Source organism: Trachurus trachurus (genome assembly GCF_905171665.1).
Source record: "Trachurus trachurus genome assembly, chromosome: 2".
Classification (NCBI taxonomy): domain Eukaryota; kingdom Metazoa; phylum Chordata; class Actinopteri; order Carangiformes; family Carangidae; genus Trachurus; species Trachurus trachurus.
This window is the reverse complement of record NC_139914.1, coordinates 13072792-13136002: the sequence shown is the minus strand read 5'-3', so window position 1 is coordinate 13136002 and position 63211 is coordinate 13072792. Positions and strand designations below refer to the sequence as shown.

The window sequence follows — 63211 nt, the reverse complement described above, 5'->3', positions numbered from 1 at the left end:
AAAATAACCCAATTACTTGAACAACCCAGGAATTGGGTTAAATTCATAGCCTATAACCCTGAACATGTGTTACACTCTGGAAAAATCAATAACTCAGAAATTGGGTTACAGAGATAACCCAACATTTTTTAGTGTGTGGGTGGTGTTGAGCCAACTCCAAAACAAACCAATTAAAAAAAAAAAATAAAAAAAAAAATCAAATTCCTCAGCTTCTCGTCTGTGACGTTCAAATCACAAGCTGCCGCAGTTGGACGTCCATCTGTGCACATGCAATCCCTGCTCTTAATTAAAAGCGAGATGATATTCAGAACATAAAAATCTGACTTTGTGTGTCGTAACCGTTTAATCACAGGAAATCAAAAGCAAAACTGATCCTGGATCAATATCTAATAGCAAAGGATGTAAAGAATAAAGCTTAATGGCAGATAAAAGTGTCACTGGGTCACAGTTTTATTAACAGGTGTTTATTTACAGTATCTGGACTGACGCCAGTTTAGAAAAGCCTTTGCAGCAGGTCGGCGGCCATGTCTGCTGTTCATTGTGTGTGGGCTTTTACAAGACAAGGTCACTGTGGTCACTCTGTCACAACTGGATCTTCAAGTTTATAATATGAGCAGAAAACGGTTTGATCTTCACTTGTGTCGGTTTGTGAAATCTATATGAACCTATAACTCCTACTTTTTCCTCTAAGTACAGTAAAGGTCTTGTGACATTTTACAATAATATGATTTATATGATACAGTTTCATGAAGCAGGAGCAGGAAAAAACATTTCTGCTTTTTGAGACGTTGTCCTGCAGCTTCTACACAGATGATGATGATAATGAGTGGCAACAGAGAAGGTGAAGTCCTTAACCCTCCTGTTGTCCTCCTGGGTCAAGGACGGAAGGACAAAGGGAAAGAAGGAAGGAAGGGAGGAAAGAAGGAAGGACAAAGGGAAAGAAGGAAGGAAGGAAGGAAGGAAGAAAGAAAGAAAGAAAGGAAGGAAAAAGGAAAGGAAGAAAAAAAGAAAAAAAGAAGGAAGGAAGAAAAAAAGAAAGAAGAAAGGAAGAAAATAAGAAAGGAAGAAAGAAAAAAAGGAAGGACAAAGGGAAAGAAGGAAGAAAGAAAGAAAGAAAGAAAGAAAGAAAGGACAAAGGGAAAGAAGGAAGGAAGGAAGAAAGAAAGAAAGAAAGAAAGGAAGGAAGGACAAAGGGAAAGAAGGAAGAAAGAAAGAAAGAAAGAAAGAAAGAAAGGACAAAGGGAAAGAAGGAAGGAAGGAAGAAAGAAAGAAAGAAAGAAAGAAAGAAAGAAAGAAAGAAAGGACAAAGGGAAAGAAGGAAGAAAGAAAGGAAGGACAAAGGGAAAGAAGGAAGGAAGGAAGAAAGAAAGAAAGAAAGAAAGAAAGAAAGAAAGAAAGGACAAAGGGAAAGATGGGAGGAAAGAAGGAAGGGGAAAATGAAGGAAAGAAAGATGGAGGGAGGAAACAGATCAGGTCAAATGGATCAAAAGAGGAAGAAGAAGTAAGGACGAAGGAAGGAAGGAAGGAAAAAAAGGATTGTGGAAAGAAGGAGTGGAGAAAGGAAGGAAGGAAAGAAGGAAGGATGGAGGAAGGGACCAGATTGGGTCAATCTGACCCAGAAGGACGACACATAACAGGAGGGTTTTAATGAATTAAAAAGGAGCTGCTGCTGCTGCAGGAGGAGGATGGACGTCTCACAACCTGGCAACCCACAAGTTGCTTACAACGCTCATAACAAGTGATGGATTATTGCTGAACGATGATCAACAGTTGCCTCTTCTTCAGACCCGTTGATCAATGGCTGCACTCAGGTAGATCACCTCACCCCCCCACCCTCTACCCCCTCCCCCCTTCTTCTCCTCCTCCTCCTCCTCCTCTTCATCCTCCTCTCTCTGTGTAGTGACAGGATGTGTAACGTCAGAGAGGCGGCGTGCAGCGCAGACATCCTTGTATTTGTATGTGTGTGTGGTTGAGTTACCACGGAAAGCTCCTGCACACAGAGACGTTTTCTGATCCTGCGGGTCCCCCCACCTCCCCTCCTCCTCCCCACCCTCCCTCACCTCCCGTCTTCTCTTTTTCTTTTTTTCTCCTTCTTTTATTTATTTAAAACGTCGTTTCTCCTCCTCCTCCTCTCCGCTGAAATGACATCGGACGTCTTGTTGCGCGCAGTCCGCCGTCTCCATCTGGGCATTTGACGCAGAGCAGAGCTACTGTAGAGCCGCGGACAGGTGGCTGCTACGGAGCGGAGAGAGAGAGGAGAGGGGGGGGTCGAACTACCTGTTAGCTTCTCCGGGAGCTGCTGCTGCGGGATTGTGCAGGGCGGAGGAGGAGGAGGAAGGAGGAGGAGAAGAGGAGGAGGAGGAGAAGAGGAGGTTATAGAGACATGTCCGTTCATTTCCCACCCAGCGGAGGCTCATTTGGATTCGCAGCTGCAACCCCGACTGACCCACTTTGCGCAAGTTATTGAGGGAGCGAACATTTCCCGAATTCGCAGTGATGAAGAGGCAGCGGTGACCCTGCGGGGAAACCTCCAGTAAATCGCAAAAAAGAGGAGGAGGAGGAGGAGGAGGGTGGATAAAAGAAGAGCAGGAGGTGCTGAAGAGCCAGTGTGTGTGTCGGTGTGTGTGTGCGTGTGCGCGGACACAGGAGGAGGTTATGACCGCGTCTCCTCCTCACCTGGACTTGGGGCTGCTGCTGCTGCTGCTGCTGCTGCTGGCCTGCTGGACGACCCCGGGGATGGTCGGAGCAAGTGAGTCTCTGATCGAGATTATTATCCATTTCTATATCATCATCGATCTTAATGTAAATGTAGATTAATCTCAAAGTTCATTAGTAATTGCATATTTGTGCACCATGCTTCATTTAAATGCGTTTTAATGGCTTTGGAAACAGAGATATGACCTTATAGAAACCAAATCAGCACCACTGCAATATAAATATGAAACATGCATTAATCAGTTTGCCTATGCAGTTATATATATATATATCTCCTGAGAGGGAACAGCTGATGAATAGTGCAGTGATTATGTAAACACGGAACAACATCAACAACAATAAGCGATGCTGCTGGAATCAGGTGTTTCCCAGTTGAGCTGTCACTCCAAGTTGCTCAAACAGGATTTTTCCTGCTTTAACCAAATCCTTTGAGGAATTAGAGTTATTGTACTTGTATGTAGCCTACAGTACAAGTGTAATGCTTTTATAGAAGATGTCTATGTTCTTACTTTATTTTGGACGAATTCATCTTTATTTCCCAGTTTCCAGCAAATCTCTCTCCAGGGTTCCTACGCAAGTATGGAAAGTATGGAATTTAATTTTCTACATTTCCAGGTCTGGAAATGTATGGAAAATGGAAACTATTGTATGGAAATATATTTATCTTAATACTTATCTGGGTTTGGTCTCATCTGAAGTTATTTGGGTTAATTATTTTGTATGTGCTATTATACCTATAGCTACAATGGTTACATAATGGCATACACATGAAACAAATGATAAATTGCATACTTTTTTTAAATATTATGCACATCTATTTACGCAAATATCACAAATAATTTGAATTTTTTTACCGAGAAGTCTGGAAATTAGGGTCTGGTAAAACTATGGAATTTGGAAATTTCAAATGTGTAGGAACCCTGTGTCTCTCTGTTTATGTCTTTCTTTTTTTTCCTGCACTGAATCAGTTTAATCTCCTCTCCCACCCCACTGTGCAGCATTTTGGATTCTAGTGTAGGCTACATCCAGAAGTTTCTAGTGATATGTCCTGATGGGAATGATGCAGAGTAGGAAAGTTGTTAAAAACAGTCCTGATGTAAAGGAAGTGATGTCACACAGCCACGGGGCGGGTTCGTCTCTCAGATGAAGCTTATTTTTCACCATCCAGAGCGTTAATTTAATGTTGCTTCTCCATTAACATATTGTTTAGTCTTGCCGTTGCACTATTTTACACCTTATATTTCACCTGGACTAACAGCTGCTGTAAAACTGCCAAGATTTTAATCTAATGTCCGTCAGGGGACCGGGGTCTGGAAGCAATCTGCAGCTCGCTCTGCGGTCTGTTTAATTAGCTGTAGTGGGAACGCAGCGGCCTGTAAATCATCCCACCCGGCCGGCCGGCGGTCACGTTCCTGCTCTTTACCTTACATGAAGAGAAGAGGCCTCTGGCAAACACAAGCAGATCGATGTGCTTCTTCCCTGGCTTCAGACCAAAAAGAAAAGGCGGCTAATCTGCGTTTACGATGCTCCTCATTGATCCGCTCAGTCAAGTGTGTCCGTGTGTGTGTATAATGTCCCCACACGGCCTTCACCTTTTTCCTCTCGTGGCATCCTGCTGCTCTTTGCCACCAATGAAGATTTTCATTCAGGAAAACTAGCCGAGAAGAAGAAGTAGAAGCAGCATCCTCTCTGTCAATATTAGCATTAGTGAAAATGTGAAGTGTAGCTGAAATAACCACAGGGCAAACAGACACATTGATGCACAGATGTTCAGGCTGTAAGCAAGGCAGATTTCAGATGAATTTGATGCAACAGGTGCATTGACAATTTAACAAACTGACTTCCTTCAAGCAAGAAGTGAAACTCAACCAAGTTCTTAGTGATTTTGTATAGTATTGGCTATATCTGCTGGCACTTTAGTGAGGTCAGGGGTCGTATTTATCAGGCTTGTGAAGGAAGAAGAAGGACTGAATCTTAAAGGGATAGTTCAACATTTTGGCGAATTGGCCCATTGCCATAATCCCTATAGTCATAGCAGTAGGTTCGTTACCTTTAATTGTCGGTGCAAGCTATTTTTCGAACGGTGGAGCAGAGCCGTGAGCTGCTCAGAGCTACGCTACGGAGGCTAATGGGATTTCTTGGTTACTCATCACAATCCAAACAACTCCAAAACGCTCTGATGGACAAGTTGTGACCTGCACATTCACCACGTCACGAGTTGTTGGATTATGTATTTGATGAGTTTGATGAGGGAAACGTAGCTCTGAGCAGCTCACAGCTCTGCTCCACCATTCTAAAAATAGCTTGCACCGACAGTTAAAGGTAATGAACCCACTTCCATGTCCATAGAAATGACCAATCACTGAATGGAATCCCTTATCTAAGAATATAGAAATATCTAAGAAACATCTCAGTGAATAGTTAAATTACCAATGGGAGTGTCTATTCAACCGTCTTTTGACAATAATCTACAAAATAATTCAAAATATACATAGGGAATGAATCAAAAATAAATGTATCCTAATCTTTCCAATTCATTAGCTTTACATTGTTGCGTTTTCCCAGTGCCAAGGAATGGAAGCATTGTCTGAAGCTCTGCTGAGTAAGCTTATTGGTGAGATGACGTCCCTTATTAGGGGACAAGGATGATACCCGCTCTGTCCAAACGATGTCGTTTGATCAACTGCTTGTCATCAAACAAAGCCAGAAAGTCCTTCCTCTCTCTCTTCGGTGCCAGCCCCGACTGGCAACTCCTAACCACTTAGGACACAAGTTGATAAATGGCTTTTATTCTTAAGTTTGAGAGTTGGACAAAGTTCCACAACTTCTCAGCACCCAAAACTAAAATGGGACTCTAAGACGCTTCACACTAAAAGCAGTTGGGTTAAAAAATAACCCAATTTTAACCCAACTACTGGTTCAAATAAGGACAAACCCCTTTTTTGGGTTAATTTTAACCCAACGGGTTGGGTTATTCTTTTTTTTCTTTTTCTCTAAACCCATTGGGTTAAAATAACCCAAAAAAGGGGTTTGTCCTTATTCAAACCAGCAGCTGGGTTAAAAAAAAATTTTTTTTAACCCAACAGTTTGGTTGTTAAAAACTACAGAGAGTGCTCCAAACTTTTCTACCAAGTGACACCACTGTCACAGAAATGAATGGCAGTGGTGTCACTGGTTAACAAGTTTGGAGCGCTCCCTGCAGACCTAGATTGAAAAGTGGTTAAGTGGTCCTCCAAGTACAATTACTTATCATTAGTACCTCTTCAAAAGAGAAAGAAAACTTTCTCGATTGATTATCTTATGTTTTAATATAAACCTATTAAAAGTAAACTCTTGTAAAAAAAAAAATATCCAATTACTTGAACAACCCAGGAATTGGGTTAAATTCATAGCCTGTAACCCTGAAAATGGGTTACACTCTGGAAAAAGAACCCAAAAACTTAACCCAACACCAATAACTCAGAAATTGGGTTACAGAGATAACCCAACATTTTTTAGTGTGTTGACTCCATGTCCTTTACTGTACCAAAAGATACAGATGTTAAATATTTCAGTCTTTATGCTCCTGGGAGGAGGAATAACGTGCAGCGAGGCGGCCATCTCTGTCGGGAATCAAACTGGCAATCACGATGTCATGCATATGCCAGCATGTGACAATGTGACATGATGCACTCGAGCCGCTCCATCATCACAGAGCTTTTAAACTGGACCACATCAGACAGCGTTTGACGTGCGGCGTCAATGAGAAACATCTGCAAGGTCAGGGATGAAAGTTTGGTTTCAACTTTGAAGGATGAGTCAGGAAAAGGCAACGTGAGCACCGACTGTACAAGGCTTTTTAATTGTGGAGAGTTGAGCTTTTAATTGGACAGGTAATGAGGGAGAGGGGTTTGCAGTTTCATGGCTTCGACTTTGTGAGCAGCACATCTGGCGTGTGACACCGGACCTTGAAGCAGGATGTGCTGTTGGACTCTTGTGTTGTGTTGTGTTGTGTTGCCTCCCTCCCCTGGAACGAGATGAGAAGCTGTTCATCCTCAGCCTGCAAAAAAATTCGACAGGGGAGTTTTGGAAAGCAGCTCAAAGAAGAAAGCTGAACATTCGCAGCGTGTCGGGATCATAAAAATGCAGCAGGCCGCGGCCGCAGGAGGTCTTTATTGAAAAGGAGCGGGGCAAAGTGCTTCTTTATTCATGCAGGGAGGCTTCTCTCTGCCCTGCCGGCGTCATATCGCTGCTCCCTGCTCATGCTTGATTGTCCTTATTTATTCTCTTTGTTCACACACATTTTCTCCGGCAACCTTAAAGGGATAGTAGCATTTTTTTTAAAGTGGGGTTGTATGATCTACAAATAGCCCCTAAGTACTTTAATTGCAGTAGAAGACTCTCTGCACTCCTCCCGTTAGCAACGCCAGCCCATAATAGCCCTGCCCAGAGATTTACAACATACATTGTTGTAAATGGACCCAAAGAAACGGCCTATTTTCGTGGCCTAAAAGAGGTTTTATGTGAAAAAAAAATACACAGTTCCATTGTTCGCTATAATATAATTTTTTCCAGCCCTTCAAAGTGCAGGAAAAACACAGCTCACGTATCCCTCCGCCTAGGGTTAGCGCCCGCCGATCAGCAGTTGGTTAGCTAATAATAATATACCTAAAAATGAACTTGTTTTCAGATAATTTTCATTTGTTTCAAACAAATTTTCAATTGAAATAAGTAGAAAAATCTGCCAGTGAAAGCAAGTTTTTTATGCTTGTAATAAGAAAGAAAAACTTGCTCCACTATCAGATTATTTCAAGTGAAAATCTGCTTGAAAGAAGTAAAAAAACTGTCTGAAAACAAGCTACTTTTTATGTGATGAGTCTTATTTTTTAGTAAAATGAGATTAGTTTTGACTAGAAATGACATTTTGACTAGAAATAAGACAAATATTCTTGGTAAGATATTGAGTTTTTGCAGTGTGAGAGGTGTCAAACAACTGCAGTGAGATTTAAAACAAGACACAAACAATCACAGAGAGCTAGAAAACCAACTGCATCCCTCCCTGTGGGTGGTTGGGTCCTGGGGGGTCCTGGTCCTCGGGGGCCCATTGTCTCCTAATCCGTCCACGATTGCGCTCTGTCTTCATCAGCATGCACCGGCCGTCGCTGCATCTGGAGCACACACACACACACACACACTCCTGCAGAGACACTCATCCATCACAGAGGGGTTGGGGGCCATTAGCCAGATTAGGCTGTCTGAGTCTATCAGCAAACTGTTACTCTGCTGTGATTTACAACCCCCTGTCCCCCCCCCCGAGCCGTACGTCACTGCTACTGTACTCCAACAGCAGTAAACACCGGCTTGTTTTTGTTTTCGTGCTCGGCTGCTGTCGTCGTGGTGTTGCTAGGAGCTCAGAGAAACAGACAACAGCGTGTACGCTTGTCCGCCTCGTTGTACAATCACTGAAAAAAGGCATTGTGGGTAAAGATTAGAAACCGCTGCATACTGTATGTGTGGGTTTGAGGGAAAACATGAAGAAAATCCTGAAAAGCGAGCTCATCCTGGCTGCTGCGCTCTTCCTCTTTCAAGTCTATATTTTTACCTTTGTGCTAAAAGTCTGATAAAGATTTTTTTTTATTCCTTCCTTACACCCTTCAACAATCTGCCACCTGCTCCGAGAGCAGCTTCGTTTTCCACAGACCGGTCGACAGCTCCGAACGAGATGAATCACAGCTTCAGAAATACGTCAAGAAACAGAAATATTCTTCAAAATGTTTTGTTTATGATGGTAAAAAAAACTCTGCGGTTCAGTTAATCCTCCTGTTCCTGTCCTTCTGGGTCAAACTGACCCTTCCTTCCTTCCTTCCTTCCTTCCTTCCTTCCTTCCTTCCTTCCTTCCTTCCTTCCTTCCTTCCTTCCTTCCTTCCTTCCTTCCTTCCTTCCTTCCTTCCTTCCTTCCTTCCTTCCCTTTCGTCCTTACTTCTTCCTTCCTCTTTGACCCAATTTGTTCCCTCCCTCATCTGTCTTTCCGTTCCTTCTTTCTCTTCAGTCGTGCTTTCGTCAGAGCAGCTGAAGATGTTTGAAGATGAGAGGTTGACTGGGTTTCACTCCAGTCGAAAACATTTAGTTGAAATCGTCCTTTTCCCCTGCAGTTTTCAGGCTGCGGTTGCGAGTTAGAGGATGTAAACGTTGCCGTCCGTCTGTCTTCCACCGTCTCTTGAACACCTGGACACAGCCACGGGGAGTTCTTCTCCTCCACCTGCTCTTCTGTTCTTTAAAGGGATTGTAGGAGCCATTTTGCCTGTTCTCTGTTTGACCACCAGGGGGGGTATTGTGTTGGGTGAAGGTGATATAGGTGAGGGTGTAATTGGCCTCCGGTGTGTGTGTGTGAGGAGGAGAGCACAAAGTTTTCTGACCGTGTCAAGACCGTGTTAAGCTGGGAAAGCCGTGTAAAACCGTGTATAGGACACGCAGAGTGAGTTACCGTGATTGAGTGTTGAACAGTGTGAATTACACTTACCTGAGAGCAGCAATCCTGTGCTTACCTGGACTTTATGTGTAAATAAATAATTATTATTATGCAAACGACCTCACGTGAATGGACATTGGTTTGTGGACACGCGTCCGGAAGAGTTCCACACCCACACACACAGGAACTTAAACGTACACGGCTTTATTGGTAAAAAGACTGTACAGGGATAGTTAAACATTTTGGCAAATTGGCCCATTGCCATAATCCCTATAGTCATAGCAGTAGGTTTGTTACCTTTAATTGTCGGTGCAAGCTATTTTTAGAACGGCGGAGCAGAGCGGCGAGCTGCTCAGAGCTACGCTACAGAGGCTAATGGGATTTCTTTCTTTGTTTCCCTCATCAAACTCATCAAATACACAATCCAACAACTCCACAACGCTCTGGTGGACAAGTTGTGAGCTGCACATTCACCACGCTATGAGATAATAACACAACGTTACGAAACTGAGCCGTTTTCGAGGTAAATACAGAGACTGCTTGCTGAAAAACTGTCCCTGAAGGCAACGTGCATCAGCAGTTTTGCATGAATTTCCCTCTAAAACAACTCTGTGTGGTAACGTTGTGTTATTATCTCATAGCGTGGTGAATGTGCAGGTCACAACTTGTCCACCAGAGCGTTGTGGAGTTGTTGGATTGTGTATTTGATGAGTTTGATGAGGGAAACCAAGAAATCCCATTAGCCTCCATAGCGTAGCTCTGAGCAGCTCACGGCTCTGCTCCACCGTTCTATAAATACCTTGCACCGACAATTAAAGGTAACGATTATGGCAATGGGCCAATTTGCCAAAATGTTGAACTATCCCTTTAAACACATTCGGTGTTTACTCCCTGCGTCTCCTCCTGCACATAACCGCTCTGCTGCTCCGGCTGTCACCTGCTAGTTAGTAGGAGACCTTTCCTGTTGCTTAGCGATGGAGAGAAATTGGGCGACGGTGGGAAACATTTTTGGAGATGAAATGAATTTAATGGACACGACATCGACCATCCACACTTATTATTAGGCTGAAATAAACCCAGATACTTCATGTTTATGGGCTGGAGTTAGTTTATCATAAATAAAAACCCAGATTTAGTTTATTTTGAATTATTATATATATAAATTGTCACATATTAAACCATGAAGGACAAACAAGGACATAGAAACTGTGTCAGTGCTGCTACATCCACCTGAACTGCTACAGTATATTTCATCATTTAATCAATATGTTCCCTTCCTCCGACTCCCTGTTTTCCCTCCACCCTCTTTCTTACCACTCCCTCCATCATTGATCCGATCTTTCCTTTCCTTTTCCCTCCCTCCCTCTCCGTCCATCCGTCTCACTTTGCCCTTCGTCCGTCTTTTCTCTCGAAAACCGAAAAGATTGAAAATTCACTCGCCATCTCTCCATATCTGCCAGAGATAATTGCCCCCCACCCACCACCACCACCTCTCATTCGTTCCCTTCCCTCCTCCTGACTCGTTCATCCCTCGCTCTGTCACATTCCTGTCACCCCCCCTCCATCTCTCTCTCCCTCTGTCTTCCTGACTCGATCCTCTCATCTTCCCTCCCTGTGTGTAGAATGTAATTGCAGAAGTCTCTTCACTGTGTGTGTGCGCTGGCAGATTAAAGCGGTTTGGATTTAGCAGCCGTAACGTTACGGGAGTTCGGTGGAGGAGAGAGGATGGGGGTAGGGAGGGGGGGGGGGGGGGGTCTTGTTGGCTGTCATTGGAGGAGAAGTGAAGTGAACATGGTCCTGAGTGTGTTAGTCTCAGTGGAGTGTGTTGGTGGAGGTGGAGGAGGACGGGCTTTATGTGCTTGTTTTTATCTCTCGTACATATGTTGGGTTTTCTGAACATCCTCCCAGAGTGGGGGGGGGGGGGGGGGGGTCCTTTAAATCCTCCTGTGGCATCATGGACAAAAGTCTGAGGACACTGAATGTAGATGCAGTACACACTAAAAAATGTTGGGTTATCTCTGTAACCCAATTTCTGAGTTATTGGTGTTGGGTTACATTTTTGGGGTTATTTTTCCAGAGTGTAACACATTTTCAGGGTTATAGGCTATGAATTTAACCCAATTCCTGGGTTGTTCAAGTAATTTGGTTTTTTTTCAGTGAGTAACCCATTAATTGGGTTAAGGGTGTAAAAATAACTCAATGTTGTAGTTAGCATAACCCAACTCTTGGGTTGAATATTCAACCCAAAAGTTGGGTCAAAAAGAATAACCCAAAAAAGGGGTTTGTCCTTATTTGAACCAGCAGTTGGGTTAAAATTGGGTTATTTTTTAACCCAACTGTTTTTAGTGTGTGTAGAGAACATCCACCCAGTTTTCCAGTTTGCTGTGGAAGACCGGTGCCAACATGGATTTAAACAGAAACCAAAGCTCATTCACTCGTGTTAGTGAGCCAAGTCCAGTTTAAAGGGATAGTTCGACATTTTAGCACTTTGGCATTCATTTATCGCCATAATCCCTATAGTCATAGCAGTAGGTTCATTCACCTTTAACCCTCCTGTTTGTCCTTCTGGGTCAAATTGACCCAATCTGTTACCTTCCTTCTTTCCACAATCCTTTTTCCTTCCTTCTTTTCCTCCTTCCTTCCCTTCATCCTTACTTCTTCTGTTCTTTTGATCCAATTCACCTGGTCTATTCCCTCTTCCATCTTTCTTTCCCCCCTTTTCCTTTCCTTCTTTCCCTTCTTCTTTCCTTGAATAAATCTGTTCTCTTCCTCTTACTCTTTCTTTCCTTCTGTCCACAATCCTTTTTGCCTCCCTCCCTTCCTCCTTCCCTTCGTCCTTACTTCTTCCTTCTTTTTTGACCCAATTGACCCAATCTGTTTCCTCCCTCCATCTATCTTTCCTTCCATTTTCCCTTCCTTCTTTCCTCCCATCTTTCCCTTTGTCCTTCCTTCCCTCTTTCCCTTGGTCCTTCCTGCCTTCCTTCCTTCCTTGAGCTGCTCAGTGAACACAATGGAGGTGATTTCAAAAGTGCAAGTAGTTCCGAGTACTTGCTTTGTGTGTCATAATGTTACATAATCATATATAATAATTTCATAACGTGGTGAATGCAGTCACTGCTATGACTATAGGGATTATGGCAATAGGTGAATTTGCCAAATGTTGAACTATCTCTTTTAAAGAACAGATCTACAAGTCTGGAGGCTTTTCAGAAACCTGCAGATACTTGAACAGATTCACAGAGCTGTATTTGCATCAGTCTGACCCGAGCGTGACCTCTGATTGGACCAAACTCCAGCTGTCCAGTTCAGTTCAGAGAGCTGAGAGGAGAAATGTAAAAAAATGCAGCTGTGAAGCATCAGGTCGTCTGAATCAAAGAGCTGCAGCTTCGTCCTACAGCTCAGACCTTCACTAATTACACAGGCAGAAATTTACCAGAGGACAGTGGCCAATTTATTTTTATTTATTTTACTCCTACAGGATCTGGAAATAGACCAGCATGCATTGCAGCAACAGGACAAGGCTGGGTTGAGACATAAATGGTGTGTTTTGTTTGTGTTTTTTTTCCCCTCAAATGGAAAAATAAACCTCCCACCTGTTTCTTACTCCATTCACTCCACCTACACACTGTGACGCTTCCCTGTCGGCTGTCACGGAGGATGGCATTCAGTGGCGTGCACAGACTTTTTGAAGGGCAGGGGCGAAAAGGAAAAAAAAGGGCACATAATAGCGCGTCCTCGCCACTGAAGAGGGCACTTTAGCACGCGTTTTGGCTCCTAGATGTGGCTCCTAGAGGGCACTTTCAGGCCTGACAAGTTTCAGAAAATGACAAGAGTGAGACCGTAGCGACATGGTGCGAAAACTTTTTTAATATCGATTTGGCCTGTTTTATAATATCAATACCTTAAGACTAAAAAACGTTGATTTGGCCTGTTTTAACACGTGTTTTGGCCCCCATGAGGGCACTAGCACGCGTTTTGGCTCCCAAGAGGTCACTTAGCACGCGTTTTGGCTTCCAAGAGGGCACTTTAGCACACGTTTTGGCTCCTAGAGGGCACTTTAGCACACGTTTTGGCTCCCAAGAGGGCACATTAGCATGCGTTTTGGCTTCCTAGAGGGCACTTTAGCACGCGTTTTGGCTTCCAAGAGGGCACTTTAGCACACATTTTGCCCCCATGAGGACACTTTAGCACACGGTTTGGCTCCTAGAGGGCACTTTAGCACACGTTTTGGCTCCCAAGAGGGCACATTAGCATGCGTTTTGGCTACTAGAGGGGACTTTAGCACACGTTTTGGCTTCCAAGAGGGCACTTTATCACGTGTTTTGGCTTCCTAGAGGGCACTTTAGCACACATTTTGGCTCCTAGAGGGCACTTTAGCACACATTTTGGCCCCATGAGGACACTTTAGCACGTGTTTTGGCTCCATGAGGGCACTTTAGCACGTGTTTTGGCTCCTAGAGGGCACTTTAGCACACATTTTGGCCCCATGAGGGCACTTTAGCACGTGTTTTGGCTCCTAGAGGGCACTTTAGCACACGTTTTGGCCCCCAAGAGGGCACATTAGCACGTGTTTTGGCTCCTAGAGGGCACTTTAACGCGCATTTTGGCTCCCAGGGGGCACTTTAGCATGCGTTTTTCAACAATTGGGCCACGACCACTGATGGCATTATGGGAAATGTAGGAAGGGAAAACCGTGTCGTCGGTGTTGAAGTTGAAAAAAAGAGTGTGGTTTCTTTCTCTCCTCTCGGTGGCTTCTGGCAGCGGGCCGGTGAGCGCTGTGGGAGCGGGGGAAGTCTGTGTTTAGCTTGTTAGCCTGAGATAGAGCTTGACATTCACGCTCATCCTCCACGGAGCCTCACCGGATGGTTTCACTTTGAAATAGCACTGACTTTTTTCTTTCTTTCAGTTTTTTTTTTCAGCGTGTCATTGAATATCTGGATGGTTGGTGTCACTGCTCCACTGGAAATGAGCCCTTTTTTTATTCTAACAGCAAAAGCGCAGAGGTGTTACTGTCAGTTTTCTCTTGCCACTGGAAAAAAACACATTGACACTGAGGCGGATGAATTCAGATGACAGTAATATAACACAATAAAACAACTCAGTATCCTTGCAGCTTGCTTGGATTTATTTAGTTTAAATTATATCAATGTCCTCATTTGCAGTATTCAAAATAGCTTATAAAGTCACTATGAACCATTTGTCAACTCAGGTTCATTTCTAGAGCAATAAAACTAAATAAAAGCAATAAAATAAAATAATATAATAATAGATAATAGATAAAAACACAACAAAAGCATCAATAAATGTAAATATACAAATAAAAAGACACCATCTTTGTGCTTTTTTAGCCTTGATCCTCTAATTGGCTGCTTCTTGACTCTGCTGGTGTGTTTTTTTTTACATGGAAACACACACACACACACATACACACACACATCCCCCCAGTGAGCAGATATTAATTGCTTTTTGCAGCCAGACAAATTGATGAGGAATGAGGAGCGCTATTCTAGTCCTGCACTGGAAAAGAAGAGGAAGAAGTTGGAGTGGATGAAGTGAAGTCATCAATAGTTCCTGACTGGCAGTAAAATCCAGTTATTGATTCCATTAGATGTTATATCATCAGCTCCCTTCCTCCTCTCCCTCCCTCCTCTGTTTTTACATTTTTATTGAAAAATGCAATAAGATACTTCCAATTACAGGGATACAATTATTTAAAATTAACAAAAACACACTCTGATAAAATTGTAGAGGAAAAATAATTAAATTAAATTACAGAGTGCAGTGTAAAAAAAAACAATAAAAACACGAACACGACCAACATGCATAGCCTACTACTCGTTATTTATGCAGTATAAAATGTACAATGGTAATAGGCAGAAATTCAATCAGGTAGTACCTCTAAATTAGTGAAATAGGAAATGAAGGGTTGCCATTTGTGAGAAAATTTGACTGTACAACCTCTTAATGTATATTTAATTTTGTCAAGCTTTAAAAAAAAAACAAAAAAAACATCCTGTCTTTAAGCCACCGGGAGATAGAAGGATATTTAGCATTTCAATGTGTTTAGTTTTTCTTCATATCTTCATTTAATTCTCTGTGTGTCTTTCTTTTTGTTTTATCATATTTGTTTCTGTCTCTTTGTTTATTTGTCTTTTTTACTCTTTTTTTCTTTTTTTTAAGTATATTTTTTTTTTAGCTTTTTGCCTTTTAATGGATAGTATAGTTGGAAATAGGGAGGCAGACAGAGGGGATGATACGACTACAGCCTCTGTATGGGGGGCTCCTGCTCTACCCACTCAGCTAAATGACACACACTAAAAAATGTTGGGTTATTTCTGTAACCCAATTTCTGAGTTATTGGTTTTGGGTAAAATTTTTGGGGTTATTTTTCCAAAGTGTAACTCATTTTCAGGGTTATAGGCTATGAATTTAACCCAATTCCTGGGTTGTTCAAGTAATTGGGTTATTTTTCAGTGAAACAGTTGAATATTCAACCCAAAAGTTGGGTAAAAAAGAATAAAATAACCCAAAAAAGGGGTTCGTCCTTATCTGAACCAGCAGTTGGGTTAAAATTGGGTTATTTTTTAACCCAACTGTTTTTAGTGTGCACCCAGTCTTTTTTTTTTCCTAATGCATAAGCCTTCACGTGAGCTGCTACAGTGTGTGTGTACAGTGTGTGTGAAGTGGGATCATACATTTACATTTCAGCTGACTCTTTAATCCGCCGCAAATCTTAATGACAGAGCAGGAGGAGGGGAAGTCGTCGTGTTGCTCAAGGACACTTGGGACAGGCAAAGAAATATTTATACATAGAAACACATAGGAAGGCATGATGGGATGTGTGTAAAGTGTTTCAGCTTCATCTTCCTTTTGTTTCTTTCTCTTTTTATTAGTAACTTTTGATTTAAAGTTCAGCTCATATTTAACATGAAGACTGTAAAGCTCAGTAAATAACATTTTACACCTTGTTGGTTCATCTGGACTCACACAGGAATGTAAAAAGGAAGATTTGCTGGGAGACTATTTTCCTAATTGAGCGCCGCAGAGTCCGTCCTGGAGTCCCAGAAGCCTCCAGCATCTTAAATCTTTTAATCTAATTCACTGCCAGAAGCAAATAAAACGTCAAAGTCCTCCTGTCCAGTCCAGCATCACATCAGATCAACTGTTCCTGACCTTGTTTACTTCACAGCACAGCTCCCTCACAACCAAGACCATGCAAATGTCCCGTTTTTTTTTATCTGTCGAGCAGAAGAAAAATGCAACATTAACAAAGAAGAGAAATATTGTTAAATTTGGATCAGTGTGATGATGAGAGACCAGGGGACAGATGTGCATTATTCATATCAGTATTTTCATGTTTAATGCATTAATTTGCCTGAGAGAGATAAAGATTGAAACCTTGTGTAATCCTCCTCAGGAGAAGCAGCTTGTCTTTTATTTTGGTGAAACCATGAGCCGTGAATTCATGTTTTGTGAGGTGTTTTTTCTTTTTTTATTTATTTATAGCCTATATATATATATATGCAGACACATTATTCTGCCAAAAGTGTGTCTGGGGCTGTTTTCATTGCTTTGGCTGCAGTGCAGTTTGGATAAAAAGGTCAATTCAACGCTTCAGGGAACAGACGTTTCTTTTTTTTTCTTTTTTTTGCAAATTTGGCGTTGAAGGACTTGGCTCCTCCTGCAGCTTCAGGAAGAACTGGAGTGTGAGCTAACTGTGTGATGGGATGTGATGTTCACCTGTCTCATATACGGCACATACTGTATAATATCTAATTTCTATTTGAAAAAAGGGGTACAGTAGTTCGCTTATAAGTTTGCTTCTTTTTGCCTCCTTTCATTCAGGAGTTGCGTTGTTTTATTTTATTTTATTTTTTGTATTAAACTGGTTTTATTTTCTTTTTTTCAATGAATGAAAAACATGTCGGTGTTAAGTTTCAATTTCCACACACCTTTGTCCACAAACCCCCCCAAAAAACATTACATTTAACTTCTTTAGGGAAGTTTTTTTAATAGGACTCTTATTTTGAAATACTGCAGTCCTAACTAATGTGTGTTTTGTGTGTGTGTGTGTGTGTGTGTGTGTCCCAGCTGTGCCGGCGGCCCCGGTCAACGTCTCGGTGACCCAGCTGAAGGCGCACTCGGCCATGGTGACCTGGAACGTCCCTCAGGGGGACACTGTCATCGGATACGCCATCTCACAGCAGGTACAACCATACACCACTGTGTGTGTTTATATGTGTGTGTGTGTGTGTGTGTGTGTGTGTTTATGTGTGTGTGTGTGTTTGAGCTGCACTGATTGATTTTTCTTAATTGGTTTAATCCTCAAAAAGCTTGAAAAATCATTTCTCAGCCTCTCCATTAGACTGAGTCAATCTGTCTGGTTATCCAACCCTTTTCTCCCTTTGAGCTCTCGTTTGGTTGAAGGCCAATTAATTTTGCAGGGATACAAATTGAAGGGATATAAATTATAAATAAATTGCCCAGAAAACTTGGCCGGCTGCCATGTTCTGGACCAGAAAACAGCTTTTTCAGTGTTGAATTATGTATATATTCTTTTTTTTAATGGTATGACCTGGCTTTACTTCTTATTCTAGAAGTGGACTCTTCTCTCTTCTCTCTGCAGGGATTTTTTTTTTTTTAAAGAAACGCTGCGTCATTCACCAGGCCGGTAGACAGTCAGCATTTCACTCCGAGACACTTTAACTCACGATGGGTCCAGCGTGTCTCCTTAAAAACAAGAAAAAACAAAAACCGCCCGAGGAGGAAGAAGAGAAGGAGGAGGAGGAGGAGGAGTAGGAGTATCCTCATAAACATTTAACGTCGGGGGTTGACGTCGGGTCTTGCAGCCGTAATAAAAAAACAAATCTCCTGATTAGAGAAGTTTCCCAGCCAGAGGAATACTGTAGAAGACGTGCGGCGGCTTTCTCAGAATCCAATTAGCGGGAAACAGCAGAGAAAGAAGTCGTTAAAAGGAGAAACGGTTGAATTGAGATATAATTCTTAGAAAGTGGAAGTTGCTTTTTTATTCCTCGCTCCAGCGGAGGTGTTTCCTCTCACCCATTATTACAGATTCATGTCTCTTTCTAATCAATTCAAATGAACTGTAATAAGTGAAGCCAGCCAGGGCCGTTGCTATGAATTCTGGGCCCCCTTAAAGAATACTAAAGTGGGCCCCTCCCCCTAACTTTTCCTTTTTTTTTCTTAGACTACGTATGTATTATCGTTTTTTATTTAGCCTTCTTTGTTTTGATGCTAATGCAGCATTACACTGCAAAAACTCAAGTATCTTAGCAAGAATATTTGTCTTATTTCTAGTCAAAATGTCATTTCTAGTCAAAACAAATCTCATTATACTTAAAATAAGACTCATCACATTAAAAGCAGCTTGTTTTTAGACACTTTTTACTTCTTTCAAGCAGATTTTCACTTGGAATAAGTAGAAAAAATAGTAGATAGATAGTGGAGCAAGTTTTTCTTCCTTATTACAAGCACAAAAAACTTACTTTCGCTGGCAGATTTTTCTATTTATTGTGAATTTAAGTGAAAATGATCTAAAAACAAGTTAATTTTTAGGTAATGAGTCTTATTTTAAGTGGAAAGAGATTAGTTTTGACTAGAAATGAGACATTTGGACAAGAAATAAGACAAATATTCTTGGAAAGATGTTGAGTTTTTACAGTGTACTATGAGTATTAGTCAGGGTCTTATGCAGAATAATTCAGTCATACAAAGATTAGACTACTGGGGTTTTTTATGGGCCCCACTGGGCGCTGGGCCCCTAGAGTTATCATCACCTTTCTCCCCTATACAACGGCCCTGAGTGAAGCTTCTGCAGAGAGAGACTCACCCCCGACTGGAGGACAAGTGTCCCAAGCTGCTGCTGCTGCTGCTGCATCGACCTAATAGACATTTCATTTTTTTAAACTCTGCTCGTATATCTCCACGTGTTTGTTCTCCTGGGCTCACTCTAATCAGTTTTTACCACCCACCGTTTGGCAACAGGAGAATCCGACATTAGCCGAGCTCTGAGTGGGAGTTGTCTCCATTAGTGGAAATGATTTGGCCGCAGCTCGTCTCGCAGGAGGAACATCATCCACAGCGGTGGCCAAGCCATGCCAAGCAACTTGACGTTTTTTTCCTTTTAAAGTCGCCTCACGTCTTACTCAGGATCCATCAACCTTGTGGCATCTCCTCAAAAAAACAGAGGGACGGGGATGTAAAACATCTCCTGCCATAACCTCGGAAAGCACTTATGTAAAAACCCTCTCAAATATTAATAGGGGAGGTGATGGGAGCAGGTAGCAGCATCCAGGAGGTTTTTATCGACCTCCTCAGCTCCACTGTTAGTCATCACAAGCTGCTCCGTGTACAGAAGGCCAACAAATCTCAGGACTGCACTTAGATATGAAGTTCTGCTGCTTCCTGTCAATCAATCTCACCTCCATCCAGCTGGTTTAGGTCCAAGGAGCTGCTCCACACTGCAAAAACTCAAAATCTTATCTTACCAAGAATATTTGTCTTATTTCTAGTCAAAACAATCTCATGATACTTAAAATAAGACTCATCACATTAAAAAGCAGCTTGTTTTTAGACACTTTTTACTTCTTTCAAGCAGATTTTCACTTAAAATAATCTGATAGTGGAGCAAGTTTTTCTTTCCTATTACAAGCACAAAAAACTTGCTTTCACTGGCAGATTTTTCTACTTATTTCAAGTGAAAATTAGTTTGAAACAAGTGAAAATGATCTAAAAAGAAGTTACTTTTAAGGTGATGAGTCTTATTTTAAGTGGAAAGAGTTTAGTTTTGACTAGAAATGAGACATTTGGACAAGAAATAAGACAAATATTCTTGGAAAGATTTGGAGTTTTTGCAGTGTGAGATCCACACACAACACACACACACACACACACACACACACACACACACACACACACACACACACACACACACACACACACACACACACACACACACACACACACACACACACACAGGGAGTAAACCCAGTTTAACAGTGAACATCCGAATCTCTTCATAATAATCCTTATTCTGCTTCATAAATCCCAAACTGTCACAAACACAACGTTAATTCATGGTTTTTCTTGTCCTGCTGCTGCACGTCGCTCATCACTCGAGGTCACCTTGAACGTGACGCCGCACCTTTAAAGGAATAATTCAACATTTTGGCAAATAATCCCTATAGTTTTAGCAGTGGGTTCGTTACCTTTAATTGTCGGTGCAAGCTGTTTTTAGAACGGAGGAGCAGAGCTGCGAGCTGCTCAGAGCAACGCTACGGAGGCTCATGGGATTTCTTGGTTTTCCCTCATCAAACTCATCAAATACACAATCCAACAACTCCACAACGCTCTGGTGGACAAGTTGTGACCTGCACATTCACCACGCTATGAGATAATAACACAACGTTACCACACAGAGTTGTTTTAGAGGGAAATTCATGCAAAACCGCTGATGCACGTTGCCTTCAGGGACAGTTTTTCATCAAGCAGTCTCTGCATTTCCCTCTAAAACAACTCTGTCTTATAACGTTCCATTATTATCTCATAGCGTGGTGAATGTGCAGGTCACAACCTGTCCACCAGAGCGTTTTGGAGTCGGAGTATTTGATGAGGGAAACCAAGAAATCCCATAATGAGCCTCCATAGCGTAGCTCTGAGCAGCTCACGGCTCTGCTCCGCCGTTCTAAAAATAGCTTGCACCGACAATTAAAGCAGATATCAGCTTCACGGCCGTTTCGGCTAATGCTGCGTTCAAGGCAGGCTTTTGAAACCGTAAGTTACAGCTTCAAGTCACAACTACGACTTGGTAGCGTTCCAGGTAACCCGTAGCTCGTGTTTTTACCATCCTGTTGTCTGTGAAAGTTCCCTATAACGGCCACTCGTAACTTCCGACCCGTGAACTCGTACCAGATCGAACTGGTATGACTTCACAGGAAGGAAAAACACAAAGTACGAGTTTCTTTGAACGCACCATGAGTTAGCAGCCCCCGCCCTTGTCAGGCATCAATTGGTCCTCGTGCTACGTCACCACATTCACGCGCATCCCTTGGCTGCACACACAGCCCTTCATGCCGTTCTCTCTCCTCATTGGATAACACTTGTATCCCACAAGGAAAATTTTCTCCTCGGGTTACAGCAGAGCAGAGTGACGGAGAGACTCGTGTTTAGGCTGAAATACTTCATGTAAGTGATTGCTGACGGAAAATAGGACTATTTAGGACTTATATTAACAAAAACATTCCACTGATATCTGCTTTAAAGGTAATGACCCTACTAACTCCTCCTGATTTCTTGCCAAAATGTTGAACTATCCATTAAAAAACAAACCACACGGCCATGAATCTGTCAGAGCGACTCCTTGCGAAATAATTTCATTATCTCAGAGCGTTGGCATCTGATTTATGTCATTTTGAAAACTCCTATTGCGCCTCCTCCTCCTCCTCCTCCTCCTCCTCCTCTTCTACAGTCTTGCAGATCGGTTTCTCCTCCTCCCATCTGGTCCCAGAAAAGACGTTTATTAACACAAATGAAACATTACCTTTAATCACCACTCAGCGCTGCAGCAGATGAAGCTTTAAAAGCAGCAGGAAGTTCATTACAGCAGAGGCACTGGTGCGTCGTTACAAGCAGAGCCAGTGACACGGATGTAAACATTATTATGATGTATAACATTCATTTTTATCTGCTGATGAATTAAAGGGATAGTTCACCCAAAATTCAAATTTCACTCATTAGACAAATACTGCTACGCTGACCCCCCCGTAACTCAGAGAAGGAACAGAGGACTCTGTAAATTTGAATTTTGGGTGAACTATCCCTTTAACACTGTTTTCTCCACCAAAAAACTGATGATAAAATGACGAAGCAAAGACTTACAGTATATTGAAGTTTTCAGTGTGTGTGCTGTGTGTTTAAATGTTTGATGGATTTGTCTGGTTTTTGTTCCAAAACCCCGAGAATCCTGCAGAATCACCGTCGGCTGATTAACAACCCTTTTAACCCCGTCCAGAGAAACACCGTGCATATTGTTCCCGGTAAACCCCTCCCTCCCCTGAGCCACGCTGCCCGCCGGGGGGGGGGTTGATTCAGACATCTGGAGGCCCTGGAGCGTCCTGCCAGCCTCCTCTTTATCGACTGCTCCTCGGCTTTTAGTGCTTTATGGCCACATTTACTCTCCTCTCTCTCTCTAAACTAAACTTTACTTTGACCCAGTGGGGGGGGGGGGGAGCTTAATGGAGCTGTCACCGTGCAGCTTTAACAGAAGAAGAAACAATTCAGTGTATGAAAACTCTCTGAGGTGTTTATTGGTAAATCAAACCCAGTAGTCTGGAGATGTTTTCATTCTGCATTAAAGGAGATATATTATAGAAATATCACTTATTGAAGGCTCTTTTACATATATCTGGGTGTTTTCATGCCTTCCAGCCTCCAAAATGTGAGAATTGACAAATAAATCTGTAATGTTCAGGCTCCCTAGGTTGAAATCCACATGGTTTTACGAGCTGTTCCCTCAGTTGTCTTCCAGAGAATTTGCATAACCCTACCCTGGTAGGAGGGCCGGGGCAAGCAGTGGCTCATTTGCATTTAAAGGGACAGGCCGTTCTGAACAGAGCTGTGATGTTTGATCCTTGGGGGATTTGGACCAAAGCATGTCACACACATGTCTTTAAAGGTATAATATGTAGGAATTCCCCCCATCTAGCGGTGCGGTTGCATATCGGAACGTATTCTTGATGTTGCATTCACATGAAATCGGGCAGACATCAGACAGACAACAGCTGCATGTAACAGGATAAACAAGCCCCCCCTTATGTATTTGTAACGACTTGTAACAACTCATTCTAAGGTACCAGAAAGCTTTCATTTGTATGCAGCTGTGATTCCACTTCAGTGAAATACGTATTTATGAAAGACATGTTTGATTTTTGCTAATAAAAAGCCAAATAAGTTACACACTGGGGCTTTAAGACACCTGGGAACTATTTAAATTTGTGGAAAAGGGGCATGATATGTCTCCTTTAAAAGCAGCTCTTTGCACTGATGCATGATGGGATCTGCATCTGCATATGACACTCTCTCTGTCCCCTCCCAACGATGATCTCTGGTGTTACCTTGCCTGCAGACCTCATTTCCTGCAGTGGGACAGTGAGTGTTTGAGTTGAATTTCTATGAGCTGAAGCTGCATAGAGCAGCGACTCTATTTGCATTTGTAACATTTGTATTGAAATAATGAAATGATGCGACTAATGATTTTATTTTTCGATATAAAGGAGAGGTTTTCTTACACAGACCTGGATTTGACCCTCAGTCAGTCGTCAGTTTGCATTTCCCTCCTGTCATTGACCTACTCCTGCATGCATGAGTTTGCACAATCGCGTGTGTGTTTGTTGCTTTGCGTGCTGCCGGTAACTCATGCATCTTCCTTCTGCACTCGTGTGTGTTGCTCTCCAGAGGCAGGACGGCCTGATGCAGCGCTCCATCCGCGAGGTCAACACGTCCAGCCGCTGGTGCGTGCTGTGGGACCTGGACGAGGACACACACTACAGCGTCCAGGTGAGACACACAGACACACACACAGGTTTCTGCAGGAACTTGGCTGATGATAAATTGCATTTCAGGAATGAACTTTTCCTCTTTCCCTCTCAGTGTGTCATTAACACACTCTTCTCTTTATGGCACGTCGTCTTCGGCCACAATCTACGGCCTCTCATTGAAGGAGGAGTGTTTAATGTGACTCCATTATCATGACTCTATTAAACTTTATAATCCATTATGGCTTAATAGAGCGACACAGATCGTCCTTCACTTGGAGGACTCGGTTAAATAAGCTCGTCAGCAAGCAGATGCCCCAAAGAGGTGTCATTGAACAAAGCGCTGGACACTGGCCAGCACCGAGGGGGCCGGGGTTTGACCATTGACATTATCTGTGGACGGGAGGACAGAGGGGAGTCGGGATCGAACTTGAAAATATACAATCAGATAAACTCAATGAGGAAATGAAATGATGCAGAGCTACACTGCAAAAACTCAAATATCTTACCAAGAATATTTGTCTTATTTCTAGTAAAAATGTCATTTCTAGTCAAAACAAATCTCATTCTACTTAAAATAAGACTCATCACCTAAAAATTAACTTGTTTTTAGATCATTTTCACTTGTTTCAAACAAATTTTCACTTGAAATAAGTAGAAAAATCTGATAGTGGAGCAAGTTTTTCTTTCTTATTACGAGCACAAAAAACCTTGTGCAGATTTTTCTTCTTATTTCAAGTGAAAATGAGTTTGAAACAAGTGAAAATGATCTAAAAACAAGTTAATTTTTAGGTGATGAGTCTTATTTGAAGTGGAAAGAGATTAGTTTTGACTAGAAATGAGACATTTTGACAAGAAATAAGACAAATATTCCTGGAAAGATTTAGAGTTTTCCCCCATCTGACACTGCAACGACAACCTACCGGCGTGTTTGTCAAAGGGGCTGGCGTCCAACACGTGTATTTTGGTGGAAAAGAATCTCCAAGGCACTCTCTAAAACTCCCTGACGAAGGCTTATACGCCACACGCGTGGGAGTTTTTAAGGTTAAACATGACCAATCCATAGAAATAAAGGCTTTAACTGTAAAAGAGAAGAGAGTGCCTTGGAGATTCAGTCCAGATTTTTACTTTTTCCTCAGCCTTGTCTCGGTCTCAGTCGATTTTTTCTTAAGACCAAGACCACAGCTGCAGTGACATATTTTTTCTTTTCTTTTTTACCGCAAATGTCTCTCTGTCACTCGCTCATTTTGGTTTATTTCATGTAATTCAATAACTTTAAGAAACTTTAAGAATTGTTCTACAAAAGGATCTGCTTCTGTAACCATCTGATAAACTTGGTTGCACCAGTGTCAGAAGTGGAAGTCTTTACTGTGCTGTGTTCTTCTATTCAATCCAAACTTTGTTTCATTTGTTTATAGAATATTATAGAATAGAGCAACATAGATTTTATAGAAAATCATCTCTTCTTTTAAAGGGATAGTTCAACATTTTCCAGATTGTCTAGAAACGCCCCTGTCTATACTGTCTATCCAGCAGATCATTCATCAGGGAACGACGCTCTGCTTCAGTTATGCAAAATGTTTGTGCTCAATAAAAAAAACATTCTGTCTGACTGAAACAATGTTATTAACTGTTGTATTATTATTAGTTATTCTCCCTTGCGACTGACTGCCTCCACACAAAACCTGCTGCAGCCCCTCAGGTCGAGTGTGTGTGTGTGTGTCTATCTGTGTGTGTGTGTGTGGGTGGATGTAATTGTTCCTCCTCGGCGCTGAATCTCTGTCTGTCTGTGGAGCTTTTCTCTCTCCACTGCAGCTTCCAGAAATGACCCTGAATGAGAAGCTTGAAAATGTACAATCAGAGATAAACTCAATGAGAAAATGAAATGATGCAGAGCTACACTGCAAAAACTCAAATATCTTACCAAGAATATTTGTCTTATTTCTAGTGAAAATGTCATTTCTAGTCAGAACAAATCTCATTATACTTAAAATAAGACTCATCACCTAAAAATCAACTTGTTTTTAGATCATTTTCACTTGTTTCAAACTAATTTTCACTTGAAATAAGTAGAAAAATCTGATAGTGGAGCAAGTTTTTCTGCCTTATTACGAGCACAAAAAACTTCCTTTCACTGGCAGATTTTTCTACTTATTTCAAGTGAAAATGAGTTTGAAACAAGTGAAAATGATCTAAAAACGAGTTAATTTTTAGGTGATGAGTCTTATTTTAAGTGGAAAGAGATTAGTTTTGACTAGAAATGAGACATTTTGATGAGAAATAAGACAAATATTCTTGGAAAGATGTTGAGTTTTTGCAGTGTAGTTCAGACCGTCCTCCAGTGATGGTTTTGGGATCACGGCCAAGCGCCAAAGCACCATTTGCTCGGCGCTAAATACGCCCTCGCCAGCCAGTTACATAATGTCATCCTGTGTTAATGACTTGGTGGGAACGTTCCCTCTGCTCTGCTCTGATGATGGGATGGATGGTTTCCTTCTTTTTATTGTTGTGTTGTGGTGGTGTGGTGTGTTTAGGTGCAGTCCGTCGGTCCCCACGGTGACAGCCAGCCCAGCAGAGCCGTCCACTTCAGGACCCTGGAGAGAAGTGACCATTATCCAGCTGGAGTCCTGGACCACCGTAAATAAACACACACACACACACAAGAGAACAAGTTGTGAAGGTGTTGTCAGTAGGGATGTCACGATTATAGATTTTATTTCCTGGTTGTTTTGTGTCATTTTTGGTTGTTTTGTGTCATTTTCTGGTTGTTTTGTGTCATTTTCTGGTTGTTTTGTGTCATTTTCTGGTTGTTTTGTGTCATTTTCTGGGGGTTTGTGTCTTATTCTGGTTGTTTTTTGTTGTTTTTTGGTTGTTTTGTGTCTTATTCTGGTTAGGAATTCTTTGTACGAAATAATCACGGTATTACGATTATCACGATTATTACGCATTAAATAATTTCACAACATATGAATGTGTAAAATACAGTCAAAATATAATTACAAATTTTTACACTAAATATTTTAAGTATCTACTATTCATATGTAACCTGTTATTAATCCTCCAGGGGAAGTGTTTTAAATATTCAAATCATTAATTGTCATCTATACCAAATGTTTAAGTTTATTTTAATTGTTTGTTTTTTATCACAAATGAGACGCTAACATTTAAATTTCTTACATTTACCTTAACTTTTGTGCACATCTGCCTCTGTGTTTCCAAAATAATCTTTTTTGGAAAGTGACGGTATTTAAGAATCTTTACGATTAATTAATTGTGGTGTTTAATACCGCGATTAATTGTGAAAACCAGTAATCGTGACATCCCTACAGTAGTTGTCAGGTTTTATTGTCTCAGTGTTTGATGATCTGACTCCTCTGACCTCAGATGAACCGGCGATGGAAGGTCTGGGGATGACTCCACACCTGCAGACAGGAGAGCTGCTCATCATCACCACCGTGCTGCTGCTGTGGGCAGGTCAGCCTGGATGTGTGTGTCTGTGTGTGGGTGGGTGGTTGTGCGGATGTGTCTGCTCCACAGTGTGTAGATAAGAGTGTATGAGAAGTCTGTAGGATTGCAGATGTAAAAAAAGAAAGAAAAAAAAAGCCATCCTTCCTACACAAGGAACAGAGACACAGAGAGACACATTTGTGCTCCGGTTGTGTGTCTTTCTGATTGTTTTGTGTCTTTTTCTGGGTTTTTTTGTGTCTTATTTTGTTTTTTGTGTCATTATCTGGGGGTCTCGTGCCCTTTTTGGTTGTTTTGTGTCATTTTCTGAGGGTTTTGTGTCTTATTCTGGTTGTTTTTTGCCTTTTTTGGTTGTTTTGTGTCTTATTCTGGTTATTTTGTGTCATTTTCTGGTTGTTTTGTGCCTTTTTTGGTTGTTTTGTGTCATTTTCTGGGGGTTTGTGTCATTTTCTGGTTGTTTTGTGTCTTATTCTGGTTGTTTTTGTTGTTTTTTGGTTGTTTTGTGTCTTATTCTGGTTATTTTGTGTCATTTTCTGGTTGTTTTGTGTCATTTTCTGGTTGTTTTGTGCCTTTTTTTGCTTATTTCGTGTCTTATTCTGGTTGTTTTGTGCCTTTTTTTGCTTATTTCGTGTCTTATTCTGGTTGTTTTGTGCCTTTTTTGGTTGTTTTGCGTCTTATTCTGGTTGTTTAGTGTCCTTCTGGGGGTTTTGTGGCTTATTCTGGTTGTTTTGTGTCTTTTCCTGGTTGGTTTGTCTTTCTTTGAGATAGTTTTGTGTTTCTTTGTATCTCTTTGTTTGCATTTGTGTCTGTGTGGCAGTCTCTGGGCCCAGGCCTGTTAGCTAGCGCAGCGTGTGGGCGTACTGTATTAACATCCACATGCGGATGCAGACGTTCTCCTCCTGTGTTTGACTCTCTCTCTCTCTCCCTCTGCGCTCCTCTGCAGCCGTCATCGCCCTGTTCTGCCGACAGTACGACATCATCAAAGACAACGACTCCAACAGCACCAAGGAGAAAGGCAAGAGGCCTCTGGTCCGCGCCACGTCCTCCTACTACAACGCTTCGGCCGGCAGCTCGCCCATCTACCACAACGGGGCCGTCCGCAGCAGCAGGGTGACTCATTTCTCCTCCGACCGCCGAGCTTCATTTAGAAAAACTTCTCTTCTCCATAGCTCACAGCTCCATGTAATGCACCATCACTCTTGGCTGCCAGGAATGTTTTGTTTCCTCTGAAGGGCCTTTGTAGTCGCATCAGAGATCTCCTAGCAACCAGATAGAGCTGCTGCCATCATGGCTAAATATAAAATAACCAGGCAAACACAGAGAGAGCTCACTGCTTTTTTTTTTGTGTGTGTGTTGCGGTGCAGCTCAGTGAGAGCGAGCAGCCTGATGATGAGGTGGAGGAAGTGATGGAAAGATGAGCGGTGCGGCACAGCGATCGCTCTCCTCTCTTTAGATGACTCACGGATGATTCTGTTAAGAAACAGGAGGAAAGTTGCGCCCGTGTTTACACTGTTGACAGCTTCCTTCTGCTTTAGAGCTCAGCTTTACACAGATAGAAACACTGATTCTTTAGTTTTTACCAGAGTTTAGAGTCGAGTTTGTCAGAATATCTCACTTTTGAGTGTGTTAAAGGTACATTGTGTAGGAATTCCTCCCATCTAGCGTTGCGGTTGTATATCGCAAGCAACTCAATCGTATTTTTCTGCTATTTTTCATGCTGCATTCACCTGAAATTGGGCAGACGGCAGACTAAGTTGGTTAGGTCCAAGTAAAAACTGCAATTTTTTTCACGTAAAACCTCTTTTAGGCCGCGAAAATAGGCCGTTCCTTTGGGTCCATTCACAACACTGTATGTTGTAAATCCCTGGGCAGGGCTATTATGGGCTGGCGTTGCTAACGGGAGGAGTGTAGAGAGTCTTCTACTGCAATTAAAGTACTTAGGGGCTATTTGTAGATCATACAACCACACTTTAAAAAAAAAATGCTACTATCCCTTTAATGAAAAACAGACTTTTTAACCAAATAAACGATTTTCATGAATAGATAGCAGGAGAAGTTACACAATGTCCCTTTAATTAGAAAAAAATGTGCAGTTTTAGAGGTTGGAATTTATTTTAAAAGCACCTGATGTTGGCAGATGTGGCTATTAAGTTGAAAGCAACAACAAAACACAATGTTAAAAACACAATTCACTTCACATTTCAGCCAAAACGCTCGACTCGACTCGAACCCAAACACAGTGAAGTGTTATAGACCTGCAGCTGACCTGAGGTCTGTGCCTCAGCGCTGACACAGGCACATGAGTGTTATATATGGCAGCTTATTGATTGGTTAATAAATCTTTGACAGACATTATATATATATATAGAGTTCATTAAGGCACGTGTTGGTGCATGTGAGCCGCTGCCGTCCTGAGGTTTATGACTCACCTTCATGTATGTATGTGCCCCTCTGTCTCTTTGTGTTTCTGACTCACGTGTTTGTGTGATTTCTCCACAGCTCCACAGAGCCTCCTCCTCCATCAGCATCATCAGAGTCTGAGAGCGGGACGACGCTGGTTTTAGAGACTTCACTGCGCTCTCTAAAGTGGGATTATGGTGATGATGGACCTGCTGGGTGAGAGACTGGGTTGTTGTCACATTCAAATGAAACTAAAGGAAGTCACGCTGCGACGACACGGGCCACTGCTGCTCTCTAGTGGAAGAAAACACACATCATGGAAGATGAAGGCAGATCACCGGCCTCTTGTGGCATCGTCACACATGAATTTCCAACTCATTTCCTGTTGTGTAAAAATCGTTTCTCCAAATGTGAATATTTGCCAGCACGTCCAACACATCAACACATCTCTGTGTGCGTTCAGGCCCATGTGCGCATTATTTTACTACTATGAATATATCATTTGTACATTTTTTAATTCATAATCAGTAATTACTAACACCAGAGCAAATGTAATATATGTAATTAGATTATGTAAATAGATTGAAGGCAGGTAAATTGAAGGTCAAAGTGATTTAAATTTAATATATAAATAACTATTTGAATGTATTTGGTGGTGATGTCGGAGGCTGAAAACATGCAGAGCTCAAACTGTTAACTTTCATCAGCAAATTATGTTTCATCATTAACTCGTTAACTAATTATCTAATTACAGAAAGTGTAGAATATGGACATTTAATCGTCATTTTCATGCCGAAAAACTCAATTTCTTTCTTTGGGAAAGTCTGAGAAACCTGCAAACTGGAATGAACACTTACACTTACGGCACATTTTTTTAATCTAGTTTTATTCATTTATTTTTTACACGCTGGGTGACACGTTCCTGTTTCAGTCTTTCACTGTGTATCTGCTTTTGATTTATTGATCTCTGTATTCTTCAGTTTCAGTTTCAATAAACATGAAATGCAGTTGTGGTGTTTGTGGTGTCTCAGTAACAACACACACACGCACAACATATAACAATCACTCTGCACTAGGAGTTGGTTTGGCGCCATCTGCTGGTCAAAGCATAGAATTACACCAGGTTAGTTTTAAATGACAGAATAAAGTTGACAAACACTTTCTTATTCTAATTCTCACACTCACATTTACATTTATGTCAAATAAACCTCTGGAAACTTTACACTTGTCTTTTGTCAGTTGTGTGTCTCTTAGGATAAACACGACTCAGGCTTCATAATATCATCACACATGTATCAAACATATGACCTGTGTTTTGTTTCCATACATGTAGTTAAATGACAGACTACACAGTGTCTGGTTCATTCTGAGGACATTTCAACATGTTTTTAATCAAATCAATCATTTCTCATTAGACAATGATCTAAAAAAGTCTAGAAATTATGACCAGAAGAGATGGTGAAGATCTTCTATATATATATATATGAAAAACAAACTACCTTTGTGTGTGTTCAGCTAGAATCACTTGCCTAGATCAGCACTGATCAGCACCGTCAAACAGCATACCTGATCTATGCTGTATGAGTCTATGCTAGAAATAGAAGCCTAGATCTGCATGGTGCTGATCTATGTGTCTGTTTCTAGCTGAAAATGAGCCAAACTAGCTATAGAGCCACACAGCATAGATCAGCAGCATCTGTTTCTAGCTGAAATTAGCCAAACTAGCTATAGAGCTAAACAGCATAGATCAGCATCTGTTTCTAGCTGAAAATTAGCCAAACTAGCTATAGAGCCAAACAGCATAGATCAGCATCTGTTTCTAGCTGAAAATGAACCAAACTAGCTATAGAGCCACACAGCATAGATCAGCATCTGTTTCTAGCTGAAAATTAGCCAAACTAGCTATAGAGCCAAACAGCATAGATCAGCATCTGTTTCTAGCTGAAAATGAACCAAACTAGCTATAGAGCCAAACAGCATAGATCAGCATCTGTTTCTAGCTGAAAATGAGCCAAACTAGCTATAGAGCCACACAGCATAGATCAGCAGCATCTGTTTCTAGCTGAAAATGAGCCAAACTAGCTATAGAGCCAAACAGCATAGATCAGCAGCATCTGTTTCTAGCTGAAAATGAGCCAAACTAGCTATAGAGCCAAACAGCATAGATCAGCAGCATCTGTTTCTAGCTGAAATGAGCCAAACTAGCTATAGAGCCACACAGCATAGATCAGCAGCATCTGTTTCTAGCTGAAAATGAGCCAAACTAGCTATAGAGCCACACAGCATAGATCAGCAGCATCTGTTTCTAGCTGAAAATGAGCCAAACTAGCTATAGAGCCAAACAGCATAGATCAGCAGCATCATGCTATACCTGCAGATATACATAAACACATGTATTGTTGACCATAGCTTTAGTATATACAGGTACAATGAACTGGTCATATATAAACCTACTGAATACACACATGGCTACACATCAATGAGGTCTCAAAGGAAACCCCAGAAAAACATTTAGAAATGCTCATTATTTACTCTTTGTGTATTTATACTTTTATATATTGCTCTTCCCCAGGCACAACAGTATTGTTATGTACATAAGTGTTAATAAAGTTTTTAAAAAAAAAAAGAAAAAAGAAAAAAAAGTTGATTGCCCAGCTGTGTGGACTTGCTACTGATTCCACACACCCACACACAACCCATCAGGACAGTCCTGCTACAAATACCAATCGCCAATTACAAGAAAGGGTGTTGTTTAATTTCTTAATTCTTCTGTTCATTGTGTTACTGAGATTTCATTGTGTTACTGAGATAGGCGCTATCTCTAGACCTCTAACCCTCTAGACCTCTAGACCTCTAGATCTGGAAAAGTCAAACTAGCTATAGAGTCAAACAGCATAGATCAGCGTCATGCTGCAGTATTGACTCTATAGTTTGTTCTCATGATGCTAGAAAAGGTTGAGGGGTCTGTCGGTCCCTGAACACCGGGATCCTCTCACGATCATCACTCCCAGTTTTTTTTTTTTTTTTTTTTTTTTTTTTTTTTTTTGTATCATCTCGTCGTGGTGCAATGGAGTTGTTCCTTGCCTGTCAACGCAGTGGTCGCGGGATCGAGACCGTGCACAGTTCTCATCATCATCATCAACATCATCATCATCATAAACAATCTGATCAACAAAGACCAACCAAACATGTCAATGAAGGAAACTGTCACAATGATTCACTTACTCATTAGAGTAAGAAAACTCCATCTCTTAGTTCAACATTCAAACACTCTGCAGTACAAAGTCCACATGTTGACACCTGGAGCTGCTGGTGGTCTGGTGGCGCAGTGGAACATCTCATGTTAATGGCCGTGGAGGTCGCTGGTTCGAGACCATGTGCTGACTTTAGTTTGTGCATGGTTTGTATATGGTGCTGAGCCACAGTACGAGTCAGTTGTTAGTGGATAGTAGTGCAGTGGATCGGCTACTTACCTGTCAACACAGCTGACAGCTTTTGTTATGTGGTGTTGTGCAGCTGTACGAGTCTGTACAACTTCCAACACATCTGATTATAGATGTGGTGCTGGTGTAGTGGATATCCACCTGACTTTGGACTCAAGAGATTGTTGGTTCGAGTCCTGGTGTTGGCTTCTTGCTTTTCTCCTTTGTATGTGCTGCTTTGACGATGTCAGATACACTATGACCAATGGTTCCGCCACACCGATTAATGGTTGAGTGGGTTACCTTGCTGCTTTGGATGCAGCAGATTACGTGTTCGATCCCCAGGGGGACAGAGAGGTTTTCTCCTAAAGTTTCTTCGTAGCTGCTCTGACGATGTCAAATACACTATGACCAGTGGATTAACTCTGGTTCGGTGGTCGAGTGTGTTGCGTTACCGCTTTGTGTGCAGCAGACCATGGGTTCGGTCCCCGAGAGAGATTTTCTCCTTAAGTTTCTTTGTAGCTGCTTTGACGATGTCAGATACACTATGACCAACTTGTTACACTGATTAATGGTACAGTGGGTTGCGCTGCCGCTTTGGATGCAGCAGATTGAGTGTTCGGTCCCCAGGGTGGACAGAGAGAGATTTTCTCCTTAAGTTTCTTTGTAGCTGCTCTGACGATGTCAAATACACTATGACCAGTGCATTGTCTCGGGCTCGGTGGTCGATTGTGTTGCGTTACCGCTTTGGGTAGCGAAGATCACGGGTTCGAGCCCCAGTGGGAGCAGTCCCCTCCCCTCCCCAACGGTGGGACAGACGAAGGCCGGACAAGGGCGTTACCGACTAATGACCGGCCCCTACCGGTCACGACCCGACCCAACCGGACCCCACTGGTCCTGACCCGACCCGACCGGCCCCTACCGGGCCTGACCGGCCCCTACCGGTCCTGACTTGACCCGACTGGGCCCGACTTATGTGTCGTTCGTCTCGTTCGTCTCTGTGTTGTGTTGTGTTGTTCGTCCTGTCTGTATGAATGTGATTAGATAGGTCCTAAATAGGTTCTAAATAGGAACTAAAAGTAGAATTGACTAGTTAAAAGTAGAAAAATAAATAAAATAAAAGTAATAATAAGTAACTAAAAGTAAGTAGTAAATAAAATAAACAAAAGTAGAAACTATTATTAACTATTACTGTATTTTCAAGTAATAAAGTCAATAAAATCCCTCTTTTTTACTCGCTTCTCATGCATCGCTCCAACCGGCCTTCTTCCCCTCTCTCTCTCTGTCTGTCCGCCCTGGGAACCGAACCCGTGGTCTGCTGCACTCAAAGCGGCAGCGGTACCCACTATACCATTAATCGGTGTGAAAGACACTTTGGTCATAGTGTATTTGACATCGTCAAAGCAGCACATACAAAGAAACTTAAGGAGAAAACTTCTCTTTGTCGACCCTGGGGACCGAACACGCGGTCTACTTCATCCAAAGCGGTAACGCAACCCACTGTACCATTAATCGGTGTGATAGAGACAACGGTCATAGTATATCTGACATCGTCAAAGCAGCTACAAAGAAACTTAAGGAGAAAACTTCTCATTGTTCGCTCTCGGGATCGAACACGTAATCTGCTGCTCCCAAAGCGGCAGCGTAACCCACTCAACCATTAATAAGTGTATCAAATTGGTCATAGTGTATTTGACATCGTCAAAGCAGCACATACAAAGGAGAAAAGCAAGAAGCCAACACCAGGACTCGAACCAACAATCTTATGAGTCCAAAGCCAAAACGAGAACCACTACACCACCACCACATCTAAGTCCAGATGTGTTGGAAGTTGTACAGACTCGTACAGCTGCACAACACCACATAACAAAAGCTGTCAGCTGTGTTGACAGGTAAGTAGCCGATCCACTGCACTACTATCCACTAACAACTGGACTTGTACTGTGGCTCAGCACCATATACAAACCATGCACAAACTAAAGTCAGCACATAGACTCGATCCAGCGACCTCCACGGTCATTAACATGAGATGTTCCACTGCGCCACCAGACCACCAGTAGCTCCATGTGTAAACATGTGGACTTTGTACTGCAGAGTGTTTGAATGTTGAGCTGAAGAGATTAAGAGAATAAGAGAGTCATTGTGACAGTTTCCTTCACTGACATGTTTGGTTGGTCTTTGTTGATCAGATTGTTTATGATGATGATGATGTTGACGATGATGGAAACTGTGCACGGTCTCGATCCCGCGATCACTGCGTTGACAGGCAAGGAACAACTCCATTGCACCACGACGAGATGATACAAAAAAAAAAAAAAAAAACTGGGAGTGATGATCGTGAGAGGATCCTGGTGTTCAGGGACCGACAGACCCCTCAACCTTTTCTAGCATCATGAGAACAAACTCTAGAGTCAATGCTGCAGCATGACGCTGATCTATGCTGTTTGACTCTACAGCTAGTTTGACTCCTTTTCCAGCTAGAGATCTAGAGATGTAGAGATCTAGAGGTCTAGAGATAGAGCCTATCTCAGTAACACAATGAACAGAAGAATTAAGAAATTAAACAACACCCTTTCTTGTAATTGGTGATTGGTATTTGTAGCTAGGACTGTCCTGATGGGTTGTGTGTGTGGGGTCAGTAGCAGGTCCACACAGCTGGCAATCACATTTTTTTTTTTCATTGATGTGTAGCCATGTGTGTGTGTATATATATATATATATATATATATATATATGGTCAACAATACATATGTTTGTGATTGTCTATTCAATTTTTGTATTGGTATTTTTTTGTGTCTATTGCATCTTTGCCTTATTGCTTGAGGACATCATCCACACAAGTGGCCAAAATAAAGATTAGGCTATAGTTAGAAAAAAGAAAGTATTTAGAGGTGACAAACTCTTTATTTTGATTCTCACACTGACACATATTGTAGACTGGAGAGAAATAGGGTAATACTGTTACCACTCCCCAGAACATTAAATCCTCACGACACCCTGACATACACCAAAGAATTTAAGACGATTTAAAAGACACTTAAACTGCTTTTTATTTAACATCCTAACAAACAATCAACACTGAAAAGCTTTGACAAAAAAGATTGAATGTTGAGCTGAAGAGGTGACGTCCTCCAGGAAGGCGGAGCTGCTTCCCCATTGGCCGAGCACAGGTGTCTTCACTCCCGTCCTGACGATCAAGTGTCCTATAAATAGTCATTCTGCACTGCAGTGTCAGCGGAAGCAACAGCAACTTTGCTCAAAGACCAGGCATCTTACATCTTTTACTAAGGTTTTTATTCATTTGATGTGTTTGTTTCACTCTCTTTGTCTCTTTTGCAGGTTTTCAACCCTGAGCTGACTGGCTACCATGTGCTTCTACTACTGCCACCTCTACTTGGTAAGAAACACTCGAGGCATACTGTTGAATATACACAGCAATCTTTATTTACTTCCACAAGACACATAGTCACACAGTTACCTGCATCTTGTTCAGTCTGAAAGACAAAGGACACATTCAGCATGAGTTGCAGGCGGAAGCGTCAGGGAATGCAACTTTGCTCAAAGACCAGGCATCTTACATCTTTACTTCAGGTTTTTATTCATGTATCTTTGTCTCTTTTGCAGGTTTTCAACCCTGAGCTGACTGGCTACCTTGTGCTTCTACGACTGCCACCTCTACTTGGTAAGAAACACCATCCACACCAATCTTTTACTTACTTCCACAAGACACATAGTCACACAGTTGCCTCCATCTTGTTCAGTCTGAAAGACAAAGGACACATTCAGCATGAGTTGCAGGTAGTCCTGTCTAACGCTGCTTGTCCATGTTCTCTCTTTCAGGAGCTGCTGTCACCTTGAGTCCAGAAGAACTTCACCACCTGGTTCAAAGAAGACATTGAAGACTCAATGTTAATCGTGTGGAAATGCTTGTCAGCCTAGATCCAGCTCTGGTTTGTGCCATGTGCTTCACTGGGTAAGTCGGCCATCTTGTAGACCAGGCCATGTGGCTGCAGGTGTTTGTTTCAACCAAGAGCACTTTCTTACCAAGTAGAGGTGGCAGTAGTAGAAGCACAAGGTAGCCAGTCAGCTCAGGGTTGAAAACCTGCAAAAGAGACAAAGATAGAGTGAAACAAACACATCAAATGAATAAAAACCGTAAGTGTAAGATGCCTGGTCTTTGAGCAAAGTCGCATTCCCTGACGCTTCCGCCTGCAACTCATGTTGAATGTGTCCTTTGTCTTTCAGACTGAACAAGATGGAGGTGACTGTGTGCATGGGGAAGTAAGTAAAGGTTTCTGTGTATGCTTTGAGTGTTTCTTACCAAGTAGAGGTGGCAGTAGTAGAAGCACATGGTAGCCAGTCAGCTCAGGGTTGAAAACCTGCAAAAGAGACAAAGATAGAGTGAAACAAACACATCAAATGAATAAAAACCTGAAGTAAAGGATGTAAGATGCCTGGTGTTTGAGCAAAGTCTTGGTAAACACTCACAGCATACTGTTGAATATACACAGCAATCTTTTACTTACTTCCACAAGACACATTGTCTTTCAGTCTGAAAGACAAGGGACACATTCAGCATGAGTTGCAGGTAGTCCTGTCTAACACTGCTTGTCCATGTTCTCTCTTTCAGGAGCTGCTGTCCACCTTGAGTCCAGAAGAACTTCACCACCTGGTTCAAAGAAGACATTGAAGACTCAATGTTAATCGTGTGGAAATGCTTGAGATCCATCTCTGGTTTGTGCCATGTGCTTCACTGGGTGAGTCGGCCATCTTGTAGACCAGGCCATGTGGCTGCAGGTGTTTGTTCCAACCAAGAGCACTTTGACTGAGTCAAGTCTGGTGTACTGCTGCTTGGTTGGAACGAAGACCTGCAGCCACATGGCCTGGTCTACAAGCATCAGGGAATGCGAGTTTGCTCAAAGACCAGGCATCTTACATCTTACACTTAAGGTTTTTATTCATTTGATGTGTTTGTTTCACTCTATCTTTGTCTCTTTTGCAGGTTTTCAACCCTGAGCTGACTGGCTACCATGTGCTTCTACTACTGCCACCTCTACTTGGTAAGAAACACTCAGTCAGCTCAGGGTTGAAAACCTGCAAAAGAGACAAAGATGAGTGAAACAAACACATCAAATGAATAAAAACCTTAAGTGTAAGATGCCTGGTCTTTGAGCAAAGTTGCATTCCCTGACGCTTCCGCCTGCAACTCATGTTGAATGTGTCCTTTGTCTTTCAGACTGAACAAGATGGAGGTGACTGTGTGACTGTACATGGGGAAGTAAGTAAAGATTTCTGTGTATGCTTTGAGTGTTTCTTACCAAGTAGAGGTGGCAGTAGTAGAAGCACATGGTAGCCAGTCAGCTCAGGGTTGAAAACCTGCAAAAGAGACAAAGAGAGTGAAACAAACACTATCAAATGAATAAAAACCTGAAGTAAAAGACCTCATTGGAGTGTCTAAGGAGACTTGAGTAAATGAGTCTGTGACAGTATAACAAGCAATAAGGCAAGATGCAATAATGGTTTATATATAAAAGATACAAAACGTTAAATTTTAGGTTTTTATTTTGTACTTATTTTCATTTACAAACAACTTTACATGTTTAACCTTGATCCCATCTCTGGTTTGTGCCATGTGCTTCACTGGGTGAGTCGGCCATCTTGTAGACCAGGCCATGTGGCTGCAGGTGTTTGTTCCAACCAAGCAGCACTACACCAGACTTGACTCAGTCAAAGTGCTCTTGGTTGAAACAAACACCTGCAGCCACATGGCCTGGTCTACAAGATGGCCGACTCACCCAGTGAAGCACAAGGCACAAACCAGAGATGGATCTCAAGCATTTCCACACGATTAACATTGAGTCTGTTTCACTCTATCTTTGTCTCTTTTGCAGGTTTTCAACCCTGAGCTGACTGGCTACCATGTGCTTCTACTACTGCCACCTCTACTTGGTAAGAAACACTCAAAGCATACTGTTGAATATACACAGCAATCTTTTACTTACTTCCACAAGACGCATAGTCACACAGTTGCCTCCATCTTGTTCAGTCTGAAAGGACTACCTGCAACTCATGCTGAATGTGTCCTTTGTCTGTCTAACGCTGCTTGTCCATGTTCTCTCTTTCAGGAGCTGCTGTCACCTTGAGTCCAGAAGAACTTCACCACCTGGTTCAAAGACATTGAAGACTCAATGTTAATCGTGTGGAAATGCTTGTCAGCCTAGATCATCTCTGGTTTGTGCCATGTGCTTCACTGGGTGAGTCGGCCATCTTGTAGACCAGGCCATGTGGCTGCAGGTGTTTGTTTCAACCAAGAGCACTTTAGACTGAGTCAAGTCTGGTGTACTGCTGCTTGGTTGGAACAAACACCTGCAGCCACATGGCCTGGTCTACAAGCATGAGGGTATGCGACTTTGCTCAAAGACCAGGCATCTTACACTTACGGTTTTTATTCATTTGATGTCTTTGTTTCACTCTATCTTTGTCTCTTTTGCAGGTTTTCAACCCTGAGCTGACTGGCTACCATGTGCTTCTACTACTGCCACCTCTACTTGGTAAGAAACACCAATCCACACAGCAATCTTTTACTTACTTCCACAAGACACATAGTCACACAGTTGCCTCCATCTTGCATCCATCTAGTCCTGTCTAACACTGCTTGTCCATGTTCTCTCTTTCAGGAGCTGCTGTCACCTTGAGTCCAGAAGAACTTCACCACCTGGTTCAAAGACATTGAAGACTCAACAATGTTCATTGTGTGGAAATGCTTGAGATCCATCTCTGGTTTGTGCCATGTGCTTCACTGGGTGAGTCGGCCATCTTGTAGACCAGGCCATGTGGCTGCAGGTGTTTGTTTCAACCAAGCAGCAAACCAGACTTGACTCAGTCAAAAGTGCTGCTTGGTTGGAACAAACACCTGCAGCCACATGGCCTGGTCTACAAGATGGCCGACTCACCCAGTGAAGCACATGGCACAAACCAGGGATGGGATCAAGGTTAAACAATGTAAAGTTTGTAAATGAAAATAAGTACAAAATAAAAACCTAAAAAAAAATTAAAGTTTTGTATCTTTTATATATAAACCATTATTGCATCTTGCCTTGCTTGTTATACTGTCACAGACTCATTTACTCAAGTCTCCTTTGACACTCCAATGAGGTGACGTCCTCCAGCAGGGCCATGGAGCACAGATCTGTCTTTACTTCAGGTTTGGTTTTTATTTTCATTTACAAACAACTTTACATTGTTTAACCTTGATCCATCTCTGGTTTGTGCCATGAGCTTCACTGGCTAAGTCGGCCATCTTGTAGACCAGGCCATGTGGCTGCAGGTGTTTGTTCCAAGCAGCAGTACATCAGACTTGACTCACCTGCAGCCACATGGCCTGGTCTACAAGATGGCCGACTTACCCAGTGAAGCACATGGGATGGATCAAGGTTAAACAATGTAAAGTTGTTTTTCTAAATGAAAATAAGTACAAAATAAAAACCAAACCTGAAGTAAAGACATAAGATCTGTGCTCCATGGCCCTGGAGGACGTCATGGAGACATCTTGAGTAAATGAGTCTGTGACAGTCAAATACATAAACAATAAAACAAGCAAAGATGCAATAAATAGACACAAGTTGTTTATATCCACCTTTTTCCGAACGTAAGCCTGTTTTGCTCTTCCGGTGGAATTTTATGTTTACGTTTCCATGGTTTCGGTAAATGCATGGATTTTTTTTTCTCCAATTAAAATCTGTAAAACTCATGGATCATCACAGCAGCTTTTAACAGTGGATATCACACAAACTGACATCCGTGTTAAAAGCCAGCGTTAATAGATCCATGCGTCCATAGATGACGTTCGGAAAATTGTGGATATATAAAAGATAAAACACATGTATTGTTGACCATTAGCTTTAGTATGTACAGTTACAATTAGCTGGTCATATACAAACCTATATGTACTCATGGATAGGGATGTCACGATTATAGATTTTCTTGGTACGATTATTGTCAGAATTTATCACGATAATTATGCGTTAATTGATTACACTATGAATGTGTAAAATCACATACTCCTTGTAGGTCTAAAAGTTTCCTTTATTTCTTTAATTCTATAAGTAGTCGGTGAATGAGAAAAGAAAAAATACATTTCCAACACCCAGTTGAGCTTTGTTTGGGCTGTTATGACTTATGTTAACTGTCAAAATATAATTATATTACTAACTAAATGACCCACTATTTGTATTTATATATTTAAGTATCTATTTATATAGGACCAATCATTATTCATTCGTTCCGTTTGAGTTGCGTTTAACTGGTTACGGCATTATATTTCCTGGCGGTATTCAGGAAACGTTACGATCAATTAACTGTAGCGCTTAATATATCGAGTAATCGAGACATCCCTACTCATGGCTACATAAAAATGAGATGAACCCCAGAAAAACAAACTCCCATTAATGACAAATAAAGAAATGCTCTTACTGCTGTGCAGACGGTCAGTCAGCTCCTCCTGCTTCATCTTCAGTGTGATGTTCACAAACACCTCTGACTCTCCACCTGGGACAACACATACACAAAAAACATTTAGTCACACTCATCCTGACATTTAGAAATGTTTGAGCTGCAACAGTTCAGCTACAAATCACACTTACATTGTGTTTTCTCCAGAAACATTGAGGTGGTCACTCCTGGCTCCAGCTGCTGGTTTGGCGCCATCTGCTGGTCAAAGCATAGAATTACACCAGGTTAGTTTTAAATCACAGAAAACCAGTTTACATTGAAAACATGAATAAAGTTGACAAACACTTTCTTATTATAATTTGCACACGGACACTATGCGGATAAAAAACAAATATTAAAGATTGTAGGCTGGAGAAAAAAAAATTGCAGCAAATATTGTGTTAAAAATAAAGAGTTTTACATAAAGTGGCTGTAGTTTTTACTTTTTACTACAATGTAAAACAACAACAACACACAATCTAGTTCTGGTAGATAACTAGAGTGGCCGCCCATTCTGTGGCCAGTGGCCACTCCAAAACAAAAAGCACAAAGCAAACAATCCAGCCTCAGTAGGTTCGTTCCCTGTATTTGTCAGTGCAAGTTATTTTTACGGCCAAACCGAGTGGTGAGCTGCTCAGCTAAAGAAAACAAGACAGAGTGTCATACCATCAGTCTTGTCCCATGAAAAGATATAATACAATATTTACAAAAATGTGACAGGTGTACTCACAAAAAGTTAGGGATGTTTGGTTTTAGGATTCAATTTCAGAATGCACCTAAAATGCACTATAACCTTTTACAGGTGAACTTCATTTAACCTTCTCTCAACTTTTGAATAAACATGTCCAATTGTTCAATGTTTCAGTCTTTATTGAATAACATGCTGTTCTCTAACAAGGTGATTAACCACAAACATCACAAGCAGTATTGTAGACAGTCCTCTCCTCTCCACCATGTTCACATGTTGACATCATGAGACCAAGACAACACTTTGATCACATTGATCAAGTTATTGACACATTGAGATTTTTGTTGCGCATATAGCCACCACTGTAGTTAGCTTTTGTTTGAGATAAACGTAAATCCTTCTATCGTGATAGAATATCACTGTGTAGCATGAACTTTTTATAGGGATATTCTTGTCAAATATCCTTAAACTTTTTGTGAATAATATATAGTATAAATATATACTCATGCATTGTATATTCAAAATAAACCACAGTGAGTATGAGTTGAATCGTGAACTCATCACTCATCATCTTTGTCTTTACAAACAGTGTAAAGACATTTCCAGATGTTTAATCAAATCACTCCTTTCTTATTGGACACAAACATAAAGAGTTAACTAATTCAATCATGTTCCTGACATGACAACGCTGAGTGAAGTTTACAAAGACAGAGGAACAGCTTTCTGTTCGGCCTGCTGCTAGCTGCTAACAGTTAGCTGCTAACTGCTAGATGCTAACTGCTAACAGTTAGCTGCTGTCTCTGTGACCGTTGACCATGGATGTAACGTTATTATCATGCCGCTAACGTCTCTTTCTACGTCAACACGTCTCCGCGGTTTCAACAGCTTCTTCATAAACTTATCTCTTTTCACTAGTGAAGGTTTTTATCTCACTTACGGTGAGTTTGAGCGACGTTCACGGCGTCTCAGGTGGTCGTCAGGTGTGTTTACCGCACGCAGGTGAATCAGGAAGTGAAGCGGAAGCTGCTGCGGCTGTGACAGCAGCGCCACCTGGCGGAGAGGAGGAGAGACACCCAGCTACAACCACTGACATAAAAAATATGAAGGAACTATGGAAGTATATCCTTTTTTGTTTCCTACATATTTTCATGTGTTCCTGCATAGTGTTGATGTCTTCACTTTGAATCTACAATGTAGAGTCCAAACCTCTGAGCTGTACCATGTCTGCCATCATGTGGGGGATAATGTTCACTACAGCGATCAGGATTTACACTACATTTAATATGTCAGCTACATTTAAAAGAATGGTCTATACTGTGTAAACGGAAAAAAATGAATAAACAGAGTGCATACGGATTAAAAAGTGTTTATTTGGAGTAACAAAATCAGACTGGTCCTGGAGCTGCTCCGCAAAACAAAGTCATCATTGTAAATAATTGTTAATAATATTGTTTTTGAGCAAAATGACAAAGACAAACATGTGGATATATAAAAGATAAAACACTTTAAATTTAAAACACATGTATTGTTGACCATAGCTTTAGTATGTAGTTACAATTAGCTGGTCATATACAAACCTGTATGTACTCATGGCTACATAAAAATGAGGTGAACCCCAGAAAAACACTCCCATTAATGAGATGCAGACAGTCAGTCAGCTCCTCCTGCTTCATCTCCAAACACCTCTGACTCTCCACCTGGGACAACACATACACAAAAAACATTTAGTCACACTCATCCTTACATTTAGAAATGTTTGAGCTGCAACACTTCAGCTACAAATCACACTTACATTGTGTTTTATCCAGAAACATTGAGGTGGTCACTCCTGGCTCCAGCTGCTGGTTTGGCGCCATCTGCTGGTCAAAGCAGAGAATTACACCAGGTTAGTTTTAAATCACAGAAAACCAGTTTACATTGAAAACAAAGTTATAAAGTAATAAAGTGATTCTAATTCTCACACTGACACTACACAGATTAAAACATATTAAAGACTGTTAGCTGGAGAAAAAGTATTGATGCAAATATTGTGTTAAAAGTAAAGGGTTTTACATAAAGTGGCTGTACAACACACAATCTAGTTCTGGTAGGTAACTAGAGTGGTCACATATTCTGTGGCCACTCTAAAACAAAAAAGTACAAAGTAAACAATCCAGCCTGTCTGCATGAACACACTGCATATCTCCACATACTGTTAGAACTTTTCTACATTTATGTCAAATAAACCTTTGCAAACTTTACACTTGTCTTGTCAATGAACTGGGCTCTGTGGTGGACTGGTCTCTTCAGGACAAACAAGACTACGGCTTCATTATATCATCACACATACCTGTATCAAATATATATACATATTATGTACATAAACAAATTCTAAAAATTAAATAAAATTAAAAAAGCCAACTTTAAAGGTGAATTTACAGTCAATTTTAGCATGAGACTAGGGTCCAGATTTACTAAGGTTTGCACAGCTTTTGCTCCTGTTAAACCTGCACAATCTGTCTCTCTGTGTTTGGTTTTGAAACATGTGAAGAGGGTCTTCAAAGACAAACAGAGGGGCAGATTGCTCAGCCTATGCAGGTTTAGCATGATGAGCAAAAGCTGTGCAAACCTTAGTGAATCTGTCCCTTGGTGTCCATCAGATGAACCTTGCAAACCTTCAAACTAAATACAATTTAATACAGACCGATTGGTTCATTGTGAAACATTTATTTATTGATGTAAATGTGTTTTCTGTACGTAGGCTATGCTCCGAGGCAGCGCTGCTCTTTCTGTCCAATAACACACACATGAAGCTTAAAAATGCCAAAGGCTACATAAAATATATTAAGCGGCAATATGCATTTAAAAGATGTTCAAGCAAACGGTTCGGTTCACGGTTTTCGGTTCGGTTTGGTATACTCTGATCGTTGGGAATATCAATCATGTCTCATATATTCAGGTTAAAACTGAAAGAATGAGGCGGTCTGACATCTGATACATCATTGTGATAGCCAGGCTAGCGCCGCCTACTGGTTCCGGCAAATTTCATTTGCCTCAACAATGTAGTCAGGACACTAGCAATGCGTTTCGGTTTGCTCCGTCCGCCAGAGCGGACGGACCAATCAGCGAACAGACGGGTAAGTGAAGGCGATGACGTTGAACTCAAGCGCTCAAGATTAACCTATGAGCTTAACCGGTGTATAGCACACGTGACCACCAAGCAGCAGCGATTAGTTGAAGCAAATGTAAGCAACCGCCTCCCGGAAGCAAACGAATCCCTATGGCTCGTGTTCAGACGCTTTTTGAAATGTAATGAAGTAAGCGGCTGATGCATCAGGCTATCATTGTGACAGTCTGAGGTTAAAAGTAGGAGAGATTCTGGCTGCTAGTTCCAACATGTTTTAATTTATTGGGCAAAGAAAGTTATCTAACAAATGCTAAGAACAATTAGATATTCACTGAAATATATAACCTATATTTATTAGGGTCCGGGCAGCTAAGCTGCCGGGAACCTATTGTATTCCGAGGAATTCTTCTTCTTCTTCTTCTTTCTACTTCCAAGGAAGTCATACTTCCCATGGGTGAAAACTCACCAAACTTTGCACAAAGGTTCAGTCCCATGCCAGATTCACTCAACTCCAAGGACATGTGCCCCCCCCTCCTAGGGGGGGCACAATAAGCGTTTAAATTTAAAAACTTTAAAAATTCCTACCAAACCAACGGTAGATGCTACAGTTTTGAAACTTCACCACAATGTAGCCTCAATACTGCTGAAACTTTTGTCCACTTAAACTTATTACAAATTATGAAGTCCATCACTCTGTTTTTTTCAATAACTGTAAAACTTTTAAAATGTATCTCCTCCCACAATTTTTGCTCAATTGACACCAAACTTGCTGCAGAGCATCTCCAGACCGTCCTCCACAAAACTTGTTTCTCGGATTTTTGATTAAGCAAAAATTGAGCCTACAGTGCATGAAAACGTTTGACTGTAAACAGTACTGTAAACATATACCATCAAATTCTTGATAAATACATTTTCAATCTTCCTGAAAAAAATGACAATATTCTGGAGTCATGTTTGATGAAGTCTGGCAAATATCAGAATTTTATCTCAAAAACTGAATTTTCTAGAACATTTTGAATTCTGCTCTCATGGGAACAACTGCAGTCAATGTGAGAGTGGAATTTATAAACATCATATTTTCTCTTATGAAGCAAAACACTTATCATTAAAAACAAATCACCAACATTTCCATGCTGTCAAGATGCAATTTATGTATTATCAGATTTTTGTTTAGATGACTGAATTTCTGAAATTTTGACCATTTCATCACAACAGCTGCCCGGGCACTGACTCACCTGAGTGGATAAATGAAGCTACACAGCAGGTCTCACTACCAGACAATTAGCTCAGCGAGTTAGGAGCTGGTTCTTGGTGTCAGAGATTGTGAGTTCGAGACCCAGCAAGGGTGATGATGATGATGATGACAGATCAGAATGTCAGATGTCCTCAAGCTGTTTTGCTGTCTAAATGCAATTTATGTATTAACAGATTTTTGTTTAGATAATAGAATTTCTGACTTTTTGACCATTTTTGAAATCTGCGTTCACAACAGCTGCACAACACTGACTCACCTGAGTGGATAAATGAAGCTACACAGCAGGTCTCACTACCAGACAATTAGCTCAGCGAGTTAGGAGCTGGTTCTTGGTGTCAGAGGCTGTGGGTTCGAGACCCAGCAAGGGCGATGATGATGATGATGACAGATCAAAATGTCAGTTGCCCTCAACACGAAACACAAGACAATTGTCCTAATGGTGACATCACAGCAAGCCTCTAAATTTAAAAATCCAAATAGCTTGGACTGGACCATGTGTGAAGGCTCCTAACATCTTAGATTCATAGTAGATGTTTGACAAATACATATCATTATTTTACCTCAAAAACTGATTTTTCTTTTTACTGTGGTTTCAAATCTGCCTACACGACAGTGAATGGCTTACTCAATTTGTGAAGCCAATAATTGAATGCCACTTGTCAATTAGCTCAGTGCGATAGACAATGGTCTTTGGTTCCCGAGGTTGTGGGTTCAATCCTCAACTGATGCACATCGAACATTATAAGGTCAACTGTCTTGTCTTCCTATTCTCCTGTTTGTTGCTCAGAATTGCCTAAATTTGCCCAAAAGTAGCCCGGACCCGACCCATCGCTGCGCAGCAGCTATAATTAATTGTGGTTCTTCTTATAAAATATAAAAGCTAAAATGTCTCTTAAAGCTCTGCCCCTTTAATTAGTGCATACAAAATAATTTAACTTTAGCCCACTAGTTTTACAACCACATTATTTAGCAGCAACATAAAGTGAAACAGTCTCTGCAGCTTCAACAGCTTCTTCACAAACTTTTCTTTTTCTTTATCGCACTTACAGAGACTTGGAGCGAAGTTCTCGTAGACTTCAGGTGATCTTCATGTTGTCTGAACCGGAAGTGGCTGTAGGCTGCAGCTTCAACAGCGCCGCCTGGTGGTGAGGAGGACCGGCAGCTGATGACCCAGCTGTGTGTAAAAACCAAAAGGATAAATGAACAAATATCATGATAGTATGGCAGAAACAAAAACACACTCCACACTGTTATTTCAAAGAGCTTTTGGCCTTAAATCAAAAATTGAAATTTAGTGTGTCAGCCAATGAGCCCTGAGCTTTACAGCAGTTTTCAGAGCTGAGGTTAAAAGACTACAAGATATAGCCTATATAAGTAAAATAAATAAGAAAAATATTAATATAACTATAATATGATGCAAGTATTGTAACCAGAAATGCAAAATATATCAATACCCAGGGTGCAAAGCAAAACAAACGGACACGGAGCGTTGTAAAAGGTTTGACACCAGAAATGATCTCTAGGATATCTGGAAAGCTACAGGGGCCAAAACCCCTTTCTTGGGTCATTTTGCTGGCGAAATGATGTAAATGCAAATATTTAGGTACTACAATGGCATAAATAGTCATACAACTCTAACATTTGGCAGAGAGTATCTTGACACATAGGGGGAGCCAGGAAAACAAGATTCTGGGGTTTGTTGCAACTCGATTTTAAGATATCACCCTCAACATCCCAAAAAAGACCAAAAAAAGTACTGTTCGCCTGACAAATTCTCATGAAAATTATTATTTTTCAGCACTTTATGGAGAATATCTATGCCTAACATGTAAATAGAAAACTTCCTTTATTCATAAGCTTCCATTTGAGTCCAAGATAGCCTTTCTATCTCAAAAGCCCCACTTGCTGTGGCCAACGGTCTTCTCTATCTATCTGTTCACTTTGGGGAAACCAGAAATAGAATGGTTTCTGATCAGGCCAGTTAACTTGTAGTTTTTCACAATAGGTGTTGCATTGTTTGGAGACAGCCTGTAGCTTTCCAGTAGCTAGTAGAAAGGCTATCTTGGACTCAAATGGAAGCTTATGAATTAAGGAAATTTTCTATATACATGTTAGTCATAGATATTCTCCATAAAGTGCTGAAAATTAATAATTTTCATGAGAATTTGTCAGGCGAACAGTACTTTTTTTGGTCTTTTTTGGGATGTTGAGGGTGATATCTTAGAATCGAGTTGCAACAAACCCCAGAATCTTTTGTTCATGCCTCCCCCTATGTGTCAAGATACTCTCTACCAAATTTTATAGTTGTATGACTATTTATGCCATTGTAGTACCCAGGCCTGGAATTTCGTCATTTTAGGGGCAGGGCCACTTGGCCTTTCGTGTTGTCAATTTTTTGAGGGCACAAAGGCCAAAAGCCAGGGCAGCAAGGCCATAAAATAAAACAATGATTTTAAATCCACGTCTTTAATGAATTTACTAACTACCGGTATCTGTTAAATTAATACATAAAACGGGCTCAAGCAAACCAGAAATGTTCTACTTTAAATTCATTTATGCATTTAATTTTTTGCATAAGGGTCCAGTCCTATGCAGCTATGTTTTGAAATTCCTATCTTACTTGTTCACTATTGCACTGGGCGATATGAGAAAAAATCATATCACGATAATTTTTTTTCATTTGACATCAATTTATATCACGATATAACTCAAATCACTATTTGGTCAAGCTTAAATATTCCCTTATTGTCACAAGTGAGATTTTAAGTTATCAGAAGGTTATTTTGTGATTTTTTTTTTTTCCTGTCAAAAATTAAACATGACAGATGTAATGATGAACATTATACAATAGTATCATATAAATAAAACAGATGTTAGTATAGTAGCTTGCCTGGGTCTGGGCAGTGTTCAGGTCGGCACAGTTGATCTTTACACCTGAGTGCAGTGCGTTTGTGTCGGTGTGAACACAACAGTCGCTCTGGGCTGAGCAGCAGCAGCAGCAGAACGGCCGCACCGTGACCGCGTCCGTGTTGGGTGAACGCGGCCGGACGTCGGTCTGCTCCAGCTGTCTGGCGTCTCCATTGTGAAAGTTTAGCGTTACTTCAGAGTTAATGACGCACCACGCATCTTTTCACGGTCAGTCATCCGAGTTCTCCTTGACTCCTTCACATTTTCTTCCGAGGCAAAACTCTTCTTTTATTGTTTCTATTTTTTTACCGGCGGTGTCCCTCTGCTGACGTGCACAGCTGTAGCAGCCCAAACACTTAGCACGTGTTGGCTCTTTTCCAGCCACATGATTGGTTCGGCGGGTGGGGTGTGTTTGATGAAGTCACCTGGTTGGCCGGTGATAGATTGGTCATCAAACTGTTGTTATAGCCGCCCGAGCGGTTTATGCCAGGCTCGAATCAAACCCACCCCGTGATGATGCTGCCAGAATGTCATCGAAATACGCATTGTTCTTTCTTAAAAGACGCAGGTGTCAAAGCCGTGTTGATAGGAAAGAGGCAACGGAGAAAACCGCAAAATCTACCGGGGCAGTGCGGGTGGGGCATCAAGGCCACTGTGGCCTTAGGGCAGATATTTTTTTCAAGGGCACAAGGCCAAATCGGACGGGCACGAGGGCCATGGCCCTCGTGGCCCTCGTGAAATTCCTGCGCTGGTAGTACCTAAATATTTGCATTTACATCATTTCGCCAGCAAAATGACCCCAGAAAGGGGTTTTGGCCCCTGTAGCTTTCCAGCAGCTAGTTGACCGGGTTGTCCACCCAGGTTTTAATCCTTGAAGGTCCTAGATATCATTTCTGGTGTCAAACCTTTTACAACGCTCCGTGTCCGTTTTTCCAAAAAATGGGATTTTGCCCCCTGGGTAACAGTCAAAATATAATTACATTACAAATTCTTACACTAAATATTTTAAGTATCTACTATTCATATGTGACCAGTTATTAATCCTCCAGGGGAAGTGTTTTAAATATTCAAATCATTAATTGTCATCTATACCAAATGTTTACGTTTATTTTAATTGTTTGTTTTTTATCACAAATGAGACGCTAACATTTAAATTTCCACCATGTCACGTTAGGTAAATTGTTCGGTATTTCTTACATTTACCTTAACTTTTGTGCACATCTGCCTCTGTGTTAACAAAATAATCTTTTTTTGGAAAGTGACGGTATTTAAGAATCTTTACGATTAATTAATTGTGGCGTTTAATACCGCGATTAATTGTGAAAACCAGTAATTGTGACATCCCTAAGTAGTTGTCAGGTTGTATTGTCTCAGTGTTTGATGGTCTGACTCCTCCTCTGACCTCAGATGAACCGGCGATGGAAGGTCTGGGGATGACTCCACACCTGCAGACAGGAGAGCTGCTCATCATCACCACCGTGCTGCTGCTGTGGGCAGGTCAGCCTGGATGTGTGTGTCTGTGTGTGTGTGTGTGGGTGGGTGGTTGTGCGGATGTGTCTGCTCCACAGTGTGTAGATAAGAGTGTATGAGAAGTCTGTAGGATTGCAGATGTAAAAAAAGAAAGAAAAAAAGAAGCCATCCTTCCTACACAAGGAGCAGAGACACAGAGAGACACATTTGTGCTCCGGTTGTGTGTCTTTCTGATTGTTTTGTGTCTTTTTCTGGGTTTTTTTGTGTCTTATTTTGTTTTTTGTGTCATTATCTGGGGGTCTCGTGCCCTTTTTGGTTGTTTTGTGTCATTTTCTGAGGGTTTTGTGTCTTATTCTGGTTGTTTTGTGTCATTTTCTGGTTGTTTTGTGTCATTTTCTAGGGGTTTGTGTCTTATTCTGGCAGTTTTTTAGTTGTTTTGTGTCTTATACTGGTTATTTTGTGTCATTTTCTGGTTGTTTTGTGCCTTTTTTGGTTGTTATGTGTCATTTTCTGGTTGTTTTGTGTCATTTTCTGGGGGTTTGTGTCTTATTCTGGTGGTTTTTTGTTGTTTTTTGGTTGTTTTGTGTCTTATTCTGGTTATTTTGGGTCATTTTCTGGTTGTTTTGTGTCATTTTCTTGTTGTTTTGTGCCTTTTTTTGCTTATTTTGTGTCTTATTCTGGTTGTTTTGTGCCTTTTTTGGTTGTTATGTGTCATTTTCTGGTTCTTTTGTGTCATTTTCTGGTTGTTTTGTGCCTTTTTTTGCTTATTTCATGTCTTATTTTGGTTGTTTTGTGCCTTTTTTGGTTGTTTTGTGTCTTATTCTGGTTGTTTAGTGTCTTTCTGGGGGTTTTGTGGCTTATTCTGGTTGTTTTGTGTCATTTTCTGTTTTTTGTGTGCCTTTTTTTGGTTGTTTTGTGTCTTTTCCTGGTTGGTTTGTCTTTCTTTGAGATAGTTTTGTGTTTCTTTGTATCTCTTTGTTTGCATTTGTGTCTCTGGGCCCAGGCCTGTTAGCTAGCGCAGAGCGTGGGCGTACTGTATTAACATCCACATGCGGATGCAGACGCTCTCCTCCTGTCTTGTGTTTGACTCTCTCTCTCCCTCTGCGCTCCTCTGCAGCCGTCATCGCCCTGTTCTGCCGACAGTACGACATCATCAAAGACAACGACTCCAACAGCACCAAGGAGAAAGGCAAGAGGCCTCTGGTCCGCGCCACGTCCTCCTACTACAACGCTTCGGCCGGCAGCTCGCCCATCTACCACAACGGGGCCGTCCGCAGCAGCAGGGTGACTCATTTCTCCTCCGACCGCCGAGCTTCATTTAGAAAAACTTCTCTTCTCCGTAGCTCACAGCTCCATGTAATGCACCATCACTCTTGGCTGCCAGGAATGTTTTGTTTCCTCTGAAGGGCCTTTGTAGTCGCATCAGAGATCTCCTAGCAACCAGATAGAGCTGCTGCCATCATGGCTAAATATAAAATAACCAGGCAAACACAGAGAGAGAGCTCACTGCTTTTTTTTTTGTGTGTGTGTTGCGGTGCAGCTCAGTGAGAGCGAGCAGCCTGATGATGAGGTGGAGGAAGTGATGGAAAGATGAGCGGTGCGGCACAGCGATCGCTCTCCTCTCTTTAGATGACTCACGGATGATTCTGTTAAGAAACAGGAGGAAAGTTGCGCCCGTGTTTACACTGTTGACAGCTTCCTTCTGCTTTAGAGCTCAGCTTTACACAGATAGAAACACTGATTCTTTAGTTTTTACCAGAGTTTAGAGTCGAGTTTGTCAGAATATCTCACTTTTGAGTGTGTTAAAGGTACATTGTGTAGGAATTCCTCCCATCTAGCGTTGCGGTTGTATATCGCAAGCAACTCAATCGTATTTTTCATGCTGCATTCACCTGAAATTGGGCAGACGGCAGAAAATAACCAGAATAAGACACAAAACAACCAAAAAACAACCAGAATAAGACACTAAACAACCATAATTAGACACAAAACAACCAAAAAAGGCACAAAACAACCAGAAAATGATGGTGCTGCATTCACCTGAAATTGGGCAGACGGCAGACGTCCAATTCCAGGTGAATGCAGCATGAAAAATAGCCGCTGCACGAGGCAAAACAATACACGTGACAATATGTTGTCATTGCGATGTCGTATTGTTTACTTCTGTGACTAAAATGACATCTGGTTTGTTAGCAACGGCCGTCTGCCCAACTGCAGGTGAATGCAGCAACTTTTCATGGTTAGGTCCAAATAAAAACTGCGATTTTTTTCACGTGAAACCTCTTTTAGGCCGCGAAAATAGGCCGTTCCTTTGGGTCCATTCACAACACTGTATGTTGTAAATCCCTGGGCAGGGCTATTATGGGCTGGCGTTGCTAACGGGAGGAGTGCAGAGAGTCTTCTACTGCAATTAAAGTACTTAAGGGCTATTTGTAGATCATACAACCCCACTTTAAAAAAATGCTACTATCCCTTTAATGAAAAACAGACTTTTGAACCAAATAATCGATTTTCATGAATAGATAGCAGGAGAAGTTACACAATGTCCCTTTAATTAGAAAAAAATGTGCAGTTTTAGAGGTTGGAATTTATTTGAAAAGCACCTGTTGGCAGATGTGGGTATTAAGTTGAAAGCAACAACAAAACACAATGTTAAAAACACAATTCACTTCACATTTCAGCCAAAACGCTCGACTCGAACACACACGAGTGTTATATTGCAGCTTATTGATTGGTTAATAAATCTTTGACAGACATTATATATATATATATATATGGAGTTCATTAAGGCACGTGTTGGTGCATGTGAGCCGCTGCCGTCCTGAGGTTTATGACTCACCTTCATGTATGTATGTGCCCCTCTGTCTCTTTGTGTTTCTGACTCACGTGTTTGTGTGATTTCTCCACAGCTCCACAGAGCCTCGTCCTCCATCAGCATCATCAGAGTCTGAGAGCGGGGACGCCGCTGGTTTTAGAGACTCGCTGCGCTCTCTAAAGTGGGATTATGGTGATGATGGACCTGCTGGGTGAGAGACTGGGTTGTTGTCACATTCAAATGAAACTAAAGGAAGTCACGCTGCGACGACACGGGCCACTGCTGCTCTCTAGTGGAAGAAAACACACATCATGGAAGATGAAGGCAGATCACCGGCCTCTTGTGGCATCGTCACACATGAATTTCCAACTCATTTCCTGTTGTGTAAAAATCGTTTCTCCAAATGTGAATATTTGCCAGCACGTCCAACACATCAACACATCTCTGTGTGCGTTCAGGCCCATGTGCGCATTATTTTACTACTATGAATATATCATTTGTACATTTTTTAATTCATAATCAGTAATTACTAACACCAGAGCAAATGTAATATATGTAATTAGATGATGTAAATAGATTGAAGGCAGGTGAATTGAAGGTCAAAGTGATTTAAATTTAATATATAAATAACTATTTGAATGTATTTGGTGGTGATGTCGGAGGCAGAGCTCAAGCTGTTAACTTTCATCAGCAAATTATGTTCCATCATTCACTCGTTAACTAATTATCTAATTACAGAAAGTGTAGAATATGGACATTTAATCGTCATTTTCATGCCGAAAAACTCAATTTCTTTCTTTGGGAAAGTCTGAGAAACCTGCAAACTGGAATGAACACTTACACGTACGACACATTTTTTTAATCTAGTTTTATTCATTTATTTTTTACACACTGGGTGACACGTTCCTGTTTCAGTCTTTCACTGTGTATCTGCTTTTGATTTATTGATCTCTGTATTCTTCAGTTTCAGTTTCAATAAACATGAAATGCAGTTGTGGTGTTTGTGGTGTCTCAGTAACAAACACACACATGCACAACATACAACAATCACTCTGCACTAGGAGTTGGTTTGGCGCCATCTGCTGGTCAAAGCATAGAATTACACCAGGTTAGTTTTAAATGACAGAATAAAGTTGACAAACACTTTCTTATTCTAATTCTCACACTCACATTTACATTTATGTCAAATAAACCTCTGGAAACTTTACACTTGTCTTTTGTCAGTTTGTCAGTTGTGTGTCTCTTAGGATAAACACGACTCAGGCTTCATAATATCATCACACATACATGTATCAAACATATGACCTGTGTTTTGTTTCCATACATGAAGTTAAATGACAGACTACACAGTGTCTGGTTCATTCTGAGGACATGTCAACATGTTTTTAATCAAATCAATCAATTTCTCATTAGACAATGATCTAAAAAGTCTAGAAATTATGACCAGAAGAGATGGTGAAGATCTTCTATATATGAAAAACAAACTACCTTTGTGTGTGTTCAGCTAGAAACACTTGCCTAGATCAGCACTGATCAGCACCGTCAAACAGCACCTGATCTATGCTGTATGAGTCTATGCTAGAAATAGACGCCTAGATCTGCATGGTGCTGATCTATGTGTCTGTTTCTAGCTGAAAATGAGCCAAACTAGCTATAGAGCCAAACAGCATAGATCAGCAGCATCTGTTTCTAGCTGAAATGAGCCAAACTAGCTATAGAGCCACACAGCATAGATCAGCAGCATCTGTTTCTAGCTGAAATGAGCCAAACTAGCTATAGAGCTAAACAGCATAGATCAGCAGCATCTGTTTCTAGCTGAAATGAGCCAAACTAGCTATAGAGCCAAACAGCATAGATCAGCATCTGTTTCTAGCCGAAAATGAGCCAAACTAGCTATAGAGCTAAACAGCATAGATCAGCAGCATCTGTTTCTAGCTGAAATGAGCCAAACTAGCTATAGAGCCAAACAGCATAGATCAGCAGCATCTGTTTCTAGCCGAAAATGAGCCAAACTAGCTATAGAGCCAAACAGCATAGATCAGCAGCATCTGTTTCTAGCCGAAAATGAGCCAAACTAGCTCTAGAGCCAAACAGCATAGATCAGCAGCATCTGTTTCTAGCCGAAAATGAACCAAACTAGCTATAGAGCCAAACAGCATAGATCAGCAGCATCATGCTATACCTGCAGATACACATAAACATGTATTGTTGACCATAGCTTTAGTATGTACAGGTACAATGAACTGGTCATATATAAACCTACTGAATACACACATGGCTACACATCAATGAGGTGTCAAAGGGAACCCCAGAAAAACATTTAGAAATGCTCATTATTTACTCTTTGTTTATTTATAGGCTACTTTTATATATTGCTCTTCCCCAGGCACAACAGTATTGTTATGTACATAAGTGTTAATAAAGTTTTTAAAGAAAAAAGAAAAAAAAGTTGATTGCCCAGCTGTGTGGACTTGCTACTGATTCCACACACACACACACACAACCCATCAGGACAGTCCTGCTACAAATGCCAATCGCCAATTACAAGAAAGGGTGTTGTTTAATTTCTTAATTCTTCTGTTCATTGTGTTACTGAGATTTCATTGTGTTACTGAGATAGGCTCTATCTCTAGACCTCTAGTCCTCTAGATCTCTAGATCTCTAGACCTCTGGTTGGAAAAGGAGTCAAACTAGCTATAGAGCCTAACAGCATAGATCAGCGTCATGCTGCAGCATTGACTCTATAGTTTGTTCTCATGATGCTAGAAAAGGTTGAGGGGTCTGTCGGTCCCTGAACACCAGGATCCTCTCACGATCATCACTCCCAGTTTTTTTTTTTTTTTTTTAATCATCTCGTGGTGCAATGGAGTTGTTCCTTGCCTGTCAACGCAGTGGTCGCGGGATCGAGACCGTGCACAGTGTCCATCATCATCAACATCATCATCATAAACAATCTGATCAACAAAGACCAACCAAACATGTCAATGAAGGAAACTGTCAAAATTATTCACTTACTCATTAAGAATAAGAAAACTCCATCTCTTAGTTCAACATTCAATCACTCTGCAGTACAAAGTCCACATGTTGACACCTGGAGCTGCTGGTGGTCTGGTGGCGCAGAGGAACATCTCATGTTAATGACCGTGGAGGTCGCTGGATCGAGACCATGTGTTGACTTTAGTTTGTGCATGGTTTGTATATGGTGCTGAGCCACAGTACAAGTCCAGTTGTTAGTGGATAGTAGTGCAGTGGATCGGCTACTTACCTGTCAACACAGCTGACAGCTTTTGTTATGTGATGTTGTGCAGCTGTACAAGTCTGTACAACTTCCAACACATCTGATTATAGATGTGGTGCTGGTGTAGTGGATATCCACCTGACTTTGGACTGAAGAGATTGTTGGTTCGAGTCCTGGTGTTGGCTTCTTGCTTTTCTCCTTTGTATGTGCTGCTTTGACGATGTCAGATACACTATGACCAATTATTCTGCCACACTGATTAATGGTACAGTGGGTTACCATGCCGCTTTGGATGCAGCAGATTACGTGTTCGATCCCCAGGGGGACAGAGAGGTTTTCTCCTAAAGTTTCTTTGTAGCTGCTCTGACGGTGTCAAATACACTAAGACCAATTAATTAACTCGGGTTCGGTGGTCGAGTGTGTTGCGTTACCGCTTTGTGTGCAGCAGACCATGGGTTCGGTCCCCGAGAGAGATTTTCTCCTTAAGTTTCTTTGTAGCTGCTTTGACGATGTCAGATACACTATGAGCACTTTGTTACACTGATTAATGGTACAGTGGGTTGCGCTGCCGCTTTGGTTGCAGCAGATTATGTGTTCGATCCCCAGGGTGGACAGAGAGAGATTTTCTCCTTAAGTTTCTTTGTAGCTGCTCTGACGATGTCAAATACACTATGACCAGTGAATTGTCTCGGGCTCGGTGGTCGATTGTGTTGCGTTACCGCTTTGGGTAGCGAAGATCACGGGTTCGAGCCCCAGTGGGAGCAGTCCCCTCCCCTCCCCAACGGTGGGACAGAAGAAGGCCGGACAAGGGCGTTACCGACTAATGACCGGCCCCTACCGGTCACGACCCGACCCAACTGGACCCCACTGGTCCTGACCCGACCCGACCGGCCCCTACCGGGCCTGACCGGCCCCTACCGGTCCTGACTTGACCCGACTGGGCCCGACTTATGTGTCGTTCGTCTCGTTCGTCTCTGTGTTGTGTTGTTCGTCCTGTCTGTATGAATGTGATTAGATAGGTCCTAAATAGGTTCTAAATAGGAACTAAAAGTAGAATTGACTAGTTAAAAGTAGAAAAATAAATAAAAGTAATAATAAGTAACTAAAAGTAGTAAATAAAATAAACAAAAGTAGAAACTATTATTAACTATTATTGTATTTTCAAGTAATAAAGTCAATAAAATCCCTCTTATTTACTCGCTTCTCATGCATCGCTCCAACCGGCCTTCTTCCTCTCTCTCTCTCTGTCTGTCGCCCCTGCGGATCGAACCCGTGGTCTGCTGCACTCAAAGCGGCAGCGGTACCCACTATACCATTAATCGGTGTGATAGACACTTTGGTCATAGTGTATTTGACATCGTCAAAGCAGCACATACAAAGAAACTTAAGGAGAAAACTTCTTTCTCGTCGACCCTGGGGACCGAACCCGTGATCTGCTGCACCCAAAGCGGTAACGCAACCCACTGTACCAGTAATCGGTGTGGTAGCGACAACGGTCATAGTGTATCTGACATCGTCAAAGCAGCTACATAGAAACTTAAGGAGAAAACTTCTCACTGTTCGCTCTCGGGATCGAACCCGTGATCTGCTGCTCCCAAAGCGGAAGCGTAACCCACTGTACCATTAATGAATGTAACAAACTGGTCATAGTGTATTTGACATCGTCAAAGCAGCACATACAAAGAAGGAGAAAAGCAAGAAGCCAACACCAGGACTCGAACCAACAATCTCTTGAGTCCAAAGCCAAAACGAGACCCACTACACCAGCACCACATCTAAGTCCAGATGTGTTGGAAGTTGTACAGACTCGTACAGCTGCACAACAACACCACATAACAAAAGCTGTCAGCTGTGTTGACAGGTAAGTAGCCGATCCACTGCACTACTATCCACTAACAACTGGACTTGTACTGTGGCTCAGCACCATATACAAACCATGCACAAACTAAAGTCGCTCATGGTCTCGATCCAGCGACCTCCACGGTCATTAACATGAGATGTTCCTCTGCGCCACCAGACCACCAGCAGCTCCAGGTGTCAACATGTGGACTTTGTACTGCAGAGTGATTGAATGTTGAGTTGAAGAGAATAAGAGAATAAGAGAATAAGAGAATCATTGTGACAGTTTCCTTCATTGACATGTTTGGTTGGTCTTTGTTGATCAGATTGTTTATGATGATGATGATGATGGAAACTGTGCACGGTCTCGATCCCGCGATCACTGCGTTGACAGGCAAGGAACAACTCCATTGCACCACGACGAGATGATACAAAAAAAAAAAAAAAAAACTGGGAGTGATGATCGTGAGAGGATCCTGGTGTTCAGGGACCGACAGACCCCTCAACCTTTTCTAGCATCATGAGAACAAACTCTAGAGTCAATGCTGCAGCATGACGCTGATCTATGCTGTTTGACTCTACAGCTAGTTTGACTCCTTTTCCAGCTAGAGGTCTAGAGGACTAGAGATAGAGCCTATCTCAGTAACACAATGAAATCTCAGTAACACAATGAACAGAAGAATTAAGAAATTAAACAACACCCTTTCTTGTAATTGGTGATTGGTATTTGTAGCAGGACTGTCCTGATGGGTTGTGTGTGTGGAATCAGTAGCAGGTCCACACAGCTGGTAATCAACTTTTTTTTTTTTTCATTGATGTGTAGCCATGTGTGTGTGTGTGTGTGTATATATATGGTCAACAATACATGTGTTTGTGATTGTCTATTCAATTTTTCTATTTGTATTTTTTTCTACCACAACTTGTGTCTATTGCATCTTTGCCTTATTGCTTGAGGACATCATCCACACAGGTGGCCAAAATAAAGATTAGGCTATAGTTAGAAAAAAGAAAGTATTTAGAGGTGACAAACTCTTTATTTTAATTCTCACACTGACACATATTGTAGACTGGAGAGAAATAGGGTAATACTGTTACCACTCCCCACGACACCCTGACATGCACCAAATAATTTAAGACGATTTAAAAGACACTTAAACTGCTTTTTATTTAACATCCTAACATACAGTCAACACTGAAAAGCTTTGACAAAAAAGATTGAATGTTGAGCTGAAGAGGTGACGTCCTCCAGGAAGGCGGAGCTGCTTCTCCATTGGCCGAGCACAGGTGTCTTCACTCCCGTCCTGACGATCAAGTGTCCTATAAATAGTCATTCTGCACTGCAGCGGAAGCGACAGCAACTTTGCTCAGAGCCCAGGCATCTTACATCTTTTACTAAGGTTTTTATTCATTTGATGTGTTTGTTTCACTCATCTTTGTCTCTTTTGCAGGTTTTCAACCCTGAACTGACTGGCTACCATGTGCTTCTACTACTGCCACCTCTACTTGGTAAGAAACACTCGAGGCATACTGTTGAATATACACAGCAATCTTTATTTACTTCCACAAGACACACAGTCACACAGTTACCTGCATCTTGTTCAGTCTGAAAGACAAAGGACACATTGAACATGAGTTGCAGGTCGTCCTGTCTAACACTGCTTGTCCATGTTCTCTCTTTCAGGAGCTGCTGTCCACCTTGAGTCCATAAAAACTTCACCACCTGGTTCAAAGACATTGAAGACTCAATGTTAATCACTTTAGACTGAGTCAAGTCTGGTGTACTGCTGCTTGGAACAAACACCTGCAGCCACATGGCCTGGTCTACAAGATGGCCGACTCACCCAGTGAAGCACATGGCACAAACCAGAGATGGATCTCAAGCATTTCCACATGATTAACATTGAGTCTTCAATGTCTTTGAACCAGGTGGTGAAGTTCTTCTGGACTCAAGGTGGACAGCAGCTCCTGAAAGAGAGAACATGGACAAGCAGTGTTAGACAGGACTACCTGCAACTCATGCTGAATGTGTCCTTTGTCTTTCAGACTGAACAAGATGGAGGTAACTGTGTGACTATGTGTCTTGTGGAAGTAAGTAAAAGATTGCTGTGTGGATTGGTGTTTCTTACCAAGTAGAGGTGGCAGTAGTAGAAGCACATGGTAGCCAGTCAGCTCAGGGTTGAAAACCTGCAAAAGAGACAAAGATAGAGTGAAACAAACATCAAATGAATAAAACCTTTAGTAAAGATGTAAGATGCCTGGTCTTTGAGCAAAGTCGCATTCCCTGACGCTTGTAGACCAGGCCATGTGGCTGCAGGTCTTCGTTCCAACCAAGCAGCAGTACATCAGACTTGACTCAGTCAAAGTGCTCTTGGTTGAAACAAACACCTGCAGCCACATGGCCTGGTCTACAAGATGGCCGACTGACCCAGTGAAGCACATGGCACAAACCAGAGATGGATCTCAAGCATTTCCACATGATTAACATTGAGTCTTCAATGTCTTTGAACCAGGTGGTGAAGTTCTTCTGGACTCAAGGTGACAGCAGCTCCTGAAAGAAACAACATGGACAAGCAGTGTTAGACAGGACTACCTGCAACTCATGCTGAATGTGTCCTTTGTCTTTCAGACTGAACAAGATGGAGGTAACTGTGACTATGTGTCTTGTGGAAGTAAGTAAAAGATTGCTGTGTGGATTGGTGTTTCTTACCAAGTAGAGGTGGCAGTAGTAGAAGCACATGGTAGCCAGTCAGCTCAGGGTTGAAAACCTGCAAAAGAGACAGAGTGAAACAAACACATCGAAGTAAAGATGTAAGATGCCTGGTCTTTGAGCAAAGTTGCATTCCCTGACGCTTCCGCCTGCAACTCATGTTGAATGTGTCCTTTGTCTTTCAGACTGAACAAGATGCAGGTAACTGTGTGACTATGTGTCTTGTGGAAGTAAATAAAGATTGCTGTGTGTATTCAACAGTATGTCTCGAGTGTTTCTTACCAAGTAGAGGTGGCAGTAGAAGCTCATGGTAGCCACTCAGCTCAGGGTTGAAAACCTGCAAAAGAGACAAAGATGAGTGAAACAGACTCAACAATGTTAATCGCGTGGAAATGCTTGAGATCCATCCCTGGTTTGTGCCATGTGCTTCACTGGGTGAGTCGGCCATCTTGTAGACCAGGCCATGTGGCTGCAGGTGTTTGTTCCAACCAAGAGCACTTTGACTTTCAACCAAGAGCACTTTGACTGAGTCAAGTCTGGTGTAGTGCTGCTTGGTTGGAACAAAGACCTGCAGCCACATGGCCTGGTCTACAAGCATCAGGGTATGCGACTTTGCTCAAAGACCAGGCATCTTACATATTTACTTCAGGTTTTTATTCATTTGATGTGTTTGTTTCACTCATCTTTGTCTCTTTTGCAGGTTTACAACCCTGAGCTGACTGGCTACCATGTGCTTCTACTACTGCCACCTCTACTTGGTAAGAAACACTACACCCAGCAATCTTTTACTTACTTCCACAAGACACATAGTCACACAGTTACCTCCATCTTGTTCAGTCTGAAAGACAAAGGACACATTCAGCATGAGTTGCAGGTAGTCCTGTCTAACACTGCTTGTCCATGTTCTCTCTTTCAGGAGCTGCTGTCCACCTTGAGTCCAGAAGAACTTCACCACCTGGTTCAAAGAAGACATTGAAGACTCAATGTTAATCGTGTGGAAATGCTTGTCAGCCTAGATCCATCTCTGGTTTGTGCCATGTGCTTCACTGGGTAAGTCGGCCATCTTGTAGACCAGGCCATGTGGCTGCAGGTGTTTCAACCAAGAGCACTTTTGACTGAGTCAAGTCTGGTGTACTGCTGCTTGGTTGGAACGAAGACCTGCAGCCACATGGCCTGGTCTACAAGCGTCAGGGAATGCGACTTTGCTCAAACACCAGGCATCTTACATCTTTACTTAAGGTTTTTATTCATTTGATGTGTTTTCACTCCATCATCTTTGTCTCTATTGCAGGTTTTCAACCCTGAGCTGACTGGCTACCATGTGCTTCTACTACTGCCACCTCTACTTGGTAAGAAACGCTCAAAGCATACTGTTGAATACACACAGCAATCTTTACTTACTTCCACAAGACACATAGTCACACAGTTGCCTCCATCTTGTTCAGTCTGAAAGACAAAGGACACATTCAACATGAGTTGCAGGCGGAAGCGTCAGGGAATGCGACTTTGCTCAAAGACCAGGCATCTTACACTTACGGTTTTTATTCATTTGATGTGTTTGTTTCACTCATCTTTGTCTCTTTTGCAGGTTTTCAACCCTGAGCTGACTGGCTACCATGTGCTTCTACTACTGCCACCTCTACTTGGTAAGAAACACCAATCCACACAGCAATCTTTTACTTACTTCCACAAGA

General features: G+C 41.7%; 2 protein-coding genes across 2 annotated transcripts; both read left to right on the top strand.

Moving 5' to 3' along the window:
* Window positions 1-2655: 2655 nt before the first annotated feature.
* Window positions 2656-29721, top strand: LOC310999025 (fibronectin type III domain-containing protein 4-like; the record flags this gene model as incomplete). Its single annotated transcript, XM_083989326.1, has 7 exons — window positions 2656-2749; window positions 17255-17370; window positions 23636-23737; window positions 26250-26352; window positions 27100-27189; window positions 28124-28290; window positions 29680-29721. The coding sequence occupies 7 exons, from the start codon at window positions 2656-2658 to the stop codon at window positions 29719-29721; spliced, it is 714 nt and encodes a 237-aa protein (XP_083845452.1).
* Window positions 29722-50610: 20889 nt separating this feature from the next.
* Window positions 50611-53869, top strand: LOC310998254 (fibronectin type III domain-containing protein 4-like; the record flags this gene model as incomplete). The annotated part of the gene is made up of 4 exons (XM_083988212.1): window positions 50611-50617; window positions 50856-50945; window positions 52036-52202; window positions 53828-53869. 4 exons carry the CDS (start codon window positions 50611-50613, stop codon window positions 53867-53869), a joined length of 306 nt encoding a protein of 101 aa, XP_083844338.1.
* Between the last annotated feature and the right edge of the window lie 9342 nt (window positions 53870-63211).